This window comes from Callorhinchus milii, unplaced genomic scaffold, assembly GCF_018977255.1.
Source record: "Callorhinchus milii isolate IMCB2004 unplaced genomic scaffold, IMCB_Cmil_1.0 Scaffold15, whole genome shotgun sequence".
In the NCBI taxonomy this organism is placed as follows: Eukaryota; Metazoa; Chordata; class Chondrichthyes; order Chimaeriformes; family Callorhinchidae; genus Callorhinchus; species Callorhinchus milii.
This window is the reverse complement of record NW_024704756.1, coordinates 9,202,798-9,274,886: the sequence shown is the minus strand read 5'-3', so window position 1 is coordinate 9,274,886 and position 72,089 is coordinate 9,202,798. Positions and strand designations below refer to the sequence as shown.

The 72,089-nt window shown below is 39.6% G+C and overlaps 2 protein-coding genes across 3 annotated transcripts; both read left to right on the top strand.

Moving 5' to 3' along the window:
- Window positions 1-20,119: 20,119 nt before the first annotated feature.
- On the top strand, window positions 20,120-23,751 carry LOC103177844. The gene is made up of 2 exons (XM_007892209.2): window positions 20,120-20,230; window positions 22,908-23,751. Exons 1-2 carry the CDS (start codon window positions 20,160-20,162, stop codon window positions 23,611-23,613), a joined length of 777 nt encoding a protein of 258 aa, XP_007890400.2. The 5' UTR covers window positions 20,120-20,159; the 3' UTR covers window positions 23,614-23,751.
- A 26,714-nt stretch (window positions 23,752-50,465) lies between these two features.
- LOC103177830 (lysophosphatidic acid receptor 4) lies at window positions 50,466-69,122 on the top strand. Of its 2 annotated transcripts, none has more exons than XM_007892191.2 (2): window positions 50,466-50,732; window positions 67,232-69,122. In XM_007892191.2, the coding sequence occupies exon 2, from the start codon at window positions 67,379-67,381 to the stop codon at window positions 68,426-68,428; it is 1,050 nt and encodes a 349-aa protein (XP_007890382.1). In that variant the 5' UTR covers window positions 50,466-50,732; window positions 67,232-67,378; the 3' UTR covers window positions 68,429-69,122. The 2 variants fall into 2 exon arrangements, with proteins under 2 accessions (XP_007890382.1, XP_007890389.1); XM_007892198.2 differs by lacking the exon at window positions 50,466-50,732 and adding an exon at window positions 59,696-59,715.
- Window positions 69,123-72,089: the final 2,967 nt, after the last annotated feature.

Below are 72,089 nucleotides of genomic sequence, written 5' to 3'. Positions count from 1 at the left end.
GCATACGCTTGAGAAATCATCGCAAGTGAATCAAAATGTTCCCTCTTCTGCCGTCGATGTCAAGCGACCAGAATCAACAGCAACAGCAGAGTAACAGCGGTAAAAGCAAAGCCTATTCAATCATTGGCTTTAAACTTTACTATTCAACTTTGGAAGATCTTGTTGCTTTTAATTGAAGTCAGAGCAGTAAATTGCAGTTTAAAGTTCAAACTCAAGAATGGATCTTTGTGGATGTGATGGTACTAGTGATGGTAGGACTGCTGTCAGCTTCAATCCAGTCTCTTTCTTTACATAGTTATAGGTGGAACAGGATGTGCTGGAATGTTCATTCAACATTAAAAACAGAAAATGCTGAGAAATGCACAGCAGGTTAATAGGTATAAGAGGAGAAAGAAAAGTTAAGGTTCTAAGTGTGATTTTTTGCAAGTTTTCTCTCTCCAATTCTAACCAAACTGCTGAATATTTCCAGGATTTTGCAGTTTTCATTCTGGTTTCCACATTGTCTGACTATTTATTACAAGTGTCAGCAGACAGACTGGGTGCTGATAGATTCGAGCCACTTGATTCAACAGTGATGCAAATTGTTTTGGTGCTCACTGAAAACACATTCGAAGCACAGGCTGCCTCTTGTTCCTCCAATGACCGTATGACCCTACCTCCTCCTGCTTCCACATTCCTTACCTCCATTCACCTGACATGGTTCTGCTCCACTGGATCCCAGCTCCTCCTGTCTCCTGCCCTGACTTTTATACAACAATGTAATTATAAGTTGGTACAAACTGAAGTCGTTTGACCAACCAGACAGGCCAGCAACCAATCATGGACTTCGGACTCATTCTTGAGTTTGAACTTTAAACTGCAAATTTACTGCTCTGACTTCAATTAGAAGCAACAAGATCTTCCAAAGTAAAGCTCTTTAAGAAGTTTAAAGCCAATGATTAAATAGACGTTACACTGGAATAGGGGTTAAACAACGAAGTAAAGAGAAGTACGAAACATGTTTTCACTAGTTCTGTGCCTATCACATGGCATATAGATCAGGGCAAAACATTGGACAAGTTTCTTCACTCTACATGCCTCTGTTTACCTAGCAGTAAGTAGGAACTTAGGCAATTTGATAGACGATTGGTGGATTACTTTTCCGGGGGTAATAATTCCTTCAAAAAGAATAATAATAATAAAAGCAGCTGAGAGGTTTCTGTGAGAACTGCAGAAGCCAGAAAATTCAGCAGAGATGAAAACTGCAAAATACAAAGTAGTAGGGAGAGAGAGAGCAGTTATACTGGAGCAAACAAGCTAAATGCAAAGTACAGTATATAGAAAGAATAGGAAACATAATATACTTCATGGATGGGATCGAACTTGCCAATGGGAAGCTGAAAAAAAATCTAGGGGTGTTGATTCATCACTCACTCGACCAAAAAGTGCGAGACAATGATGAACAGGGCAAACATGTTGGGTTATATTGCCAAATCAGTTGAGTGCATATCCCATAAGTCATTTTAAAGCTATATAGTGTTCTGGTTGGGCTGTATCTAGAGTTCAGCATAGGGTCTGGTTGCCAAAACATAATAGGCTGCCCATGTCCTATCGGCAATGCAGAAGTGAGCAACAAGGATGATCCTCAATGTTAGAGGAATGAGCGATGCACAATCAAGTTAGAGCTCTTCAGTCTTGAAAGGAGACACCTTAGAGGAAACTTTATAATGCTATTTAAAATCAGCATTGAAAATGTAAACTGAGAACAACACTTTAAGATGACCTGAGATATTAGAGCAAGATAATATTGTGAAAACGTTTGCAGACACATATTCACCAATTGTACCAGCAAACTCCCAGCTTTGTCTCAAGTCTCAAAGGTCACTTACAAAAACACTTATTTGACTTGATAAACTGGGAGTTTACTGGTATGATTGTTAATTGGGTTAGTATCGATACTGATCTAAATCACAACTCTCGGACTCAAGTTTATAACTATCGGTGTTAAATGTAAATGTGTCAGCAAACAGGATTTTTGGCCTTGATCGTTATCTGCCAATGTTTGTTGCAAAATGTGTTGATGAAATACAATACGAACATTGTCTAAGCAGTGATGCCCCCTTCATAGTTGGATATCCTCACTGCCCAGGTTCACATATAAAGAAGGTAGAATTCCTTTAAAGACAAGGTACATACATTGTGTATGAGAGCTGGAGAAGTGAAGTTTGAGCAGATCCAAGACCCAGGAGTTGGGGTCTGAGGTTTGTATCTTTGTATGGTACATTTCACACATTAAAAAAGGATGTGGCTATTCAAATGAATAAATAGATATTATAGACTCATCTGTTTCAACAGCAATACAAATGCTCCAATGGTTGCCCTTGGCCTTCGTATCCAAAGATGGCCATTCACACAATGTGAACACCTGGGTGCATAAATTCATTTATAGTGTAGAAGCACTCTCATAAACTGGTGCCAAGGAATCTCCAAGAAGACCACAACAACAACAAGATTCCATTTATAAATGGAACCACTTACTAACCGCACTGGTAGAAACCATTAACGGAAGCTGTATTTTAAACTATCAATGACAAAGACATTTCATTTTTCAGAACACCATTATTTGCAAGTTACTTGTTCAGTTTACAAAAAACAATTTCTTTAAAATCATAGAACACTAACAACTTCACTTCTGGAGGTCACTTTTTGGATTGTTTGCACAGGTGGATTGCACAGTGCATATGAATAAGATAGTGCAGAGCAATAAATGGTATAAACTATGTGAGGAGAGGGTAAAGGTAGATGATAGTACAGGAAGAGAAACTCAGAATAATCTGCTAAGTGCAGCTAAAAAAATTCATTGCAATGTGAAACTGTAGCCCATTTGCTGTGATCAAGTAATCACATAATGTCCTGTGATTCTGCCCACAAAGCACACTGGAAACTGAACCATATCTGTTACTACTGTAATATAGGTCAATAAAATCCCGCAAAGAATCAGATCCATAGTAATTAGACCACTGTGCTACGTATAAGACTGAGATGGATAGATTTTTGTTAGGTCAGGGCATTAAGGGATATGGGGCAAAGGTACAGATCAGTCATGATCTAATAGAATGCGTGTTTATGTTTTTCTGCTTTGTGTTTATTTCCCATGATAACAGAATAACCACAAATGTTGTAAGGCCACAAGACTTGTAATATTTAAACATGGAACAATTTTGTTTGTTTTTTGAATAATAAATCGATCATTTTCTCAAAGCTTTAATTGTTCTTTCTCTAAACAAAGAGGATGTTACAAATGTTTCTCAATTCAGATAAATGTTGGCATTCATGTGACACAATATTTTACTATTTTCTTTTATGGACTTTCTGAGAGTATACACACATCCATTAACTTTCTGAATTTACAACAACAACAAAAATATTACATTTGTATAGTGTCTTTCACGTCGGGAGGACGTCCCAAGGTGCTGGACAGACAAAGTTTAGGACCCGAGCTGGGGGTTGGGATCGGGTAGGGTGGAGGGCACGGGGGGGAAGCAGGGTGATTGAAGGCATGGTCGAAGAGGAGGATTTTGAGATGGGATTTGAAGGATGCAAGAGAGGGAGTGAGGCAGAGGGACTGCAGGATGGGACTATGGGACCAGGGCGAAACCTTGGGCAAGTTTCCTTACTCCACACCTGCCTAATAATAATCCCTCCAAAAAAAATAATAATAAATTGGTCATTTTCAACCCACGACGGTTTGTGGGACACTGCTGTGCGCAATTGGCTGCTGCGTTTCGCCCACAAATATACGGTCAATTCACTTTACAGGATATGTTGTGAAGCGCTTTGAGACGTCAAGAAGACAGAAAAAGCACTATATCAAATGCAAGGATTATTATTATTATTCCAGAGGGTGGGGGAAGGGTGGCGGAAGGCCCTCCTGCCATTAGTGGGGCGAGCAAGGCGGGGGACGTGAAGCAGGCCCGAGCCCGCTGAGTGGAGGAAGCCAGCAGGATGGTAAGGGGTTAGGAGATTGCAGAGGTAGGGGGGAGCAAGACAATGGAGGGCTTTGAAGGTGAGGTCCAGGATCTTGAACTGTATCCTCTGTGTGAGGGGAAGCCAGTGGAGTCGAGCGAGGATGGGGGTGATAGGGTCACGGAGCCTGGTGCAGGAGATGACACGGGCTGCAGAGTTCTGGATGATCTGCAGCCTATGGAGGGAGGAGTTGGGGAGGCCGACAAGCAATGAGTTTGCATAGTCAAGCCTGGATGTAATAAATATGTGTATGAGGGTTTCGCCGCCTGAGTGGTGTGAGACAGTGGTGGAGTTGGGCAATGTTGCGGAGGTGGCGGAAGGCAGAGCGGATCATTGCACAGATGTGGGGTAGAAAGGTTAGTTGAGGGTCAAACAAGATCACAAGGTTCCGGACTGGCTTAGTAAGGCGGAGTGTGCAACCATGGATGGTATTGCTGTCAGCGCCTTAAATGTGGAGGCGCTGACGGGAGCCAATCAGGAAAGCCTTGGTCTTGCTGATGTTCAATTGAAGAAAAACTTGAACTGGTTATGTTCGGGATACTTCAACAAATTATTCCTTCCGTTAAAGATAATAGATGTTGCCCTCAATCATGTTCTTTGGTTCTTCCACTGTAATTTGACCTCTCTACGTATGTCTACGTTCCCCAATGCCTTTATTATTTTAACACAGGACAAACTATCTCAACTTCAGCCTCCAGACCTCAAACACTTTAAGTGGTTTAATGCTACTCGACCAAGGCAAAGCAAATGCTATTTACTTACTCATAGAACAGAATACCTGCAGATTTGTGAACTGTGACCTGCTGTTTCTAAATTCACCCTGACTATTCTATTTGGACTTTGTACTCCTAATCCCAGCATTCCATAAAATGTCTTAAAATATCAAAAAATGTTAAAATGACCTTTGAAGTGAACTTTGAAGGAATGAGAAAACAAATCATCATTTATTTTGCAGCTGTTAAAACAATATTATACAGGCCCAGGGAATGACTGAAACTTTCACTCAGCTGGAAAAATGTGACAACAGTAGATGGGACCTCAGATTAATAATAAATAATAATAATAATCCTTGCATTTGATATAGCGCTTTTCACGTCGGGAGGACGTCCCAAAGCGCTTCACAGAACACACTGTAAAGTGAATTGACTGTATATTTGTGGGCGAACGTGGCAGCCAATTGCACACAGCAATGTCCCACAAACAGTCGTAGATTGAAAATGACCAATTTATTATTTTTTTTTGGTTTTGGAGGGATTATTATTAGGCTCTGTGTGGAGTAAGGAAACTTGCCCAAGGTTTCGCTCTGCCTGGAATTGAACTCAGGTCTCTCGCTTGCAAAGCGAGTGCTCTAACCACTGAGCTACAGGACTCCAGCATTCCATAAAATGTCTTAAAGTATCAAAAAATTTAAAATGACCTTCTCATAAAATGTCTCATTTGAAGTCCTGGATGTCTGACAATGTATTTCGCACCATAGTGTCAACGTAGACTGTGATCTCAAAGTCATTATGATCTGAATGATTCTTGTTGAATGATTCTTGTTGAATCAAAAACAAAAAGGTACTTTAACTGGATCCTTTTCCCCCGCATCAAAAACTTCACACCTTTTCGCTCAACTCTTTCAAGACTTTTACAATTGTTTAACAGATTATTAGCAAGAAACACCTGTTCTTCGCTCAGTGAACAGTAAGATCTTTCCATCAAACAATACATGGCATATTTTACAAAGACAAGTTGGGTGTATGTGTTACAAAGGAGTGATGGTGTTTTGATATCAGGGTGTTAACTTTTTCGAAACTGACTGATGTGTAAAATTGCCTAACAAGATCACAAGGAAGATTCGAATGAAAACACTTTTGGTCCATTTGACTTTCACTCTTCCAGATTACCCTCGCGACCCATTTCAGTATCAAACTGTTTCTTAGATAGGTCCAGCGTTTTCACCTAAATATCTCTATCCTGTTTCAGCTACTATTTGCCCTTCACAATCCTGAATAAGGTGACCATATGTTCCTGATTTGTGGGGACAGTCCCCGCATGAGGTAGTGTGTTCCTGGCCAAATTTGCCCTGTCTTGAGTTCAGCAACAAACTGAACAAAAACAATAAAATGCTAAAACTGATATACTCATCAGTGAAATACAGTCATTAATACAACAAGCTTCACCACTACAGCCAGCCTCAGGAAATGTGATGAGTTCAATTTTTTTTTATATATGTGTGCCCGAATTTGCATTACAAAACTATGGTCACTCTTGATTAGGAACGGAACTCTGGCCTTGAATTTTCCCTCCCTCCCTCCCTCCCTCCCTCCCTCCCTCCCTCACTCCCTCACTCACTCACTCACTCAGAGCTTCTTAAAGTCCGCCTTAAATTAACCTGTTGTCCTTTTCATTATTTCTCTCAGTTCTTCCTGTTGCAATCTAAATTGTGTTACTTCCTTCCTCAGCTGTAAGAAGGATGGTCTAAGCCATATACTTCCCCATTTAACAGTGTCTGAACAGCGTCTAATAGCATGAATATCAATTGTACAGACATGAAAGACATAATGTCATCCTTTCGTGCTGACAATCTCCACGTTTCTACATTTATGAATTCTATGTTTCCATGTTTAAGTGAGATTGGGATACAGAAAGCTCTTCAGTCCATTTGATATCTAGTTGTCTTCTCATTATAACATCAAGCTGTTTCTCAAGTGAATCTGTCATCCTAGGGCCCAACAATCACCCAGTCTTCTTTTTTGATCCCATTTAACACATTAAATACACCGTCAAACATATCACACAAAAACTGAAGTAGGTCTCAGCCCCTAACTCCTCAAAGCCTTTTCACTATATATAACATCAAGTCAGGAGTATGACAGAATACTCACCATTCGCTTGGATAGGTGTAGTTAAATCAAAAGCTTGAAAAGCTTGACAATGATTTTCTTGATTGGCACCCTGTTCACTGAAGTCAAAATTAATTCTCACTCACTAATTCTCACGCACTGTGGCTGCAGAGTGTACTATCTGCATAATTCCCTTCGCTCTTCAAATAGTACCATGAGAACTTTAACGTCTATGTAATCACAGATGGGAACTCGGAATGGAAATTTGGGGTGCCATCAATTTATGGTGGATGGACAATCACCAAATTTCCATTCCTAGCTATCCATTGTATCATTCCTCCCACTCTGGCTTTGACCCCTTTGCTCTCCATGTTGTTTCATACCTCCTCACACTGCCTTTCTTCATGTCACTCTGCCATCTCTGTTTGGGGATGTCAGTCCTGACTGTGAGTGCTACTGATTAAGCCAAGTTTTCTAACTAAATATGGCTCACAATAGTTTTTTTCTCCTGTCTGCTTTTCACTGTCTGCTTTCTACGAAATGCTTTGGGTTGGGATGGGATAAACTTAAAACACAGAACATAATTACCATTTAGTAGGCAAAAGGAAAACTCGGAGATGATGCCTTGTTTCCATATGCACCTAGGGTCCCTACAGTTCCATTTCTTTCCCCGTTGTATTGTTTCTTATACTGCACATCACTTTAAAGATTTTCTTTCCTTTGAAAAGATCATGAATACAGTATCGAATGTATTTCTTGGGCCTAGATTCCACAAGCAGCTGTTTATCTACAGGATAGCTCAATCTGATTACCTCAATGCTGAACTTTGACTCAGTTTTGATTTCATTTGCTGCAATGCTTTTAAAGAGAACTTTTATTGTGACTAATTTATACATGTCGCAAAGTTTGAAGTTGACTTCCATCTTTAACTATGTACTAAGTAGACTCCCAATTTAAGATAAATCTAACTTTTCACTTTTGCTGGGAAAAGCTGTTAAAATGTTACTGTATTCTCAATGACTTTTTATGCATGTTCTTATTTGTATCTACATTTTAGTATATATTAAATGTATAAATGTATATATTTACACTTATCTTTAATCAGATTTGCTTTCACTTTTTTATATCAGATGTAGCCTTTTCATTAGATCAGACGATAACCTATCTTTCTCTTTTGGAGGCTGATTAATGTGCTGTGTATTTTTCTGTATTTCTAATTTTATTTCATGTACTTTTTCAGTCATAAATATGAGTTAGCTCCACCTGCAGTGGCAATGAATCCAATAGTTTTCAGGATATGTTTCTGATGAATCACTGAGGAGAATTTGCATGTATCAGCCTGGAGCTAGCCATGTGGGGTGAAAATCCCCTGAACTAATCAATAATAACGCCGTTTTACAAATCTCCAGATTTCTTTTACATAGATGATACGACACGGAAAAAGGCCGGTCAGACTAACTGGTCTTTATTGGGATTAGTAACAATTAAATAATAATTGTTTTGCTGTTTGATTTCACAAGGCAATATGGAAAGGTAACCAGACAATTGATCAGGAAATACAAAATACAATACACCATACAAAATTACATTTGTAAAGCGCCTTTCTCATCAGGAGGACATCCCGAGGCACTGAACAGTCAAGGATTAGAATCCCACTGGGTGGCGATGGTGGGGGGGAGTGGGGGATCAGGGAAGGTGGAGGGCAGAGTCCACATGGCTTTACAAAAGGGAAGTCAAGCTTAACAAATCTTTTAGAGTTTTTGGAGCATATAACTAGCAGGTTAGATGGGGGGAACCAGTAGATGTAGAATATTTAGATTTTCTAGATTTTTGTGAGGCATTCGATAAGGTGCCACATAAAAGGCTGCTACACAAGATTAGGGCACATAGAATTAAAAGTAATATATTAGCATGGATCGAATTGTGGCTAACGGGAAGAAAACAGAGAGTAGGGATAAACGGGTCCTTCTCAGATTGGCAGGATGTGAGTGGTGGAGTGCCACAAGGATCAATGCTTGGGTCTCAACTATTTCCAATCTATATCAACGATCTAGATGAGGACATAGAACTTAAAATATCTAAATTCACGGATGATACTAAGCTAGGTGGGAGAGTAAGCTCTGAGGATAACACAAAAAGATAGCAAAGGGACATAGATCGGTTAGGTGAGTGGGCAAGAAGATGGCAGTTGAAATATAATGTGGGGAAGTGTGAAGTTATTGATCTAGGCAGTAAAAACAGAAAAGCAGATTATTTTCTAGCGGGGGAGAGACTAGATAGTGTTAGTGTTCAGAGGGATTTGGGTGTCCTTGTACACCAGTCACAAAGAGTTAGTATGCAGGTACAGCAAGCGACCAGGAAGGCTAATGGCACGTTGGCGTTTATTGCAAAAGGGTTAGATTACAAGAGTAGGGAAGTCTTGCTGCAACTGTACAGGGCCTTGATGAGACCTCACCTAGAATATTGTGGGCAATTTTGGTCTCCTTATTTAAAAAGGACATACTCGCCTTAGAGGGGGTGCAGCGTAGACTCACTAGGTTAGTTCCTGGGATGAGGGGGTTGACCTATGAGGAGAGGTTGAGTAAACTAGGCCTATATTCACTAGAATATAGAAGAATTAGGGGTGATCTTATAGAAACATATAAGACTTTTATGGGGCTTAACAGGGTAGACAGTGCGAGACTATTTCCCCTGGTAGGAGAATCTAGAACTAGGGGTCACAGTCTTAAGATTAAGGGACAGCCCTTTTCAACAGAGTTGAGGAAACACTTCTTCATTCAGAAGGTAGTGAATTTATGGAATTCTCTACCCCAGAAGGCTGTGGATGCTCAATCCTTGAACATATTCAAAACTGAGATTGATAGATTTCTAAAGGATAGATGGATTCAAGGATATGGGGATAAGGCTGGAGGATGGAGTTAGGATAGAAGATCAGCCATGATCTGATTGAATGGCGGGGCAGGCTTGAGGGGCCGAATGGCCTACTCCTGCTCCTAATTCCTATGGCAGAGAGGGTAGGAGCGAGGCAGGGCATGGTCTTGAGGCATACCTTTAAGGAAGCAAGGTAGGGAAGAAGAGGGATGGGTAGAAGAATTGTCTCTTCTACCAGCTCAATCCGTGGAGTTTGGGTGACTTCAGGGTAGAAAATAAACAGTTCACAACTCTGTAGTCAAGGTATCTGATAATGAGATCTGAGCATATGCTTACAAGCTTTCTCAATACGTCTGGTGTGGTCCTGTTTTATATATTCCAAACCACAGTAAAGATCCACAAAAAATAGGATTAGGGCCACCAGCATGGAAGAGACAAATACCCTTTGAAAGGTGTCACGGACGTGATAGAGACAGTATAAATTTGATCTAAAAGATGACACAAACACAATATTAGCTTCTCACACCAGGTTTCTTGTCAGTTCTTCCACAGGAAGATGCTATATTTAGGTTTGATGATAAATATCTGCAATGACTGCAAACAGAAATTGTGTTAAAACTGCAAATAAATTGGCAGATTTGAACAGCTCACTCAGAGCTTTCAAGTTAATAAAAGCAGAATTAATCACATTTGCTATCCCCTCCTCAGAGCACGATATATCCACAAAATAAAAATGGAGATCTTTATATTGTCAATCTGAAAGAAGATTTAAGCACAACAACAACAGCAACAATATAGCACCCTCCACGTAGGATAGAGTCTGAGTGCTTGACAGTGGCGGAGAGATCAAAGTAATCCAATTTATTGCTAAAGATTCTGTTTGAAATACCATCTGTATCCCTTGATACAGTTATTTCATCGCTAATCATTCTATCAATTTGGGATTGGTGTATGGTAAAGATTATCAGATCAAACTTTTATAACTTGCACATCAAGCAAGATGGATTTGTTGAGCTTGAAGCAAACATAATTTGAATACCATTTGCTAAAATAAATCATTTACTGGTACATGAAAGTATCAGCCAGTGGCAGATCAATGACTTAAATGTTCTATGAAACATTTTTTTTAAAAAAAGCACAAGTTCTATGATTCTGTGATTCAGAGTGAACTTTAATGGGTTTTATAAGAAACTTGGAGAAGGTATGATCAAATCTGAAGTTTAGTGGCTGCAACCCACTGCCACTTTGAACGATTGGCTGGAGAAATGGTCCGGAAAAGAAGGTTTCTGTTTCCTGGACAATTGGGACCACTACTGGGGGAGGTGGGATCTATACCTTGAGGATGGGCGGCACTTAAGCAAGGCCGGGGTGAGCTTCCTTGCCAAGAGATTATCAAATGCTGTAGGGGCGGATTTAAACTAGTGTCGAGGGGGGATGGGTATCCAAGGATAAACAATGGATTAGAGATTAGAGGAAAAAGACAAGTGGGAAGTGTAGAGCAGGTACAAGCGGACAATTTCCTCAAATGCATGTACCAAAATGCACGTAGGTTAGGGAATAAGGTTGATGAGCTGCAGGTTCAACTGGCCATAGGGGGTTACGATGTGGTGGTAGTAACCGAGACATGGCTCAAGCCAGGACAGGAATGGGAGTTAAATATTCCAGGATATAATGTGTTCAGGAAGGATAGAGAAGGAAGAAAAGGAGGAGGGGTGGCAATATTAGTTAAGGATACAATTATAGCTGTAGAAAGGAACGAGGCTCTGGAGGGCCTAACAACAGAATCCATCTGGTTAGAGATAAGAAATAAGAAAGGAGTGGTTACACTGACAGAGATTTACTATAGACTACCAGACAGCAGGAAGGAGATAGAGGAGCAGATCTGCAACCAGATCGCAGATAGATGTAAGGCGAACAGAGTTGTGATAATGGGGGATTTCAATTATCCCAATATAGACTGGCAAAATAGCAGCACTAAGGGCAAGGCAGGAGAAAGATTCATAAACTGTGTACAGGAAAATTTTCTTGAGCAGTATGTCTCCAGTCCTACAAGGAAGGAAGCATTGTTGGATCTAGTCCTGGGGAATGAAATAGGTCAGGTTGAACAGGTTTCGGTAGGGGAGCATCTAGGTGACCATAATATTATTAGATTTAGATTACTCATGAACAGGGACAAAGTACAGTCAAGGGTAAAAATGCTTGACTGGAAAAGGACTAATTTTGATGGGCTAAAAAGGGACCTAGAGTTGGTGGACTGGCAAGTAAGACTAGCAGGTAAAACGACTCATGAGCAATGGGAGATCTTCAAAGATATGATAGCTCAAGGTCTAAATAGATATATTCCCACAAAAGGGAAATGTGTGACAACCAAGCCAGCCTGGATGACCAGGGATATTCTGTCTAGGATGCAAAAGAAGAAAATGGTGTACGACAATTGGAAGACGCAAGATACTGAGGATAGCAAAGTGCATTATAGAGAACGCGGGAGTGATCTTAAATGAGTGATAAGACAGGCAAAAAGATCGCATGAGAAGAGGTTAGCAGGTAACATAAAGGGGAATCCTAAAATATTTTACAAGCACATAAAGGAAAAAAGGTTAGTTAAAGGTAGGGTGGGGCCAATCAAAGACAATGACGGCAATCTTGTTGTGGAGGCAGAGGGCATGGCTGATGTACTGAACGAGTACTTTGCATCTGTCTTCACAACGGAAATGGATGCCCCAAATGCCGCAGTATTGGATGAGAGGGTAGAGGAAATAGATCAGATTACTATAGACAGAGAGGAAGTTCTGAAAAGATTGACTGGGCTCAAAATTGATAAGTCACCAGGACCAGATGGGTTTCACCCAAGGTTGCTGTGGGAGATACGGGTTCAAATAGCGGAGGCTTTGGCCATTATATTTCAATCTTCATTGGACACAGGAGTGGTGCCAAGAGACTGGAGAGTGGCTAATGTTACCCCCTCTACAAAAAGGGGCAGAAAGACAAACCCGGAAATTACAGGCCAGTCAGCCTAACTTCGGTAATAGGAAAACTACTGGAGACCATAATCCGGGACAGAATAAATCTCTACTTAGAGGAACATGAGGTAATTAGAGACAGCCAACATGGATTTGTTAAAGGCAAATCTTGCCTAACAAATCTAATAGAATTTTTTGAAGAGGTGACTGCGAGGGTTGATGAGGGAAATGCGGTGGACGTTATTTACATGGATTTCAAAAAGGCTTTTGACACAGTACCCCATAAGAGGTTAATAAAAAAATTAGAGGTCCACGGTATTAAGAGGACAGTGGCAGTTTGGATTAAGAACTGGCTGAGTGACAGAAAGCAGAGGGTGGTGGTTAATGGGTGTTTCTCGAAATGGAAGGAGGTGTGCAGCGGTGTCCCCCAGGGATCGGTATTGGGACCACTGCTCTTTCTAATATATATTAATGATCTGGACTTGGGCATAGAAAGCACTATTTCCAAGTTTGCAGATGATACAAAGTTAGGTAGGGTAGTAAATAGTGAGGAGGACTGTAACCAACTGCAAGCAGACATACACAGAATGGTGGAATGGGCTGACATGTGGCAGATGGATTTCAATGTGGATAAGTGTAAGGTGATACACTTAGGTAGGAAAAATGATAGGAGGCAATATAGACTTGTAACTCAATCTTAAGGGGGGTGAATGTACAGAGGGATGTGGGTGTTCAAGTAAGCGAATCATTAAAGGTAGCGGGGGCAGGTAGATAAGGCAGTAAGAAAAGGCATTTGGTGTACTGAGCTTTATTAGTAGGGGCATAGAGTATAAAAGTAGGGAAGTTATGGTTAATCTATACAAAACACTGGCTATGCCTCAGGGAAGCTTGATTGGGCTGGGATGTGTGATGAAAAGTGCAGCCAGGAAGGGAGGCTTCAACGAGGAGGGCGAGGTCACCAGGGGAGGGCCAAGTTTCGGTAAGCCCAAGAATATCAATGTGCTCATCCAGGATGAGGTCATGGATAGTAAGGGCTTTGTTGGAGAGGGAGCGGACAATGTTTGGAGGGAAATGCAGAGAGGTTTGCTGGTGGGGGAGAGTGGTAAAGAGAGGATGTGGGGTTGTGGGGGAGAAGTGACCATGGAGTTTGAGGAGTAGGGAGAGTTGGAGAGGGTATGGATGAGGGAGGAGGAAGGGGTAGTTGCCTTTCAGAGGCGGTTGGTATGGAGGGAGTGAAAGATGGGACAATTGGGGTGGCTGCTCTAGGACAACCAACGCCGGGAGCCACGATGGGCCTGGCGGAGGCTGCCCAGGCTGAAGCAGATTGAGGTAATGATGAGGTCCAGAAGAGAGAAGGCGAGGATGGTGGTGGGAGAGAAGGACATAGTGGGAATAGCGGAGTGTGGGGGGGGCTGGAGCAGGAACATTTACAGGGGGAGCGGCTCAGGGCAGGCCAGCAGCCAAAATGCGCACACAGAGACTGAGAACGAGCAAGCAATCAACGGGTCAGCATCAGCCCGCGGGCTATGGGAAACAGCTGTGAGGTGGAGAGGGAGTATGGCGGTCATGGCTTAGGTGCCAGAGACTGGGAGGGAAGGGAGGACAAGGAAGTAGATGGATAGTAGAATATACACTATACTTACCCTATCCTGGCAGATTTGGAAAGCGCAATGTTTTATACACGACGAAAATGATTAGTTGGGCTGAAGGACTTGTTTCTGTGTTGTAATGTTCTGTATAATTCTATGTAATTGCCATTCACTAAATGTTGGCACACATGATGAATGGTGAAAGGCAACAAAAGAGGCATGAGAAAGTTCTCGCCCATATTCCTGAGTAACTTTCCCTCCTACATTCCACAAAAACAAACGGGAGACTGCAAATTCCAATAACTACAATATTAGCTTCTGTGGAAAGCATTACAAGTAACCGTTATTTTATGCCACAAAATCACTGACTCACAAACTAAGCTCCAAATCTTATCTAACAATTTGTTTAATTGTTTTTATCAGTTTTCAATCTCCAGAATGACCAGTGCACCAATGACAGGGAATGCAAGGTTTTGTGTAAACCTATCTCATTCATCTGAACTCTATCATTCACATTTTTAAAACCACTGATTATGTAAGAATGATGGGTGCTTTTCATGTTGTCGAGATGTCTTAAAGCGCTTTGCCAGATACTACTTTGAAGCGCAGTGAGTGTGTAATTTTAGGCATACATGGCAGCCAATTTACACACATCAAGGTTTACAAACAGCCATGAAGTGAATGACTAATTTTATTTTGGGGGATTAGGAGCCTTGGGAAAAAAACTTCCCTTCTTAAACACTGCAGGCGGGATCTGGGTTTAACATTTAATCCGAATGACAGTAGCTCCGTTTTGCAGCTTTCCCCCAGCCCTGCATTGGAGCCTCAGCCTAGACTGTGAGTTCAAAGTCCCGACGTGGGGCTTGAACCCACAACCTTCTGACTCAGGAAGCGAGAGTGCTACCAACTGAGCCAGGCCAACACCAGCGCCTTGACACGTCCTCCATCGTGAAAGGCGTTTTACAAATGTAATTTTGTTGTTGTTGTTGCCTTATTACTTAGTCGAATCACTTCTTATAAAGTTAGGACAATATCTCATTGTCTAGTCATGAAAACAGACGAGTTCTGAACAATGCAGAGTATTAAATTGACTACAGCTGTAAAGCTTGGCTTATTTCACTTTAGTAGCACAGACGTTTTGGTGAACGCTCTCTGCACCCTTGAAGATGAAAGTCACCACCTAGTGGGTGAGCTGAGAAGCGATGAATGTGTTTGGTTGGGAAAGGCAACAAGGGCAAACATGTCCAATACTGATCCCAGTGGCTGGGAGCACACAGGAGCTTGGAGATATAATATTGAGACACTAATACATCAACAACTAACTGCTCCTGAAGTTACAATCCAGCATGCAATTTTTTAAAATTCAAGTGTCCTGGGGGGGGTGGGGGGGGAGGTGGAAGGTGGTGGGAATGAGATAAGGGAGGGAACCAAGTGAAATGTTCCTGTGAACAATGTGAAGCCCTGTGTGAAAAGTCTAATCCTGTAAAGGTATGCAGAGAGGCAATTTGCAGATTTCCCATAGTCCAGTGCATCTACCAGCAACCTTGGCAAGTTCCGACTTGCTTTGTGTTTAATCTTTTGGACATAAGAGGTGGAATTCCAGCTGACAGCATTGTCTGGGAGAGAATTCCACAGACAGGAGGAGGAGCAGCTTGAAATAGTTTGCTGCTGATACCTTGTCATTGCCCTCGAGCAGAGTTGTGCCATCTCTTGTGATCCCAACATAAACACACTGTAGTTTGGCTACGATCGCGGGTAACCTCATGTGGTGCTGTTGCTCTGCTCGTAACCCTGTGAACACCTGGCAGCTCTAAGCTCACACACATATTTCTCACAGACACATTAAACTGAGGCATAACACAGTTACTGGGTTTCCATCTCCAAATCCACTTGAAACTTTGCCACTCCACTCCAAATATTTCAGTCAAATCCACTTAGGGAATGTTTTTGTATATTTCAGTTTACAGTGAAACATTCCACTGTCCTCTCTTTGTCTCATTGCAATGACATACATCAGAATGCATCAGAAAAATCTAAAAGTATTTAATATTAGAATGACTTTTCCATTTTCCAAATAAACAATCTGATTAAAGAACTTGATTTCATCTTGTTTATGTATTTATCTTCTATTCAAGTTTAAGCCCATACACATTGGGCAGAGAGTATATATTTATTTTGGAAATACTTATTTAGATTTGTAAATAGCCATGCTTGATATGCTTCTAAATCAAGTCCTGTTTATATTCCACTTACAAGTTATGTCAGCCTGATGCAGTGATAGCACTCTTGCGTCTGAGTGGGTTCAAGACCACATCAGAACTTGGAATCACATAGCTGAGGGTGTGCTGTATTGCTGCATGTGCGGTTCTTCGGATGAGACATTAAACTGAGGTTCTGTCTGCCTGTTTATGTGGACGTTAAAGATCCCTTGGCACTATTTCAAAAAAGAAGGGAGTTTCCCCAGGGACATTCACTCCATGGCAGTTTATGGGACATTGCTGAGCGCAAAACTGGCTGCCGCATTTCATCCCAAAAATACAATCAAACCGTTTTACAGTATATCCTGTGAATTGCTTTGAGCCATCTCGATGACATGATAAGGTGCTATAGCAAATACAAATGCAAGGATTATACATTTCTCTTTGTTGTATTTTTGTGATTAATTTGCATTCAGTGGGTCACAATGGTACAGGTGCGTCTACACTGCAGTTGAAGCGCTTACCTTAACTTAATTTCTGCAAGGAACATTTATCCAAACATTTTTGTTCAACTTTGCACTGTCTGACATATTAGATACATCAATGCAGCCCTAGTAATGAAGATTCTTGATCTGCAATGAGTGAAGTTTAGTGGGACTAATATATGAATGTAATTAGATACAAAATTCAGTGGTAAATTATATGTGAAAATAGATTAATATGTTTTTAATTGGTTCAGCCTGGTTGAATGAATAACACAATATCTGCCTTTCCAGCCTATTAGCTCTTGGACTATTCATTATTCTGTGTTTAATGTATTGTAAATCTATTGGAGTTATTTTAGATTCAAATGCAAGGATTATTATTAATATGTGTACTTATATAATCTTTATCTTGCATAGATTCAACAAATCTCAGGCATTTATATATACTAGGAACACAGGTGTGGGATTGCAGCATAAACCCGTGAGAGTTCCTTCTGAATACTTCCCTTAATTTAATCTAGCTAAATGCTACATGTTTATCAGAGGAGGAAGCCAACGGTTATTAGAAAACAATTTGCAACATTGAAGGATGTGATTATTTCAACATGAGGTAATGGGAACTTGTGAGTTAGAAAAACTGTTTACAAAAACATTGGATTTCCAGTAAGAAACTGTCACCAGCCAATCGGTGACAGCTATTTAATTTGAATCAGCTATTAAGAACCAATAATTAATAACCATCCTTCTCACATGCAATTGGTAGCATTGCATGTCAAATGATCAGCTTGTGAGTATCCTCCTGGGAGTGGGGAGGGGAAATAAGTAGGGTCTCCTTGGAGCTTAGCTGATTACAAAGTAATATGATTGGAAATGCAAGATCCAAATTGAGTCAATGATGGTCGCAGTAATCCTCTTCCTGAACCAGGCGAGTCTACACTTCTCTAAGATACTGCTGATGACAGACCAGCTAGCCATTTTTTACAATGCACATATTTTACAAAGGTTAACCCAAACCAACTGTTTCTTCATATCCTTCAGCCAGTATTAGATAAGGCATTGGTTTAATGCTCATATTAACATGCAAACAAGATTAATTTCAGCACACTCCATAAATACACCTGCCACTAGATTTGTTTGCAATGCATTATTTACATTGATACCAATTCAATTTCCAATTAAAGAATTCAGAAATATTTACCATCACATTATTTGTTAATAGATTTTTTTTAACTGGGGGTAGCCTGGTTGCAGAAGGACATCTGTCTTTTCAGCCTCATAGCTCTTGTCTAAGGGAATACTATTCATTATTCTAAATTTAACATGTTATAAATCTACTGGAATTATCTTAGAAGGTAACTGAACTACTGGATCAGGGCTATCTATTGGATAAAAGTTACACAAGGCATTACATTATAGGATTTGACAGATTCAGGCCTCCAGTTCACAAGGAAGTCATATTTGTTTAATATCTCAACCAAGCACTATTTCCCAGATCAGTAATCACACATATTTATAGAATACATAATTTTTTATGTGTACTTCTATCTTAGATTAGGAATTATATCAGAAGGGTAAAGATGTTTCAATTCTATTACTGACGACTCTAGTGTAGTGAAGAAATCACAATGCTTGAGAATTTAAGGCAATTCCAATACTAGGAGGCATAGGCTTAAGATCAGAACTAAGACAAATATGACTGAGGTCAGGAAGTATTTCTTCACACAGATAGTTGCGAAGATGAGAATACTCTGCCCCAGAAGGCTGTACAATTGGAATCAATAGAGGTGTTTAAAAGAGAGATAATCAGATACTTGGGAAGTAGAAGTATAGTTTTATGTGGTTTGGTGGAAGGGCAGGGCACTGGAATTTGTAAATCTGCCAAGATTTAATAAGCTGGTGGAACAGGCTTGATAGCCTCCTGTGGTTTCTGTGTTTCAATATAAATGAATATAAGCATCATTTGTGTTTAATAAATACAAAATGTTCTTCTGCACCACCCAGAGACAGTTGTGTACTGTTACAATGTTAGCACTTGATTTTAAGAATTGGTTAGGTTATTTATTAGATTTTCCAAACCATTGCAAAAATAAGGAACCCCAGATGAATTCTTCTCCCTAGCTCATGCATGTGATTGTTGTTCAGGGGTAGTTTCCTGTGACTTTCTTATAATAACAATAATCCTTGCATTTGATACTGTGCCTTACCAAGTCAAAACATCTCAACATTGGCGAACACGGTAGCTGATTTGGGGACAGCAATGTCCCATTAACAGCTATAAAGTGAATGACTCAATTTCCCCCCAATGTTCTGGCCAACAATCAACATAGATTTTGATCAGAACACTGGGAAAAACTTCTTTCTCTTTTCAAATAATTCCATGAGATCTTGAATGGTTCACCTGAAGAGGCAAATGGGTCACCTTAACATTAACACCTTAACATCTGAAGAGCAGCACCTCCGATAATGCAGTGCTCCCCCCGAATTGCACTGGAGTGTATGACTATGTATTGGAGTGTGGACCATGAGTTCAAATTTCCAATATAGGGCATCTGAAAGCAACCCATTCAAAAGAGGGCCTGCCGAGCAATAAACTGAGGCAGAGACTGTACACAAATCATGGTTAACAGGCATTTCTTACCCAAGATAGTCTATCTGAGCCTTGATTTCACTGTTGAAAATCTAAGATAACATGAAACATCCTGAAGTGTCCACGCTTCAAGACAAGAGACTGACGTTTAGTCAAATGATGCGTTTGTGGAGAGGTGGTTGAACAATATTTGTGAAGGGCTGTCCCCAAATTATAAGGTCTCGGAAACATCTAACTCTGAAGTGCCTGAAATGCGTGTGTTTGCGTGGGGTGGGGAAAATAATTTTTGCGGGGTATATACACAATAATTATCATATCATACACTGCAAATTTACCCTATTTACTGTATTAATAAAAAAATTAATAAAACTAAGATATTATTGGAATTCAAAAAAAACTAGCTTTGTAATTAGTTCTTTCCATTGGCACTGTAAAAAAGATTGTTTTTTTCCACTCGTGTAGGATACAGAGTAGAGGTAATAAAAGCAATTTCCAGGGATTGCCAGAGAATGTGGGATGTCAGCCAAGACTGTTTTGCAAGCGAGGAAGTGGTGGTTACCATAACATCAGAAGATGATGACGCTATAGTTACTGCATATATTAAAAAAAATGAACTCGTTGTAAAATCTTTCACAGATGTTGAATGCTCACTGTCATGTAGCAATGGATCACCTAAAGAAACTGGGCGAAACCTACTTCCAAAAGATGTAAGTACCTTTTACTTTTCATTAGAAGTTGAACATTTTGAATTTCTAAATTTTTCTAAGTGTTCAAAAATGTATCTTGTTTCTTTTCTTGAAATAACAGTTTTAAAGAGAGAAGGAAGTTTCTCCCACTTTCCTGGCTAATAATCACTCAAATAAAACTGGTCATTGTCCAATGCCCTGGGATGTTTTTACGATGTGAAGGGTGTTATACAAGTATAATTTGTTGTTGTTTGTGTAATGTTGCAGTGCGCAAATTGGCTGCTACATTTGTCAACAAAATACACAGCCACTGTAGATAAATCCTGTACAGTGATTTGAGACGTCCTCCCAACATGAAAGCCACTATATCAAATGGAAGGATTTGTATTTTGTTATTTTCCTTTTTTACATACTCAAGATAGCACTTATTATGATACACATGTTTCTGTTCACTGTCATGTGTGCCACATCTCCAAATACAAACCAAATTGCTTTCCTGCCTTAAAGTTTCCATTCATTTTATTACAAAGAATGAGGTTGGGCAAAAATATTTTGGTTAAGTGAGCACTTTTCCGTTAAATTACTGAACAGATTGTAAACACAATCATCTGAACTCTCATTCTGTTAATTGCACATGATGCATCTTATACTGTTATATAAATCACTACGGCATTGATATCCTTTTCTCTTCTGAGAGATAGTCGTTATCTACAACAACAACAACTTACATTTATTTACTGCCTTTCATCAGGATGCTAGAGCTTTTGGAGTAAAGCTTGTGTGGTTTCATAACACATTCCTCACACTAGAAACGCACTATGAAATACTGTAAACATTACCCCAACAATGATGTTTACTTTGACTCACAGCAGAAAGTGGAAAAAGTTAAACCTTGCTCATTTTGTTCCAAAGAGCGAGTTTTACATCCTCAGAATGAACTACACAATATGCAACAACTACAACAACAACTTGCACTGATATAGTGCCCCACATGCTGTGTAGCGTCCCAGAGCGCTTAACAGTGGCTGAGCCTGACTCTGAGCTGGGGGGAAGGGGGAGGTGGCCGTAAGCACGGTTGAAGAGGATATAGCCCTGTTGCTGGCTATAAAAGTACTTTCAAATACTAAAAGGTAAATGAAGGTATATTCTCGTGTCGTCTTCTCAAGTCTGAATACATCTTAAACACAGTATATATTTTGGGGCCTAATTTGGTACATTTCTTAATAGCATTTCTTAATGAGGTACCTAATGTATACAGTTACTCCACAGGATCTGCTCTGAGGCAATCTACTTCTGGAACGGAGCTTGTGCAGATAGTCTGCAATCCTCTTATGAAATACTACCTTATTCAGTACATGTAGAAAAGCAGCTAAACCTTGGAGAGGTTACATATCTCTGAACAAATGGAATTTCTACCCACTTCTACACCACCAGATCATCAATATAAAAACAGTCACATTTCCAGTTTGTATTTCCAGTTTGTATTACAGTCACATTTGCAGTTTGAGATTGAAATTTTATAACCTTTTCCAAATGACTTTGAAGTTAAATAACTACATATTTAACTTGAATCAATCACAACAGTAGTTGGGACCCATAGTTCCACCTAATCCATAAATACATCATGCACTAAACTTTTCAATAATAACCCCACAGGCGAGAGGGATGTCGCTCAGGTATTTGGCAAAGACCTCAGCCATTGTTTTGAGAATAATGCACCACAGTTTTGAGGCAATGATCCAAAAGAAAAGTTCACGTAAGGCTCAAAAGGTGGATGCAAAGCAATACAATTGACACTCCTGTAGTATCTTACACATTGGGACCCAAAGCACTCGGCAATTCTGGCTGGGCACCGGAGCTGAGGGCGGGATCTGAGAAGGGGAAAGATAACTGAAAGCCCAGTCAAAGGGATATGGTTTGAGACCTATCTTGAAAGAGGGTTGGGAGGGAGGAAAGTTGTCCTAATGATGCTACGGGGGATAGAATGGGATTGTCGAGAAGGCCAGTGTCGGGCAAGCCATGAGAATGACCAGGTTTGAATGCGTGAAGGAGGTTGTAGGAGAAGGGTGGGTGAGACCACAGAGGGATTTACCTGTGAGAAATATTGGGAAATACTTCTCCTTCTCTCACCCTGAGAAATAATGAGTTAATATTGTACATCTGAGCTCAGTGCAGGTTTCCTTTAATAATAATCCTTGTATTTGATATAGCGCCTTATCACGCCTTCAAGACATCTCAAAGCGCTTCACACAGTATACTGTAAAGCAAATTGATTGTTTATTCTATGGGCGAAATGCGGCAGCCAATTGAGCACAGCAGTGCCTCACAAACAGTTGTGGTTTGAGTGACCAAATTTTTTTTAAGGGATTATTATCCCTGGAAAAGATCCGTGTTCCTACTTACTGCTAGGTAAACAGAGGTGTGTGGAGTAAGGAAACTTGCCTAATGTTTCACCCTGCCCAGGAATCAAACCTAGGTCCTCTCACTTGCAAGGCGAATGCTCTAACCATTAAGCTACAGGACTCTGATCATTTTGATTTAAGATCGCAAACGCATTCAAATGTGTCAACCAATCTATGGAATTGATATGACTTCTTGGATCAACAAAGATTATTTTTATAATTAGAGGTGATAAGTTTTGTTACTTTAAAATGAAAATTACTCTATATTGGAAATTAATTCTTTTTTCTCTCCACAGAACCCCTGTGCAGAAAATAGGTCAGCAGGATGTAGACTATATGCCTATGCTGAAGAGATACCTTGTGCTAAAATACATCCAGTACATGATTCTGCCGAGTACAAACATTATGGTTTTGGGTGCTGGGGCCTTTGGAACTCTGTACATTTCATTCTTGATGTTATCAAAAGTTGTAACCCGAAAATGTACCACAGTCTTCATTTCCCATCTGGTGACCTCAGATGCAGTGCTTTTGCCTGCTATCTTGGTTGAGGTTCTACACGAGGTTACTGACGTCAAACTTGCATCGAACTACTTCATCAAAGGACTTATTCACAACTTCGTGACAGTGAATGCACACACCAGTTCACTTATGCTAAGCTGCATTAGTCTGGAAGCTTTCCTCATAACTCAATTTCCAGTTCAATCACGCTTCATAAGGACTGTAAAACGTGCGAGAATGACAAGCACCCTCATCTGGATAGCAGTTCTCACAGAGTGCATTATTTTACAGACTGAATACTTCACCAGTTCTGATACGGTTTCTCTTGGTTTTGGAATTCCCCCTCTTTCTGGGTTATTCCATCTTTTCCTTGTGATCGCTCCTATTGTTAGGATGTTGTCTAATGCTCTGGTCATCTGCCTCAGGATCGTTAATGTATTTTTCTACTATAAAGTTTATATGACCAAATCGTACTCTAGGCATTTCTTAAAACGAAAAGCATAATTTTCTTCATATTGTATGTAAAGAAATATGAGCAGCATTAAACAAAGATTGTATTTATTGGGCGTTTTTTACAAATAATGTGATAAGTCCATGTTTAACATTTGTATTTAATACCGAGAAAAGTGTCTTTGGAAATTAAAATGAAGTCTGTGACTAATGTGGTTCCGTCAGTGTCTGTTGCTTTTGTGCTGAATGACTTTACGACTGAATCATTCTGGAAGATAGTCAAGCATGGATTCGTCAGCATGACTCAGAGAACAGCTGACCTTTACTTAGTTGGTAATGTACTGCTGGAACGAATTAGTGCTTTCAAGCAAAACAGTGGAAGTCTCTTCGTATGTCCGTCTATACTCAATAGGTCAGAAGTAAAAGTATATGACTCACTTCAGTATAGGCAGTGCCAAAAGTAACAAAATCACAAGCTCTTCAGTAAAGAGACTGTGGAGTCCTGTAGCATAGTGGTTAGCACGGTCACCCTCAAGCGAGTTGACCTGGGATCGATTCCTGGCAGGGCAAAACCTTGGGAAAGTTTAGTTACTCCACACACCTCTGTTTATCTAGCAGTAAATAGGAACCTGCTTGTTAGCCGATTGGCGTATTACTTTCCAGGAGTAATAATCTCTTTAAAAAAATCATAATAATTTTGTTATTCAATCTAAGATTGTTTGTGGGACACTGATATGAGCAACTGCTGCTGTGTTTCGCCCACAAAATACATAGTCAATCCACTTTACGGTATACCGACAATGTGATAAGGCGCTATATCAAATGTAAGGATTAAAGATAAAGACAGGATGGTTTCCAACTCTGGATTTCAAAGATCTATTGAAACACATGAAGTTTGAACAAAAAAATTACAATTAAAACTTTTATCTTAATCCATTTACTTTACGTGGCAAGAGACAGATTACCCACTACCCCTCATTTCTTTGCTGGAAAGTAAGGTGGGGGATGAATAGGATCTGTTCACAAATCTTGTGATAATAATAATAATCCTTGTATTTGATATAGTGCCTTTCATGTTTCAAAGCATTTCACAGAGTGTACTGTAAAGTGGAGTGACTGTGTGTTGTATAGGCAAACGTAGCAGCCAAATTGTGCATAGCAATGTCCCACAGACAGCTATTTGGGGGATTGTTAGCCAGACCACTAGGAAAAACTCCCTTCTCTTTGTGAACAGTGCCATGGGATCTTTAACACCCACCTGAAAAGGCACTGTTGATTATTTTGATTGATTCATTCATTTCCATTGCCTGGATCTGTCAAAAGGTTGGTAATAGAGGCAAAAATATCCAACTCCAAGTTGCAGAAAATGGCAGCCATCTGTTAACATCGCCAACACAGCTCAATGAAATAGATACTTTCTGCTGAAGCTGATGTTAATCATATATATATATATATTTACTGTTTGAAACCATCATTTTCTGTTCTATTAATTACTCACTTATTCCACAGTTGATTCATCAAAGTCCTATTCAATATACTTTTTCCAAATTTCACAGGAACCTTATTAAATTCCTGAGTCAGAAAAAAATATTATTATTGTGAGTAGGTGTCTGCTCAAATGTCATTTGCATTCAATTTACAGACATGTAGGTGTGTAATTGGTGGTGAATCGAATAGGTGTTGGCAGGTAGACATTCTGAAATGCTTCGTCAGTGAACTGCATTTTCTTCCATTCAGCCTGGAATGCAACTGTAGGCCAGTGTCTGATGGGTGTGGTAATCACACACAATGACTCACTTCATCACCAGGTAAATGCAATTCGATAATAAACAACAATAGCACTATATATAAAAGAGGAACTCAAGTCCCTTAATAAATGGACTCCAATGGCAGTTTGCATGTATGAATGTCAGGTAAGAACAAAATAGGATCAGAATATGGTGTTGAACTTATTCCACCATCAACTCTGATTCCTAAAAGTTCTACCTTCTCCTCATAACTATCATTCTCTTAACTATATAATAGCTAAATAATCCCTCCAAAAACCAAAAACAATAATAAAATTGGTCATTTTCAATCTACGGCTGTTTGTGGGACATTGCTGTGCGCAATTGGCTGCCGTGTTCGCCCACAAATATACAGTCGATTTACTTTACAGTGTATTCTGTGAAGCGCTTTGGGACGTCCTCCCGACGTGAAAAGCACTATATCAAATCCAAGGATTATTATTATTATTATTATTATATATCCTCTTTCTTCTGTATCGTCCAGTGAATCTGCTTTGCACCCATTCTCTGTCTTTGATATCCTTTCTATGGTGAGATAATTTCACAGAATATTCCAGCCAATGTCTTATTCATAACAACTTCTTACCCAGCGAACAATCTCTCAGAAAAAAATTGGTTATGCACTTCATTGCTGTGTGCGGCGGGGCATTGTTGTGTGCAAAAACAGTCTTTACTCATCACAGTAAATCCTCTGAAGCACTTTGAGATGTTCCCTCTACTTGAAAGCCATCAAATTCCCATCAAATGCAGGAATTATTTATTATTACTTTTGACTTAAACAACAACAACAAACTATATTTGTACAGCGTCTTTCACTCGGAAGGATGTCCCAAGGCGCTGGACAGTCAGTGTTTCGGACCTGAGCTGGGAGTTGGGATTGGGGAAAGTGGAGGGCGGGGGGGGGGGGGGGGGAAGGAGGGTGATCGAAAGCACGGTTGAAGAGAAGGGGTCAAGGTTGAGGGACTGTGGGATGGAGTTCCAGAGGGTGGGGGCAGAGTGGCTGAAGGCCCGCACACCAATAGTGGGGCGGGCGAGGCAGGCCCGTGAAGCAGGTCGGAGCCAGCGGAGTGGAGGGAGGCTGGAAGGGGTTAGGAGGTTGCAGAGATAGTGGGGAGTGAGGACATGCGGGCCTTTAAAGGTGAGGACCACGATCTCGAACTGTATCCTCTGTGTGATGAGAAGCCAGTGGAGTTGGGCAAGGATGGGGGTGATAGGGTCACGGAGCCTGGCGCAGTTGCTTTGGAACTTCCATAAAAACTCCNAAAAAAATTGGGCTTTCCAAAGAGCTGGTCTTAATTGAATTTTATTGGCAGCATTTATAGTGACCAACATTTTGCAGCTATAAATAGAATGTAAGTTGAACCTGAGTTGCTAGTTTGTCATTCTGGAACCAGATTATAATCAGACGTTACAGTGTCACCTACTGGTGTGCTAAATACATTCAGTGTTGGAAACAACTCACTCAAAAAGCTGGGCTGTGAACAAATGACCAAAATCGACATGCTCAGAAATAGACTACCTTTGTATTACAGATAATTTGTTTAAAATTAATTTGTTTCAGTAAACAGCCCAATTCAACAGAACCCCAATAACAACCTTGCTTAAACAAACCCCAAATCTCCGTCAACAAATGTTTGGTTAAAACATGACAATTGCATGGCAACCCAGACTTGTTTTCGTCAAAGTGGGAGCTGCCATTGGTGGTAAAGAAATTAGGCAATTGGTACAAGCTACATTGCACAACACTGGATTTTGTGTGGTTGCTAATGTCCTTGCAAAATGCATCGAGAACAGAACAACAACACTTCACATTTTTTTTAATTCAGCCGTGTGTCTGACACACGTAGAAACCTATCACCATGCTTACGATTATCCAAACCAAGCTGAGATTTCCATTCATCCCACCTACACATGGAAATCCTAGAGATAGATTGTTATATGGAATGCGCACTCTTTCCCTGGTGGGATGCATTCAACTGGATTTTGACAAAGGGAATATGTAGCAATATATAAGTATCATGAGTTACAGCATTTGTGTTCATATGGCGCACTAAACATAGGATACCATCTTGGAATGCTTTACAGTGATGTGGTCAAAAGACTAACAGAGGTTTGGCTATTGGCTCACATTTAATTTCATATAGACTATTATACTCTTAACGGACACTCTAAAATGGACTATTTATATGTACTTCAGCAGGAAAAACTATTGAGCAAAACTGCTTGAAAGGCATGATTCTTAAGCACGTTACAAATGATCCATTATTAGAATAGAAGAAATGAGAACTTTTGTTCAAAGCACTTATGCATCTCTAAGATCCGCTCCTTTCTCTCTCGCCATTCCCTCTTTGAACCCCTCCAATCTGGCTTCCGCGCTGCCCACAGCACGGAAACAGCCCTCGTCGAAGTCACCAATGACATTCTGAACATCTGTGATCAGGGCTCCCTCTGCCTCCTTGTGCTCCTCGACATCTCTGCCGCCTTCGACACTGTCGACCACTCCATCCTCATACACTACCTCTCTGCTTTACTCACAGATCTTCACAGATCTGCCCTTGCCTGGTTAGATTCTCACCATCTCCACTGTTGCCTCTAATGGTTTCTCCTCCAGCCCCCGCACTGTCCCATCTGGCGTCCCCCAGGGCTCTGTCCTATCCCTCTCCTCTTTAATATCTACATGCTCCCTCTTGGTGACATCATCTGCAGACATGAGGTCAACTTCCTCATGTATGCAGATGACACCCAACTCTATCTTTCTGTCTCCACCCTCAACTCCAGGACCACTGCTGTCCTGACAGTCTGCCTGTCAAACATCAAGTCCTGGATGAGGGCAAATTTCTTACAGTTGAATGTGAACAAGACTGAGGCCCTCCTGATTGGCTCTCGCCAGCATCTCAGCACCTCAAGCTCCGGCAACATCAACCTTCATGGTTGCACACTACAACTCACCAAGCCAGTCAGGAACCTAGGTTCTTGTTCGACCCTCCACTGTCTTCTCCCCACATTCAAGCCATGACCCGCTCTGCCTTCCCTCACATCTGTAACATCACCTGACTCCACCACTACCTCACCCCTCAGGCTGCTGAAACTCTTGTTCATGCCTTCATCACCTCCAGGCTCAACTATGCAAACTCCCTGCTTGTCGGCCTTCCAACTCCTCCCTCCACAGGCTGCAGATAATCCAGAACTCTGCAGCCCGTGTCCTCTCCCGCACCAAACTCCGTGATCCCATCTCCCCCATTCTCGCCCGACTCCACTGGCTCCCTATCCTTCAGAGGATCCAGTTCAAGATCCTGGTCCTCACAAACAAAGCCTTCCATGGCCTCGCCCCACCCTACCTCTACGACCTCCTAACCCCCTACCAACCCACCCGTTCCCTCCGCTCAGCCGGCTCTGACCTGCTCCACGTCCTCGACCCACCCGCCCCACCATTGGCGGGACAGCCTTCAGTCACTCTGCCCCCAACCTCTGGAATTCCATCCCCCAATCACTCCGCCTCGCCCACTCCTTAGCCTCCTTCAAGTCCCGCCTCAAGACCCTCCTCTTCGACCATGCCATCGGCCACCCCCATTCCCCTCCCTTCCCCCCCACCCCGACCCCAGCTCCAGTCTAAAATGCTGTACTCTATCCAGCGCCTTGGGACATCCTCCTGACGTGAAAGACGCTTTACAAATGTAATCTAGTTGTTGTTGTTGCGTGGTTACTCAAGTCCAGTGCTGTGAACTTTTGTGAGGACTGCAGATTAGTTTTCTCATAAATGGATGAAATTTAGCTGACGGTGAATGTACAAATGGATTTTTGCATAACCTTCTGTTTTTGCTGTACAATGGACCAGTTCAGAATCTGCTGACCTCTTCTGAGATATGTCCCACCGAGAGAGAAAACACAACATTGTAGTTATTTTAAACATATTTTCATTTATAAAAAAAACGTAGATAATGATCACAAAGAAAATAAGAGCTGCTAAGGTCATAGCAGTTTTCTGCAGTCCATCGGATCCCCTGGAATAGCACAAAGTAGTTTAACTGCAGTCACATTCCAATCATCAGTTTGGTATATTTTAAACTGCCCCTATTCCTTCAACTTGTATAAAGCAGCAAGTGAACAATCTTGTGGGTTCCTGCATTGACCTGTAATATTTGTGACTGTAGCACGTGGAGTATTGCACCTTGTAGGAAAGTTGCCAGTCATATTGCAAAGTTAAGAGCCAAGGTCATCAGGTCAGGTTCTAAAAGTCTTCCACTGGACACCTGAAGACGAAAGGATATCTATGTGCAGTTAAGGATCCCAGCATTTGAACTGAAGTCGCGACAGAATGGGATTTTTTTTTGTTGAGTTAGATTTCAGTCTTAACACAATCGTAAAACATACACTGCAAAATAAAAATAATAAAGGAAATGCACTTTTAAGCAACTAAACCCTCCCTGAAAGCAAGCGTGTTGTGGACAGTGGTGTGCAAACTTTGTCTCTCTGGAGGAGAAAGTATAATATGTAGGTGACAAACAAAAACAAAGTGATGGTATGGCTTTATAAATTGTGTTATGCATTAGAGGTTATGATTGCCTTCATGTCTTCATTCCAAATGACTGCAACTCCTCTCCCAGCACATTAACAAGAAACAGTACCACATGGTGGTTATTAAAAAAATAGCAATCTTTTCATTGACTCTTGATAACTGGAAATTCAATTGTAAAAGATACAGCAAAAACATTGATATTTTTAGTGATCTTTGTGTGAGACACTCCATTGTTTATTTTTCCTTTAGATGCACCAACTAGGCATCATTCCCTGATTGAAAGGAAAGAAAGTCTGCTCTCATTCCTGTGCCAATGCTGTTATAAAACCAGCCTGTTGGAAGTAAATGCGAGCAGCTTAGTGTGGAGACACACCAGGTCTCTGCTTAACCATCTCGGCTTGACAACTTGACAAAGACTGAGCTCAGAACTGTGAAATCCATGCAAAACTGCTGAGCTTTCCTCACATCTTCCTGCCCTCCAACCAATTAATGTGGCCATTAATCACATGATTCAGGGCACCAGTATATTCTACTGTACATGTGTTTCTACATAGTGCATAAGCCAGTAAGTGTTTTGCAATGAGGGAATGTTCTCGTTTGTATAATAATAATAATAATCCTTGCATTTGATATAGCGCTTTTCACGTCGGGAGGACGTCCCAAAGCGCTTCACAGAATACACTGTAAAGTGAATTGACTGTATATTTGTGGGCGAACGCGGCAGCCAATTGGGCACAGCAATGTCCCACTAACAGTCGTAGATTGAAAATGACCAATTTAATTATTGTTTTTTTTTGGTTTTTTGGAGGGATTATTATTAGGTGTGTGGAGTAAGGAAACTTGCCCAAGGTTTCGCCCTCTGCCTGGAATTGAACTCAGGTCTCTCACTTGCAAAGCGAGTGCTCTAACCACTGAGCTACAGGACTCCACGTATATAGAATATACGGCATTCACAATGGTGCAGTGTGGAGTCGGGTAGTGTAGCGGTTAGTATGCTCATCTTCAAGTCATCTCAAAGGGCTTCACAGAATACACTGTAAAGTGAACTGACTGTATATTTTGTGGACAAAACATGGCAGTCAATTGCACACAGCTGTGTCCCACAAACAGTTGTGGATTGAGTGACCACATTTTGTTTTGAGGGATAATTATCCCTGCCAAGCAATCCGCCGATCAACTAACAAGCGGGTTCCTACTTATTGCTCGGTAATCAGAGGCTTGCGTGGGGAGTAAGGAAACTTGCCTAAAGTTTCACCCCATCTGGGAACCGAAAGTGAGGCCTCTCGTTTGCGCGGTGGGCCCGCTAACCACTATGCTACGGGACTCCAGACTATGCTACAGGACTCTAGGAAAGTGTAGCGACTGTACCTTTTGTGGATATCCTGGACAAGGAGTAGATCAATATATAATACATCTCACAGTTATTTCACAGCAGGCATGGTGTTGGTAATAACATAACTTCAAGGATTGTGACTCCTTGTATAATCTAATTATTCTGCAAATGTGTTGCATTAAAACTAACAATTTGCAGAGTAGTAATTATTGATTTGTGAATGATATTCTGATTGGAAGATGTACTAGGAATATTTAAGGATGGGGAAAGCATCACTACAGAAGAGAACTCAACCACTGTTGTAATCACACTATCTGTCCAGAGGGAGGAGCCAAATGCTCAGTGTTGCACATCAGCTATGGCTTTAATTGCAACACACCAACTACATAACATTGGCAATTAGCAATACTGTAGGACTTTTTTCTCTCCCAAAGCGAACTTTAATAGTTATCAAATAAGGGGGAAGAAAAGTCAACATTCTCAAAAAAATCACATAAGTAATCTACTATCTATCATATATATTTGTGTGTATATATTACCATGTGAATCATATTTCATTTGATGAAATATTCATATGTGTAATTCCTCAAAATTGGTTTGGGAAAGGGCATGAAGTTTGAGCGCATAATAACATTGTGGTTTGTATTCATAAACTCACACCCTGTGTTTAACAGGGCATGGTTTAAAAATGGCTTCCCATCAGCACTCCATGTCACTTCCTGCATGTTGTACATATCCATAGGGCACAGGGATCACGGCTGTTTCCAACAGTTTGTTGGGAAACCACTAAACACAGGGAAGCTTTCTGCAGCTGCATGCTACGTACAGTGTCTGTCAGTGCCACAATCCAAAAGTGTATCACACTTCCATAATAATAATAATCCTTGAATTTAATACAGTGCCTTATCACGTCGTTGAGACATCTCAAATCGCTTTGCAGGTGTGGGCTGGTATGGAGTTTCATGTTGCAACCACGTGGCGCTGCACTACATGTGTATGTTATATTGAGGACATACTGTATTAGCATTCCAACTATCATAGCTCAGGGTAGAGGAAGTCGAGGAAATCAACAATACTCCCCTCCCCTTATATCTGTATTATAATCAAGTGTTCGTAAATTGAATCTGGAGAACTGAAGAGAAAAATACTGTTTGTTTTCCAGAATGCTACTGCTAGCTGAGTAAGATGTGACTGAACAGGTTGCAACTGTCACTCTGACAGTTAAAACTGAAATCCCTTTTGAACAAGCTTAAAGGATAGCAAGGGGTCAGAACTAATACTGCAGTTTTTATGAAAACAATCTTCAGATGCAAATATGATCAAATTTTCCTTCCTTCCTTCCTTCCTTCCTTCCTGTTTGCCCATGCCTACGGTGACCTCCCCGGTCTCCCGGGCTTGGCGTCTAACACTGGTAAGTGCTCCGAGACTCTACCCATGTAAAGAGCACGATATAAATGTGAGTTGTCGTTGTCATTGAGTGGAAATGCTGCTTGATTTTTTCCCTTCTATACCGGATATTTCATTCCGCAATTCTGAAAAAGAGGCCAACTTCCAAACCCAGACTGAATTGAAACATTTTCTACAATTCCGCGTGATCTTAAATCTAAAGACAAGATAGTCTGACAGGCTAAGACTAGATGGAGTTCGAGGCCCACCGAAGCCAAATGTAGCATCCTTCTCCCTGGATAACTCAGCACAGCCCAGAAATCAAACCAGAGACTTTCCTGCTGTGCGTGACTCCATACCCCATTAGTTAGCATGTTTCCAAACTGGGAATTGGAGAAACTCTAGTTCTTCTTTTTGTGTGGCTTTGCTGAAGAATGGAACAATTTCACACTGAGCAAGCTGGGTTATCTCTGTTCCTGTGCCAATAATCCGTTGTTGATTTTCTGGTGCCTCTTCAGTGTTTTCTTGACCTAAATTTCTGCATCAGTCTTTCTTGTTCGAGATTTATTACATTGTCATCAGGTTGTAAATGTCTGTTATTTTTATACATGAAACAAATGAGTCACATATACTTGTTGTCTACGCTAGAATTAGAGCAACTGAAACTTCCACCCACCAGCAATGATTGTATAAGCAATGCCACAAGTCCTTGCAGTACTGCACGTGCACAATGCCAAACACACTCACAAAACAGACCTAGCAAACTGAAAAATACCTGCAACGCTGCAGCCTGCAAAACAGTTGCAATGCACCAGGAGGGGCAGAGTACCAGTAAATTCACCTTTTGTAAAACTTGTAGCAAATATTGAATTGCTGTGAAATAGAATAATCCCAGACCACTATTTTCACAACCATCACACTCTGACTTCTGGGCCTCGGGAGGAAAGAATGGTGTGTATCTTGTTGCCATTTTATTCTCGAGCACAATGCAAGCTGCTGAACCTGGACAGGATAACTCCCTAGGTTTTGAAAGCACCGTTTATAATGTGAATTAGACGACCACAGAAGAGGTAGAGACTAATAGCTCTGCTACAAGTAGTCACCTTCGCCCTTCTCCTCCTCAAGTGAAAGTACCTCATCTCCACTTTCTATCATGATACTAATCTCTGCACTTACCAACACCCTGTTTATGCATCAGAGATTTGGTCCTGTTCACTAGTAATTGTCATTCGCAGAATGTTTGTACTCACAAGGCACAACCAGACTTTGTTCCTAATTGAGACCACAAAATAGGTACAACTGGGCAGCTTGCAGTGTTAAGACTATTGCTACACAGTAAAATGAATCTTAGGGCTCTTCAGTCTAGAGAGAAGGTGACGCAAATCGGACCTTATAGAGGGGTGTAAAATTTTACATGGGTTTGAAAAAGAAAACCCAAATCAGTGCATGAGGATGCATTAAGACAGTAGAACAAGAGCACATAGGTTTTGAGTTGCAAAGGGCAATTACATGACCATGAGGTTTGTCTTTACCCAGAAGGTAACAGAAGGGAACAGGTTACAAGAAAGGGTGAGGCCTTGATACTTTGATGGGAAGGCAGTAAGGTGGGTGTTCTGGAAGAATGAGAACAGATAATAATAATAATAATAATCCTTGCATTTGATATAGCGCTTTTCACATCTTCTAGACGTCTGAAAGCGCTTCACAACATATACTGTAAAGTGAATTGGCTGTATATTTTGTGGGCAAAACGCGGCAGCCAATTGCGCACAGCAGTGTCCCACAAACAGTCGTGGATTGAAGTGACCAATTTATTATTGTTTTTATTTTCTTGAGGGATTATTTTTGGGGGTGTGGAGTAAGGAAACTTGTCCAACGTTTCACCCTGCCGGGAATTGAACCCAGGTCTCTCGCTTGCCATAACCACTGAGCTATAGGATTCCTTCATCTAAATAGGCCCTCTTCATCTAAATCAACCATTTGATCTTGTGAATATTGCACTAGCAAGCTATCACATCCTATAGAAACATCAGATATACTCTGACCACTGCTGATGAGTCAGTAAGCTGCTGGTCAACCATAAGGTCCATTTTTCTTATTCTGGTAATTCTATTATTAGGACAGGAAACTTTAGACTGACAACAATTTAAAGGAAAGTACAGTCACCCAAAATCATCTATTAACAAACAAAGATGACTAAAGTAAGCAAGCATAGCATGATGGATGTGTGTGCTAAAAAAAGGACACTTTGGTGCTCAAGTATGCAGGTTTGAAATGAAATAAAGCGGAGGGAATATTATGGGGATTAAGGCAGCTTCAAAAGGTTTAAGCGAGTCACTCATCCTGATGGGGACCCATCAAAAGAACATCAATTATCAGCTACTGACACTATGAATTCCACCGGGAAGTGCAAGAGGAAACAGCAGGGAGCTGGCACTGCACATCTGTGGGAGGAAGCCAAAACATCCAATTAGATTTTTACTAGTTAGCTTATAGGAGGCAAATAGATAAGCACATTGGAATTTCAAAAAGTAACAGGAAAACCTAACCTTATGATGAGCTTTAGTTTCATTCACAAATGCCTCTGACTGAATTAATATTAGAAAAAAATCCCTGTAATTCAAGCCACACTTTGGTTTAATGACAAACACGTTTTGTTAGTTGTAAAAGAGAACTGCAATATTAATGGAGATGCTATCAATGTTTGGTAAAAGTGGGAGTTAGAGACCCGTGAAACCAAAGCTTCAACAATCCTGCCAAGTACAAATACACTTTGGTATTAGCAAAAGAAAGGAAAAACTGCAAAAAAAAGTAACACAGGAAACAAGAGGAACAAGACAAAAATAGAAACCAGAAGAGGGAAAGAGTTAAAACTAACCGGAGGAAGAACGGAGTGAAAGGATGATTTGCCAACATTCCTGTAGACTGTCAAAAATTAAATGGGAGTCTGAAAAACACACAGAAACATCACAACTGTAATGCTTTTTTTCAATAATAAATTAGTGCTGTCAGTGTCCTATTCCAGTATTTACATTGAATTTAGACTGCAAAATCAGCATCCTGCTGGATCCTCGCAGCCTAGTGTTCCTGAACAGAAGTTCTTCAAAATACATTAAACCACAGAATGCAAGACAACTAAATGAGAGAAGGCCATTAGGCCAATCATGCTTATTCCTTCCACAGCCAACCAATAATTTGTCCATTCTCTATCTCCTGGGGGAGAATCTCTACATACATACTCCCTGATCCCCAAAGTCATTCAAGGATTACCTCTGCAATGTTCCTATAAATAAGGTGGTTTAAAGAAGCTTGGAGAAAAGGCAGAAAATTGGATTAAAAGATCTCATAAATAGGCTAGATGGGTTGATTGACTGACTCTCATTTCTGACACTCCTCCTCACACTCCAACACTCCTACTCACACTTTCTCTCACTTTCTCTGGCTCACCTTTTCCCCAATACTGCACAGAAATCATAGTGTCCACAGAATATTTGTTAAACCCAATGCTCACCTGGTGCTGCACTCTCTCATTCTCTTCTCTGTTGGAGATGTATGTAGTTATTTGGGATTTTTCCTGCCAATTGACATCCTGCTGTCCTGATGCCATTGGACTTCTTTAAATGGGTTCTGCTTCCAAGAAGATATATATTATTATATTGAGGATTTATCAATATTATGCTTAATTTTATCTCCACTTCAGGGCAAATTAGAGAATAAAATGATTTCTATTCATACTGCTTTAGGGTTCAAATCGAGTGTTGGCTTCAGTCATAAAAGGGTTGAGCAAGAATCTGGTTTGTTCGGTGAACTGGGCCAATTTAAAGTCAAGTCAGCTGGAGTTACACAAGGCAGAACAAACAGGTCAAATGTTACCGTAAGCACAATGCAGTGTGGAAGTGGTGGAAGTTCCTGTGAAGAATGTTGGATCAGATGCCAATATAAGCGTTAGTGAAAAACCAAGGCATGCACTATGAAGTATGATGCAGAGACCTACAAACGTGAAAGACAGCAGACATCCAGGTTTAGTACAATTCTTATTTTTTATAGGAAAATCAATTGTTAGTTCAAGTGAACTTCAACCAGGTTACAGCTGCAATTGTGCCATAGACCATCCAATTCTAAAAAAAACATTGCACAGCTTATACATCTCTCTCACTTATGACCCAACTGGAATAGAACTCTTCCTTGTGGCAAACAGTTAATATTTAAATAAACTACTTTTAGTTTAATAAATAGTTTGTTTTGTCCCAATATGAAAGGCGCTCTATAAATGCAACTTGTTTTTGTGAACAGGACGTACAAGTGACTTCCTACTGTCACACTGAGGCCACAGAGCAAGTGTTCAGATGTGGGTTTGAACCTGGCATTCCCAACAACACAGTCCTGTGTTTCCCCAATGCCTTTTAATAATAGTAATCCTTGCATTTGATATAATCCCTTATCACATCTTTGAGACATCTCAAAGCGCTTCACAGCGTATAGTGCAAAGTGCAGTGACTGTATATTTTGTAGGCAAAACATGGCAGCCAATTGCACACAGCAGTGTGCCACAAACAGTCATGGATTGAAGTGACCAATTGAGAACTTGCTTCTTGTCTGAAAGAAGTGCTCTGGGACGCTACACCGAGTGAAAGGCGCTATATAAATGTAGGTTGTTGTTGAACTTGGGGCAGTCATACCCACGAAATAGCCATTTGATGCATTTCATAGGCTTTTTTTGTATAAAAGAAAAAAATATTTGATGATTTTCTGGAAAACTTTCTAGTGTTGACCGGATCGTAAAGAAAATATTTCCCAGCCTTTCGAGGGAGCAACACTGTTTCTGTATCACAGCTGCAAATAAAGTAAAAAAACCAGAACTTTCCATCTCATACTTCAACAATGGGCATCTGTTCCACACTGAGTTTGCCTGAGACGCTGCAACGTTCAGCTGTTTTCAGAATATAAATTTTTCACAGGATGTTTTGGTTGTTGGGAAGAAAACATGTTACTTTGACCGAAATCTGCACATTTTCAGATCTCAGATTGTTAATAATCCTGGCATTTCAATAAAACGTGGAGAGAATAATTCTTTGTCTACAGTTACTAAGAGTGGACAAAAATTCTCCCGCGTTTCACCTTTCCGAAGACTGGACATTAAAGCTTCTGTTTCAGTTTAAATAATTGTGATGTGGCGATTAACGGAGAAAATTAAAGCTTTGAAGAGTTTTAAGACTTAAAAAGCTAGCACTTTATCCTTTATTGTAATGGTATAAAATTAGAAAAACAGTATATCTTGGTATTCAACAAATGAAACCTTATGAAAAAGTAATAAACTGTACCAAGCATTTCATTGTTTGGTTCTATTTAAAATGGATATTTATTCTCACCATCCTTAATAGAAATATTTAAAGGGATAATGTTGAGGTTTTTTGCACTTGAAATATTTCCTTTCAATTTTCTGAGTTCTGGTTGATTGTTTCCATTGGCAAATCAGATATATCTATACTTTAATTTGCTAGATTCCTACATCAGAAAGAATTCTGAATATGAGGAGTTTAAAACATTGTTAAAGAATTTATGTGTGCTCAAAATCTGACTGTAAAGTTATGGTAGGCATTACTAGACTGACAGTCAAAGGATACAAATAGGAGTTAATGCTTTGAGAAATGCAGACACTTTATGCTTTGTGTGGTCACACCAGCATTATAAGTAGACAGTAATAAGGAGCAGGAAAGCAGAATGTACCAGCATCAGAAGCTGAATTTATATTCATTTACCAGAAGTGTTTCTGTCATTTAAAGGTCTTGGGCTGTTGCTGAGCGTAGTTCTGAATGTTATTGTACATACTCGAAACTCTCACTTGCTATTTAATTTCTCCAGAAAGCTGTCACTTTCTGACTCATATATTATTGATGTTCAGGTCTGGCCATCTCCCACTCACACAGTTCAGTTTCTCTGCCTTTGCACAACTTTTTTCTTGCTGCCCTCCATTGTGCTTTATTTTAGTTACACACACCTCCGACACAAGCACCAGAATTCAGAGCGCCACCTCGACCAGGCTTCAACTCCTACACAACCAAAGGCCCTCCAACTGCTCAGCACACTGTGACCAAAACTAAAATCTCATTTGGTTATAAAAGAAACATAAATCAATATGGACACTGAGACGTGGTACACTCAGGTATCAGTGATTTAAGTAAAATCAACCACTCGTGTCACGAATACAATAACTAACCCTGTGTATCCATGACGTTCAGGACATTGCCCTCTTTAGGGTTCATCTGTTCTCCTCAGTTTTTCCTTCACTACTAACAATAAGCCACCACGCATCTCTAGATCATTCAACAATACGTTAAAACAACCGTTGGATTTTGTAGATGCTAACATGACTGCAAATGCATGTGTACTTGAAAGCTTCACAGAGAAGCAAATACAGGGGGAATCTATCAACCTTGGAATGGTTTTGTGTCTTATCAGATTTCATACCTCCTGGTGGTCAGTACTGGACATTTTGTGAGCACAACTGTGGTCACCATTTGGAAATTGCTGAAAAATCATGTTGTTTCCTCTATTTTTCTGGTTGCAAGGACTCAACTATTTTGACAATGATTCATTTTTTTCTAAAAAAAAACTTTTTTTTAAAGAGAAAATCCAGCTCATTCTGAATAGTTTAATGGGTTATTCTAACCCTTATCAACTCATCTAGTGAAAGTACAGCCAGTATCAACTTTCCAAAGAGATAGTGCTGGGAGACAGTGTGTGCCAAAATGAAATGAAACCAGGCCCACTTCATCATCGTTGTTATTTTGCAAAATAAGAACACTAAATATCTGCATCACGACACTTTTAAAGTTAGCATTCTATCCACAATACTGAAACCAAATGCTGACATTTTACAATCAATTGAAATTGTCTGAATCAATTGAAATTCTGGGTGCACGTTGGCAAGGCAGAACTACTGGCACAGAACTTAAAGAGCTTGAGTTAAATTGACTTCTAATAGGATAATGCTACTTGATTATCAAATAGCAACAGATAGGAATCTGCTTAGTAAGCAAAGACTCACCTTATCGGGTAAATACTAAAATACAGCTGCTTGCGAGAAAAATCCATGTGAGTAGCCGCTTTTTAACATTAATTGTCAGATCCGTCATGCTGGAAACTACCAACATCATCCTGCAATACAGACGGCAGGCCTGCTTTTTAAACCTTTGCCCTTATGAGGTTATTGCTCTCCAAATCTAAACTCTGAGGTTTTGTACAACATGAATTTAGGGTTTGACTGCCAGTGCTAGGGTTTAATTAAACACACATCAAGAGCATTTTCAGAACTGACGTAGATAATATTCATGCAAATACTGGATGTGGAACATAAATGTCTGTCAAGGCGCACTGAAGAAAACAGCCCTTTGTATTAGTGCTGCAGAAAGGTCTGCAACTCCAGTTACTATTCCCATTTACAGGTGACCAGCTTGTTTATTCTGTACACTTGCCATGATTTCGGAGTTACGAGCAGTCTGCAGATAAATGCATGTTGTTGAAAGTAGGTCCATAAAAGAAAAGTGGAGCTTGTGTGCGAGGAGTGGGAGTGAAGCAAGGATCAGTCATTTCAGCAGCAATACCTTTTCAACTTCAAATCTTTATCCTACATTGTAAGAAACTCCACTGTTGCAAAGGCCTCTGTATTTTTACTTTAATTGAAATGCATTACAGGGTGAGTGTTGAAGACTGACCCAAATAAATCCTTGTTGCACTCCCTAAAATCTATTTGACTACTTGTGAAATTACAAAATGAACTTCTGGTCAGAATTTATGATGTAGCTAAAGTGGCACTAATGGCAGAGAGAAAGGGTAAAGTTGTGAATAATTAAGTAAATCAACATATAGAAGGATGATACAGGTCCTGGACATTTCAAATGGTATGTGTGAATTTATATAACCCTCCAGCAGAAAAGATGTGTTGGAATCAATAAATTGAGCTGGGTTTGTCTGTTCAGTTCAATCAACTCCGACCCAATGCCATTAAACTAAGAGCCAGAACTAAATTGCTAAATTGTCTTTTTCCTTCATAAAGGACAAAGTGAAAACAAAGGCCAGACACACATCGTCGATTCAAAATACGGCCAGTAGTAAAGCAGAAAATGTCTGTGATATTGTATTGTGATCCAGGCTTTGAACTAGAACATTAGTTCAATTATAATGTTTTGTGTCTGTAACTAGGCTGGTGAGAGGCAGACTGACCAGAACACTGTACAGCCCGAGTAAGACATCTAGGGATCTGGACCCAACTGATTTAGCAAGATAGCCCAGAGTCCTTTTTGCACCTTCATATTAACATTTAGCTTAAAGATTAAAATCATCAAAAATTGATCAAAAATCATGATTGCCTCAAGTTCTTGGTAGGCTGACAGCCTCAGTTTTGTGAAAGCTTAAGCAGAACGTGTATAGGATACACAGGACAGCCATGTCATTTGGTGATGAAACTCATGATGTTATCATCTGCAGATCGAAGTTCCAGTGTAAGGCTTTACTGAGGATGCTCTGCATCGCCCACAAAATATACAGTCAATTCACTTTACAGTATATTCTGTGAAGCACTTTGAGACGTCTCGACGTTGTGATAAGGCGCTGTATCAACTGCAAGGATTATTATTATTATCATCATGTCTTGTGAGATGCCAACAAGTGCTGGCAAAAACATAAGAGACAATTCATAGATTCCACACTGCTGAGCATGATTTCAGCATTCAGGCATGGTTAACAATTAACTGGTTAAAAATTTCTTTTTAAAAGAGGAGCTGGGCATGTTTGTGTACCGCTGATCCTGCATTACTCTGAAGGCCACTGAATCTCAGAACATGGCCTGTGCAAAACGATAACTACCAGATGGCCAGAAACATTATTGGGTAATCATTTGAGAGGCAATCGGGAGATAAGCCTTGCAGTTTACTTATTGGTGCTTTAACCGGTTATTGCCTTTGTACTAAATCTCTCTACTCAGTAATTGAATACTATTTTTAGTTAAAAATTTGAAAAATATAACTTCATGTTTAGGATGAGTTGCAGCAACTTTTAGGTCTGAAACACAGTGCTCAGGGGTTTCAAGTTCTTAGAATATCATATACAGCACACACAAACAATAATAGTTTGATTCCCATGATTTTCACTCAAATATAAACAACCCCTCCTCATCCTCCTCCTCCTTCAAACGCAAGTCTTAAGCGAGTGAAATAAATTCCTCAACACATTTTGAAAGTAGCTTCACACTGGGTATCTTCCCCCAAATGACTTTAAGGTTTGGCATAATCCAATAAACTAGCAAACCGCCCGAGTCTGAAAGGTAGTCTTGCAGTGGTAAAGGGATCTGGTAGCTACAATTTCAATATGACAGTCTCCTCCCTTTAATTCACAATGTTCATCCAGATTCTCACAACTGATCCTCACAACTGTTGTACAATTGCAGTTTGTGCAAATCTCTATTTCAGTATTTGATGTACTATGTAGCACACATAGTAGATAGGAGTACTAGATCTAGTACTCTCTAGTATTAGGTGAAAATTATAGTGTCCTGATCCAAACTAACTTGCATTTATATAGCACCCTTCACACCGGACAACATCTTGAGTGCTTAATAACCACTTGAATAACATTTGATGATTCATTGAGGTTAGTTGTGTACTGCCTGGCTGTATAACAGGGGCAAACATGGTGACTCACAAATCTTTATGTGGAAAGAAAACTACAAATAAAAAATAAGATTCTATTCCAGTTAGAATTCATATCTTATTAGAAACAAAAACAGCATTGTTTCCATAGTTACTAAATATGCACGTAAATATTGCTTGGAGAAATGATCTTTTTTCAAATTTAATTTTTCTCCCTCATGGCACACACAATCTCTTATTAAGGGCTTAGTAAAGTGACCTGTTGGCAGGTCTGTAAGTATTGTGGCCTGGGCCAGGAGAAAAATCCAGGCAGACTTCTGCTCAGTACTAACCTTTGAAGAGTAACATTAAGGACTCATTATATGAGAACTCAAGGTATATACCATGGCTTAGCATTGCACAGCTGACAATTATATTTAACATTTAGGAAAATAATCAGGGCTTTAAATAACTATTGTTGCAGCTGCTTAAGTTAAGAATGTCATCACAATTTACAGTTCATGCCATGGGTATTAAAATTACTTATTTCACAGTGAATGCTCATAAGTAATTAATGTGAGTGACTTCCGCACTTTCTATAGGAACTTGGATTGGTGCCCGCCTACACATCAAAGGTCATCAGTTAGAAACTTGATGCACATTGCTAGGAATTGACTTGATAAACTATGCAAAAATTATCTTTTTAAATATTTATGGTTCCCCGACAAACCCAGGGAAAAAGAATGGAAATGAGGATATTCTAGAGAGATTTAGTACTAAAGCAATTTTATAAACTAAAACATATGCTGGGAGATGGCAGCACAGTGAAGTGGAACTAATGTAGTGTTAACGTATACCATCTGACGGCAGATCCAGCTCAAAGTAAAAGGAAGGAAGTGGTCACTGGATGATGTACTTTTCCAGATTAGTCTCGAAGTGACAATTTGTTGCAGCTTCAGTCAATAGAAGCTTTGAGTTAAGTAACAGAATAAGCAGTCGCATTATGGAGTGAAATTAGTGGTGTTTCCAAATACTTTCAATGTGAATACATCTCACACCAAACACGTTATGAAACATTACTAATATACCCCTTTTTTCTTCTTACAATAAAGTCTATCACTAAGTTACCTCCTGTATATATTTAATCAAAATAACATTCCTCTGAATTGTACTTAAATATTAAGAATGTAAATTTATACTTTTCAATTCAACATTCGGGGAACGTATTGCAGTTTACTGAATTCTGTACAGGATTTGAACAGCCCGACTATCCCATATTTTATTTAACNTTTTTCTTGCCCAAATAACAAGCACTCGGTCGAATAATGCTCTAAGTCAGAGACGAATTTTTTTAGACTAAATGCTTAGGTTTTTGTTTGAGAATCCTGAACTGTAAATAACATCAAATGGTAGAACATTAATCATTCAAAGGCTGCAAATCCACTTCATTCGTAATTAATGAATAGTTGGGGATACAGTAGGAAGGCATGTATAATGCACATTGGCTTACAGCCAGTGCATTATCTTCTGTATTCCATACACATGTATTTCATTACTGACCTCTTTTAAAAAATTGTTCGCTGTCGCACTCCTGATAAACAATACACAGATGAATTACATTTCGGTAGAGTAGACATACATACTGTATTTGAGATTCAAACATAAGTGAGCGTTCCATTGCAAATTGTCCCGTGGCACAACACATAAATTTACTTATAGAGTGAGGGGTTCATGCCTACAATGGTTGATTGTGACAAAATGCAAGGTTTCAGTTGGGCTGTTAGGAATGAGCAGTTTTTAAGTCCTTTTTTGATAAAAGACGATGAGCAGAAAATGTTTTCAATCAATCTCAAAAAACAGATTGTACTCATAATCTCCTCTATTTAAGCACTTTTCAGAGATGTCCCAGCTGAGATCAAACCTCAATCTGTGGTCATAAATCCTGGGATCAGAATGCCTTCCGGGACCTCAATCATACATTCCGGTGGATTTGTTCTTACACAATCTGTGGTTATTATAGTTCACATATTAGAATTATTCTAATTAAAACAATCAATGGGTGTGAATATCGATGGTATGCCTCAGCTAACTGGTTTGCCTCAGCTTTTAAGTTTCCTGGGCCAAACTCCTCCTTTTCCTATACTTTTTAGATTTCATTGCTGTGACTATTCCTCAGCTGTTTCCCATTTTGCTGTTTCAAAGCACTTTGGATTCACTTGCTCAGATCATCTGGCATTAGATTGGTCTCACAGCTGAACATGTTAGGTAAATGGTTCCAACACAGCCCCGCCCCAGAACATACTTCTGTCAAACAATACGCAATATGGATGGTGAACTTCATACAGCAGCCACAAGCCCTCGGATTACAAAATTATACGCAGTTCTCAACAGGAATACATTATCATGGCCAACCAGATGACATGAACAAAGTGAACAGAGAATATGCTTACCCAAGGAATATAAAACCGTTGAATTTACACATAAGAGTAGTCTGAGACAGAGAAAGCTATGATTTCAATAATGAAATTCAGTTCTCCTTTAATTAAGTAAAGAACACCATTTAGCTCCTTCAGTAACAAGGTCTTTAACCAATTAACAGCTCTAAAGGATCATGGTCAGTAGCTAGCCTTCAGTTTATTCCAGTCTTATTTTTTGTGTGATTAAAAGAGATAGTATCATTGGCTTCCATTTGTGGCAGACTGCACAAGGAAACAAAATTAATATCAGCAAACAATCATTGATGCAGGGCATTTCAGAGATCCTGGGTCAAACTGAACTGTTTGTGCTGTGTTCTTTTTCCAACAGAACTTAGTGTTTTTTGGAGGATGGGGTTCAATAAAGGTTTGACATCATTGCTGCCAAGTTTCATTTTGGAAGTCAATTAATTGGCTGCAAGTGTTGGGTGTTAGATAATCCCAAACTATCAGTATGGTTAAATTAAGTCCAGGAAAATTATTTCTCGCAACGTTTCTTCTGATTTAAAACGTAATAAACTTTTGAGAATTTTCAAAAAATTAATACTGGTGAACAGTTAATTTAAAGACTTATGGAATGCAGCTATAACCCCAAATATATATTGCAATTCACAGAATTTGATCTTACCACCCGGATCAAAAGGAATCTTTGCCCCAGTACATTACTCGTCTCTCTTACTCACTCAAGAAATACAAAGACGTGTCTTTATTCATTCTTTCTACCATCATTATTTGGGGAGACACCACACACTTGTTGTGGAGCTGTCCAGCAATCTTTGAGGTCATTGAGATCTTTCCTACAGGAATTTTAAAAAAATCAATTAACCAATTCATACCGCCCTCTTTATTTTAACTAACTTTTCCTGGTAACCAATTTTTTCACTAAAATGCTTCCATTCACAGCTTGCATTATGACTTGGGAACATTAGATGTCACTTTACTTGTGGTACTGCAGGCAAAAATTAAGACAGATGTACTATTTACCACAAATCACTAACGTCTACTGTTAAAGGATTTAATTTCTATGACATCAGTGGATGGTCAAAAGTAAAGTTTAGTGCATTACTAATAGCAGATTAAAATAGAATACAAATGACCTGTGGCTGGGGTAGTACATGTCAGTGCTAATTAATGACCAGATCATCTCTTTCCCCGCCTCTCACACAAATGTAATGGATGCACGGAGGGTAATCTTGCCCCACGCCATTACATCTGTATGTATGTCTGACTCCAATTATCTCGTACAATAATGCCTCAGTCAGCTTGCCCAAGACAATTATCAGCAAAGTCTGTGGAAGTCTGCAGAGAATGTTCAGTAAAATCTGCAGATATTTAGCAAATAGGGTTGTTTTGAAAAGTTGTATTTATTACTTCAGGAATAGCCAGATTTGCACCCATTTAGTGAGGCAATGAAAACTGCTGGTCTGATTTTGATGCATATTTTTACAGCTCAGAACTTGCAGGTTTCAACTTTTGCAGAAAACCTACAAATCTGCAGAATTCTGCGGAATCTCAGAATTTAAATGGCATTCTCTATTTAGAGAAACGTTGGACAAGTTTCCTTCTTCCACACACCTCTGTTTACCTAGCAGTAAGTAGAAACCCAGTTGTTAGTCAATTAACGGAATGCTTTTTCAGGAGTAATAATTCCTTCCAAAAAATAATAAATTGGTCACTCAATCCATGACGGTTTGTGGGACACTACAGTGCACAATTAGCTGCCGCGTTTCACCCACAAAAAATATATAATAATAATAATAATAATCCTTGCATTTGATATAGCGCTTTTCACGTCGGAAGGACGTCCCAAAGCGCTTCACAGAACACACTGTAAAGTGAATTGACTGTATATTAGTGGGCAAACGCGGCAGCCAATTGCGCACAGCAATGTCCCACAAACAGTCGTAGATTGAAAATGACCAATTTATTATTATTTTTGGTTTTGGAGGGATTATTATTAGGCTCTGTGTGGAGTAAGGAAACTTGCCCAAGGTTTCGCCCTCTGCCTGGAATTGAACTCAGGTCTCTCACTTGCAAAGCGAGTGCTCTAACCACTGAGCTACAGGACTCCACAATATAGTCAATTCACTTTACAATTAATTCTGTGAAGCGCTTTGAGACATCTCGAAGACGTGATAATGGGGTATGTCAAATGCAAGGATTATTATTATTTCTGTGTTTCTGTTTGCTCACAATGTTTTAAAAGTTTAAAGCTTTGAAATAACACATGGGAATGTAGGACTGAGACATTGCAGCCCAACATGTGACACCAATGATTATTGAAACACAGGTTCGATTCCACTACAGCAGTGGTGGCCAAGAAGCCACCTAAAGTGGGAGGGGAAAACAATAGGTGACAATGGAAGTTTGGGTAAAGATCTCATTTGAGCTCGCTTTCATCTCATCCTTTCCATTAAAGGATCAATTTACCACCATAACAATCACATTGTCATATAATACAAATATACATTGTGCTTATATTATTCTATAATACCACCACAAATAATATTTGCTTCTAAAGTTTGTAATTCTATATACTATAGTACTGTATGGGAAGTATTGAAGGACATATTAATAGGAAAAGATAGCCCAACTTGTCTACTTGGATATAGTAAATGCATACACTGGAAAGCAAAGAGGGCACCACAAGGAGAGAAGAATGAAGGATGGCTCTAGCCATAGGAATACACATACTTTCCAAAAGAAACCCTCTCTTTTAACAATCAGCTCATTGTTTAGGTGCAGATTCCAATCAGACAGAAACTGGGACAGGGCGCACCAGAATTATAAACCCTTTCCACTTTGTCACTTTACCGATATGGTTTCCAAGGTGCCCAGAAATCACAAGGAGCTCAACACAGCACAGCCTCATGTCACAACCAATAACAAATAGATAAGATTCTTTCAAAATAACAAGCGCTAATAAAACTGTACAGTCACAATGGTTATATTTATCAGAGTGAAATAAAAATAATTGCTGAATGGCATTCAGCTGTCACAAGCAAGAAGGTTAATGTGAAGGTCAGAACTTGGCAAGTTGAGGATTGAAAAACCTCATTAACATACAGCCATGGATGTGTTATGTCTTTCCAGTGTTTTTTTTACTCCTGTCCAGTTCGGTATTTGTCCTTAGAATTGCATAAATTGTGGTTTATGGTTACATACATGAATTAGATTGGCAAAATATTTTTGCCTCCCTTGCCCCATTATAATACAGGTCACAGGTCAATCAGATGAGCCTACAGGCTGGGCTGGGGCTATATCAATAGGAATTAAAGGAACCTTCTTCAATCTCAGTGATTTCAGTTCTGGGTTTCTTCCCTCCTCTGGCAGTATTTTACTGTGGACAAGGAAAACCTAAATTCGCATTTTATTGCAAATGAAATCTATCCTCCTCCAGGATAAAGGCTGCAGCTCTCTCCCTATCTGAGTTAAAGATCAAACTATGCAATGCACAATGTCTGTGATTCTGTGAAAAACAATTAGGTTAGTTTTGAACCACGGTACATCTTTAACAGGAAATTACACAGCACTGTTCACTATTGTGAGTTAAAAGATCTGCACACACTTATTTAAGCACTAAACAGAGAGTCCACTCCAATCCTTTAATCATAGTGATCTGAGCTACCTTATTTCTCCCCTCCCCCAATGTTAATTCCAAATGGGAAGCACAGTGATGCATCGCTTCTCTCTTGCCAAGAATAGCAGCATGTTTAACTACAGCAGAGATAGCAGTAGACAGACTGTGTCCACTCTGATTTTACACTAAATGGGATTTGGACGCACCCAGTCCTGGAATCTATTCAAAAAGATATATTATTTGAAAAATGATGGCAAACTTGATCCACCACCAAATCAGCTTCCTCAAATAAAATTGTAATACTTGCATTTGATCTAGCAGCTTATTACATTGAAATACAGTAGCTGTTTGTTACTGTAGGCAACTACTTTATTGTGCATCAACTTCCCTGCAAACAACAATTAAGGTGACCTGTGAAGCACTTTGAGACATAGTGACAGAGGCGATACCAAATGTAAGGATTTTTTTCCCCTAATTCCCTTGAGGGTTTTTTTTTGCCGAATTTTGGATCAATAGAAATATTAGCCAGAACATTGGGAGAATAGCCGGCCCTCCTTCAAAAACCTTTAACGCTTATTCCAACAGGCAAAGAGGACCTCGGCTTGAAGTCTTATTAGATAGAATGATATGGGATGGAACTGGCCAATTGGCCCCACTCATCTATGTCGACGTTTATACGTTATCTGAAATTCAGCAACTTCAGCAATGCAGGACTCCCTCAATTGGAGTGGAGTCCTGTAGCTCAGTGGTTAGAGCACTCGCTTTGCAAGCAAGAGACCTGAGTTCAATTCCAGGCAGAGGGCGAAACCTTGGGCAAGTTTCCTTACTCCACACAGAGCCTAATAATAATCCCTCCAAAACCNAAAAACAATAATAAATTGGTCATTTTCAATCTACGACTGTGTGTGGGACATTGCTGTGCGCAATTGGCTGCCGTGTTCACCCACAAATATACAGTCAATTCACTTTACAGTGTGTTCTGTGAAGCGCTTTGGGACGACCTCCAGACGTGAAAAGCGCTATATCAAATGCAAGGATTGTTATTATTATAATTGTCAGCATAGATCATAAGAAGACCAGGAATGAAGTCCCTGGTGTGTCACTCATAAAGTTACCATCACCCAACCCAGTGGGAAAAGATTGCAAACCGAATTAAACTACCTGAAGCTAAACCTCCCATTTTAGCTCATGGAGAAGTCTTAAGAGATCGAAGCTGAGGCTTGGATGACACCAATGCAAATGATTCAGGAACATAAAGGCAATCACAAGATAAAAATCAGAAAAGCAATATCTTTATACCTTCACGAGGTTGTGGCCAAAGTAAACATCTCACACTGGTCCCTCACCTCATGTAGTGCGGGATCCCCCGGGTCTGTCTGTCTATGTACCTGGAGCATCGTACATACAATCTCTGCAATTGCCAAACAAAGTGGAATACATTGTGCGGTTACAAATTGGAGGCAGATGCAGTTTCCCAACGGCATTGACGGGGGAAAAGCTTTTGTTCAAAAATGTAAAACAGCTGCAAAAATGCTAAAGTGCAAAAAGTACGAAAGCCTTTTATTCAGCACCGAGACAATCAAATGTGTGTGTGTGTGAGTGAGTGAGTGAGTGGGTGTGAGTGTGAGTTTTTGTTGTTTGCCCGAAATTGTAAGCAATCGCTTGTGCAAACACAGGTCGATGTCCCCTCTGGTGCAGAGGCTGAGAGAACGATGGTTCCCACATGCAGCAAAGTTGAATAGAAGCATCTGCTGTGCTGTGGTGTAAACATGTTCCTGGACTACTTGTTCTTTTTTCTTTTTTTTTTGAAAAAAAAAGAACACCCCAGGAAATCTGTGCCAGGGTCCACAGGCAACAGACCAAATGCATCGTAAATGAAACCATCTGATGGTGGGGGGTTGGAGGGGGGGCTTTGCAAGTGGCCAATCGTAGTTAGCAAACGTAGTGCCAGAGTGGACGAGCATTGAATTACAAAGAGGAATGACCTCACGTTACACAGTGCAGCTTCAGTGCTTCTCTGGGATTTGGCAGTGAAATCGTTCCGAGAGTTGCTGTTGTGTGTTTTTTTTTAAAATTTTGTCCATAGTCTTGTTTTTGCATCTTTCTTTGAGCTGCAACTTTTTTTTTTTCCGACCCCCCCCCCCCATCCCCCACCACCCACCCCCCCCCCCCCCAAAAAAAAAAAAAAATGTCAAGAAACGTGGAAGGGTTCTGCAAGATGTTCCAGAGGATCAGGAACCCCGGGTGTCCTCTCAATGGGGCTCTCTGATCGGCGAGGAGTGGGGGAAACACAGCAGAAGGGGAAAGAAGGGAACAAAAGAGACCTCGACTGTCTGAAACCCATCTGCACTCCTCTGCAATCACCAGACCTGCACTGAGCAGCAAAACTCCAGCAAACCATGTCAGGGTAGTTTTATCGGAAGGGGAAGGGGAGGGGGTGGAAAAAAAAAATCAGTGCTGGGATCTTTTTGGTAAGTGATTCTGTTATTCATTTTAAGAAAAAAAAAGGATTGTGAAAGCTCGAAAGGGAAAGACCATCAGTGTCTCACCAACATTTCCCCAGTAATGACTGATCTCAGCTGATCTGTGTTTGTAGTGGGTGATGGTTCCTTTCATCTACCTGCAGCTTCTCTCTTGGTTACTGGTTTTACTCTGAAACTTTCAGGTGATGTGGCCACAGCGTCTCGGGTTGTTACTGCAACCTTTGGAGATGGGGATGAAATTGGCGTAAAAATTAATAATAATGATAATAATAATCCTTGCATTTGATGTCGCGCTTTTCACGTCGGGAGGACGTCCCAAAGAGCGCTTCACAGAACACACTGTAAAGCGAATTGACCGTATATTTGTGGGCGAACGCGGCAGCCAATCGCGCACGGCAATGTCCCACAAACAGTCGTCGATTGAAAATGACCAATTTATTATTGTTTTGGGTTTTGGAGGGATTATTATTAGGTGTGTGGAGTAAGGAAATTTGCCCAAGGTTTCGCCCTGCCTGGAATTGAACTCAGGTCTCTCGCTTGCAAAGCGAGTGCTCTAACCACTGAGCTACAGGACTCCAATTGCACCTCAAACTCCAGCTTCCCGTTTGTAGAGTAACTCATGGGGATGAACCCTTAGATAACAGGAGGCTCATTCTGCTTAAGATGGGTAGCTTTCAGTTTAAGGGATTTATTTGACCGAGAATCACGGTTTCGGTAGATTGCTGCGTTGCAATCACATTTATCCAGAATTTGCCCTCGTAGGCTGTCAAGCAACAACAACAAAATTACTTTTGTATCAGCGTATATGGCTAATATGTATCTTTGTGGTACTTGATGCAGAAATCACGCCAAGGTACCAAATCACTGTAGATTACAATAGCAAGGGGCGAGGAATGTTATTAGAGGTAAATACATATTTCAACTGATACATCTGGTGTTTTTTTGTTTTAATAATTAAGGGCTGCAAAAAAAAAACTCCCACTTTTCCCATGACTCAAAATCGGTTCAAGTTTCGTTGGCTTCAACTTTTAAGATGAACTGTAATTGCCGACTGCTCATAGGGAAACCAGTCTTGAAAGAACCACACAGGCCTCAGGGGAATGGCAAAGCACTGTAGATTTAAGAGGTCCTCCCTGAGCTAAACAGATCAGTGGTTACTGAGCCCCACATGAGCTGCATAATACTTTAATACAATTAATATTGTGATGTTCAGTTTCTAAGCCTGCCTCCGTTGAGATGTGTTGTGTTGCCTGCTTCATGTCCCCTTTCCCCATCAGCCCCCCAGCACTGGTGGCTGAGCTTTCAGCCATTCTACCCTGCCATTGTGGAGTCCTGTAGCTCAGTGGTTAGAGCACTCGCCTCGCAAGCCAGAGGCCTGGGATCGATTCCCAGCAGGGCAAAACCTTGGGCAAGTTTCCTTGCTCCACACACTTGATCATAATCCCTTAAGAAAAAAAACCAATAATAAATCCATAGATGTTTGTGGGACACTGCTGTGTGCAATTGGCTGCCACGTTTCGCCCACAAATATACAGTCAATTCATTTTACAATATATTCTGTGAAGCGCTTTGAGACGTCTAGAAGGTGCGAAAAGCGTTATGTCGAATGCAAGGATTACGATACCGATTTTAGCTGATCTCAGATTATTATTATTATTCTGTTTTAGCTCTCTGGAATGCCATCTGGGAGCCCCCTCCCACCAGCCTCCTCCCTCCCCACTTCTAAAGTTTTCCTTGACCTTTTTGAGTACTTTTTGTCAGCCCCCACCCACCCCATCCCAATCTTCCTCAGCTCATTCCCTCCCCCAGCTTGGGCTCACAGTGAATTGCTTTGAAACATCCTCAGGCTGTTAAAGGCACCATTTAATGTAAAATTGTTGTTGGTTAAGATTGAATATGAGAAGCTGATAAATGTTGGAAAGATATGCACTGTATCCAAAAAAGTGATACTGTACCATTGTGCAGGGGTGAAAAATGCAGCATTTTAAAACAGAATTATGTGATAAAATGCCACATTTTCAATGCACTATTTCACACAATGCCATATATTAAAAGTAACACATTAATTACTGGGATTGATCAGTGATTTCACTATGTGAAATTAATACATTTCACTTGTAAATTACCCTTAAATGGTCTACAGTAGGAAGAATAGAAAACCATCTGATGTTATTAGAAGCTGAACTATTGCAGAATATACCAACCGTTCCATCAGTAAGCTGAGCGAGTTCCAGGCATTCCTTCTCTTGTATGAAATGTACTTACTTCTCTCTCACCATCAGTCATTGATCAGGATACCTGCCACAATATTTATCTATTTTGACACAAATGCATATTTGTGTGCAATTTTGAAACTTGAGGCTGAGTTTTAGAAAGATCCTAATCATGCTCTTGGGTATGGCACAGAGTGCTTCTAAAGTCAATCAGATAAGCACAGACAGCTATCTTTGTAGAGTACATCAAGGAGGATTAAGTGCAAGGAGAACTTTGCAGAACCATTTATGCATATTTTCTAGACAGAGTGTAGTCCCTATGGATTGCTTTGTGTATTGCTGCAGATAAAATAATAATTATAGTCCTTGCATTTGATGTTGTGCCTTTCACATCAGGAGGAGTAAAATACAGTAATTTTGTTTCACAGTGAATCTTGCAATGTGCTTTGAGACGCCTCCTGATGTTTTCTACTGTAAGGCGTAATGACTATTTTACTGTAATGACTGTAGGTGAATGCAGCAGCCAATTTACACATTGCAATATCTCACAAGCAGCCATAAAGTGAATAATCAACTTTATTTGGGGGATTGTGGGCAAGGACACAGGAAGAAACTGTTTTCATATAGTGCCATAAAATCTTTAAAGTCCATTGAATAGGCAGACTCAGTTTAACTTCTCATCAGAAACACAGCACTTCCAACAATGCAGTGCTCCCCCAGCATTTTATTTTATTAGCCTGTGCTGTGAGTTATACAGTACAGATTTACTTCAAATATTAAATACACCAACAACATCCAGAAGCAGATGGGTATGTCCATTCTGAGTACCATGTACTGTAGTAATGGATCTGGTTCTAGGGTGGTTTCTAAATGTTGGATGCCATCAATGGTGGTTGAATTAAGTGTGCCGGACTATCCCAACGTCACATTATGAAAATGAATGCCATCCCCTTCAAGCTGAATCACCGAATCATCCATTGAATCTTGCTACTATTCACTTCTAACCCTTTTTTTTCTCTCTGAACACAATTCCATTTAGCTGAGTGTTGGTGAGGAGGAGATGGGGGTTTGGGGATTGTATTGTGTGCTTCACCAGACAGTCTGTCAGAGAACAGAATAAATGTTTTAAAGAGTGTCTGGGAGTCATAAATGTCCAGCAAAGTTGAGACTTGCCATAACAACACTAAGGCACAACTAAAATTATAGCTGTGGTTGTTGGAGTATCCTAGAATTTCAAATGATCCTTGATTCTGTATCTTGATATATTATCTAAATACATTAGGGCTTGGAAACTGCATTACTTTTCAAACTGCCTTTGATATTTGGATCAATTTCATTCACAAGGGACTCTCAAAAGTCCTAAGAGACAAAGAGGTAATGAAATTAATATGGGAGAAGCCAAAAAGAATATATAAAATCAATTGGACCTTTTCTTTATCTTTCAGTGTTGATTACACAGTGGATAGGACTCAAAAGACCAATAGAGTACTGTACCAGAATCAATATGTAATGCTCCCTAATGCTTTCAGACAAAGAGAAGGATCAGTACTCATCATGGTGGCTGAAGGTTACAATGTAATTCAGTGACTTACTTCAAAGAAATCAAAGTATGAATCTAGGGATTCAAGCAGGAGCACAATTAGCTTCCACTTCCTTGATGTTCACTCAGGAGCCGTCGGAATGAGCACCATCCTCATTAACCATGAAAGTTCTACGCAAGGTATTCTGCAGCTTGTATTTCCATTTATGAACACACAAATAAAATTGTGCTCTGCTTTTTCTTCTAAAAGATATGAATGAGCATATAATAATACAATAATAATCCTTGCATTTGATATCGCGCTTTTCATATCTTCGAGACGCCTCAAAGTGCTTCACAAAATATATACTGTAAAGTGAATTGACTGTATATTTGTGGGCGAAACGTGGCAGCCAATTGCGCACAGCAGTGTCCCACAAACAGTCGTGGATTGAGTAACCAAATTATTATTGGCTTTTTTTTGAGGGATTATTATCCCCGGAAAAGCGATCTGCCAATTGACTAACAACTGGGTTCCTACTTACTGCTAGGCAAACAGAGGCACGTAGAGTAAGGAAACTTGCCCAACATTTCGCACTGCTGGTAATCAAACCCTGGTTTCTTGCTAATATATAAATAGTTTAAAATTAGGAACAAGGATTTATTAAATATTTCATACCAGCAGTGTTTCACATATCTCTGTAGGGTCAAATAGATAGGGTCAACCCCCGCCCCCCTGCTATTCCCCCAACCCCATACACGCATAATATTGAGACCCAGAAGGATTATATTTTTAAAAATCCCTGAATGAATTTCTTCTAATTTCAGGGTACTTTATCCCTTTGATAATAAATGGCCACACACATTGAAGTGACAGATGCAATGCATTTCTACACATGTGGACCACTATGTTTCACACTCTGCCTGGGTTAATGATGGGTGATGAATGAGTGTTTGCTCTCTGTAAGTAGTCGTGGGACAGAAATCAATTTATTTTACTTTGCTTAAAAAGATTATATAATTTAGCTTGTGGCTGGCAATCTAATGAGGAATATTGAATTCCCTTTAGACTAGTAAGGACTCAAGTACAGGCATCTCACAATCCTCAGTTAGGCTGTACTATCCTTGGGACACAAATCTTAATGGTAGCATTAACTCAGTCCCATAATGTGTCAGATGGAATACTCAAAGTGTGATACATTGAAATCAGATTTAAACAAGAATAGAATAATAGTCAGGGTATCAATGGTATTAAAGGAAATGCTAATTGTTTCCATTATTTGAATACATGGAATGCGCCTAATCCCATGATGGAGACCAGAGAATGGTCTATAAATCACTCAACAGATTAAAACAATACCTTTGCCATATATATTACATGGAAAAACTGTAGTTTGCCTTTGTGCTTTGCAGAAAGCAAAATCACAGGCAGTGAGCTCTTGATTACATAGCGGGTGGTCCGTCCGGAGAGAAACATGCCAATTAGTTTAATTGAGCTTGTAAACCTCAAATCTGTTTGGAAATTTTTCACTGTTAACCTCATTTACCACTTTCAAAATTAATGTAAAATGAGGCGATCTGCATGAATGCAGATAGATAGAGGACTACTGAATTTCTTGTACACGCTCAAATCAGAGCAAATTATGGAATAAAGCATCCCTTTCGTTGGCATGGGAACTGGGCAGCAATTTAAAATTGACTATAAGTGCAATGAAGTCAACATGGCTATGAAGTTTTTAAAACAATGTAACTAGATTGTGCAGCAAGTACCCTTAAATTGACAGATATCAATGATATCTTTTATTTTACATATATTACTTTGTAAGATACAATTTACCAAAACAACAACAACGGATTTATATAGCGCCCTCCACACTGGATGGCGTCTCAGAGCGCTTTACAGTAACAGATCCCGAGGCCGAGCCAGGGGGAGGGGGAGGAAGGTGACCAAAGGCGCTGTCGAAGAGAAAGATCTTCAGCAGAGACCTGAAAATATCAGCTTCAGCCTTTGTTTTACACTGTGAGCATTCATGGCACTTTAGAGTGTTTCAGAACTGTTTTCTCGCAGTGATATTATAATACATATATAAAATATTATTGCATTTTTGGCATTAAAGGATGATAAGAACATTGCTTATGTCTTGTAACATTTCATGTAATGGCTATTTTATGATTTATTCGGACAGCGATACTAAGATGTATTCGCTATAAATGCATTAATACGCACATGGGAAAACATCTGAAATCTGATTGATGGATTCACATTTCTTACAAGAACAGTCATTGATCATCTAAATTACAATATTGGATTACAGACCTTCAATCCTCTATTATTTAATGCCATATAAGCAAAATATTGATGTACTAACCAGTACCCATAGAAATAGATTCCATGAAAGCTTCAAAGTACAGTATTATGTATTAGAGGTCTAATCGTATTGATTTTTCAATCAAGATTTACTATAAGTGACAATGTTTTCTTATTATCTATATAAAAGGAAAATCCTATTGCAAAAATGAAATCAAATATTGGACTTTTTAAGCCATTAACTTCACAATATCACCAGCCTACACCACTACCTCACCCTAAACACAGCCCAAACCCTTATTCATGGGTTACCTCTAGACTTGATTTCTCCAATGTCCTGTTTGCTGGAGCTCTACCCTCCAGATGATCCAGAACTCTGCAGCCCACATTCTCTCCTGTACTGGCTCTCTACCCCCCAATGCCTCCATAACTTTACTACTACCTCTGTGACCTCCTGCAACTATATTCCCCTGACTGCTCCCTCCATTACACCAACTGTGGCTTGTTTCGTGTGTACTCCCCCCACCCACCCCACATGCATTCTGTCCCACTACCATTAGACGAGCTTTCAGTCACTTTGCTTCTGCCCTCTGGAACTCTTTCAAAATTTGAAATTTTGGATTTCAAAACCCATCTAAAGACCCATCTCTTTGACCAACTTCAACACCTCCTACTGCCTCCCAATCCCCCACACAGACCCATCTCTTTGACCGACTTCAACACCTCCTACTGCCTCCCAATCCCCCACACAGACCCATCTCTTTGACCGACTTCAACACCTCCTAATGCCTCCCAATCCTGGTCCATAAAGCACATTGAGATGGTTTCCCCATGTGAAACACACTATAGGTGTACTTATTGTTGTTGTTGATAGTTCCCATTACATATATCCATAAAATAATGCACTAGTAATAACAATACAACTTTAGTTTTATATTTAATCTCATTATCAGGATTCTTAACACATGGAGTAAGCCTGGTTGTAAACATGTACCAGATTGATAAGCAAAAATATGTTGGTAATAATAACAATCTTTCAATTTGATATAGTACTTTATCACATTGTTCAGATGTCTCAAAATGCTATGCAGAATATACTGTAACTTGAATTGACTAATATATTTTGGATGAAACGCAGCAGCCAATTGTGCGCAGCAGTACCCAATAAACGCTAAAACGTTGAGGTCACCAATCTCATTAAGGTGCAACAAAAAGGAAAATAAATCCATTTAAGGTAGACCATTAGTGTGCGAAGTACTTTGAGACATTTTAATGTGATAAAGTGAACTATGAAATGAAAAGTATTATTTATACGGTGGCATTCTTAAAGTGCAGACAGAACAGACTGGCATCCAACAAGAATGTATCTGGTAGCTCTGGTAACTAGGAAGTGGGCTGATATGTTATGCATTGTGTGTGAATTCAAAGATCATCAAGCAGACTCTCCCACTAAGTACAATTGCCTTTCATTAATCAAACCTTATCAGAAGGGGCTGGCACTAAAAATAATATGTTAAGAACAATGCTTTGGAGATGGAGCCTCCTTGTTCTGGGGTGGGTGGGGGAGGAGGAGAAAACAAAACAGAACAAAGTTTTGCCAAAATTATTTTGCCTTTTTTTTTATAAAGTGTTTGCCTTAAGAACCCCCTTTTCAGCCTTCACTCTGTATTTCTGTTAATGCCACCAGCTTTTCAGTGACTTGCCCAAATGAGATCTGCTTAAACAGGGGGGGGGGGGGGGGGGAAAGATAGCAAGACAGATGGATTTATTTGCATGTTAGATATATGCCACTGGAAATTTGATCAGCAAACTGAGTATTGTGTGTGTAAAAAAAAATCCAACAACAGGCTGACCAAATAAATATGCTACACACATATATACACACACACACACACAGACACAAAACATATGGGAGGGATCTCTCTCAGGATTCTGGCTGAATTTCAGCACTGTGCACAAAAGTAAAACAAGGAATGCTATCAGATTTATTGCCTTCATTCTCCGCGATTAATCTGCATTAGGATTCAGTACCAGAGCACATGTTCGCCCCATCGCACACAAAGAAAGTTGGGGAACGGATTGTTATTGCAGAAACCAACTTTTGTTGTGAATCACTATAACTCTCTCTCACTCTCTCTCTCTCTCATCCCAACCACAGCAAACTCGCAGTCAAAAGTTATAGACTTGGCTGGCGGTGGCGCTTATTAAACTCAATCCATCAAGCAATAGATTTTCCTGTTGATCTCAGCCTTCGCCCACAAATATACAGTCAATTCACTTTACAGTGTGTTCTGTGAAGCGCTTTGGGACGTCCTCCTGACGTGAAAAGCGCTATATCAAATGCAAGGATTATTATTATTATTATTATTATTCAGTCCCCGCAATCTTGAGTTTCTGAACGTTTCCTGACTGAAGGTTTGAAGAGGGTGGAAAAAAAAAATCAGCAGCAAAACACACACACACACACACACTGCTGCCGACTAACAGGAAAGATCCAGCACAGAGGGGACTGGGAAGGCCATTTACAGCTAATAATAACCCCCTCTTCCACATCAGTCCCAATGAAAAGCACTCCTTCTGGAGGATGCCATAGGCTCACTGAGGGGCTTTGAACTCGCCGATCCGGACTCCAGTGTTCTGTAAGGCTTCCTGCAACACCAGGACTTGCACTAACACTCACTCAACTCACTCTCCCCCCCTCCTCTCCCTCCCCCTCTCCCCCTCCCTCCCTCTGCAAACCAGTCATGTAAGCATTGCTGCAGCTCTGGATGCTGATTCAAATGGCTGCCAGAGGCTTATAAAAGGACCACATTCAGCCCCCACTTCGGTTGTGAGGAGCCTCAGCAGAAGCTGGACATTGCCTTCCCAGGACTGCACAGGGAGGGGGAGAGAGAGAGAGAGAGGGAGAGAGAGAGAGGGAGAGACGTGCTGGTCTGTAGCCACTGCTACTTTGTCATCTGCTGTTGATAAACACGCTCTGTGCGTTTATGCATTGCATCTTAAACTTTTATCTCATGCGGGGGGAGGGGGGTGGGGTGGGGAGGGGGAAAAAAATAGCTTTTTTGTTTTTTTTTGGGGGGTAAATTGCAAACAGTGCTAAAATCCGTTTCCGTTGTATCCTTCCAATTTCATCGCACTTCATTGCACCGAGTGAGGTTTCAGCTGAGACTTTAAATCGTCGGTTAAAATGTAGAGACTATGCTTAAGTTTTTTTTTCCAGTATTAGTACATATTTACAACGAATGGAGACAGAGTTGCTGCTGCGATTGACACTGTGTTCTCTTGGGTGTTCTGTAACTTTTAAAGTTAGTTTAGTTACAGGAGAATGAAAGTAAGTTCGATGCTGCAATAGAGTGTTACAATATTAAACTGTGCTGATGTGTTGATGGTCAAACTGAGAAATATACACTGAAATCCGCCTTTTGCTGCATAGCTACGTTTATAACATTTCTGGAAATGGTTCCTAAGGAGATGTGTATTGTTTGAGGGTCCATAACTGCTTTATCAATTTGCAAAACAATTGTTGCCTTTGCTGTAATGCTCGTGATGTGTTTTTACTAAACAAAAACTGCATATACTGTACAGTTACCATTTACATTGATTATGAATGGGAAAAAAATTATATAAACACTGACCTAACTATACAGAGGAACATATTCCACCCGCGTCTCGATTTACTTTAATTTGCACAGTATTTTTGAATGTGCAGAATTTGGCTCATTGTTAAACACAGTCTTAATTTTGAATCTTGTAGATTTAAGCCTCTGAGCTTCTTTGAAGAACTGCACAAAACTCACTACAAATTTGAGGCTGAATCCAACAATTTGCCACAATCTGGATCTTCTGAAGTGCTAGTAAATCTAGACCCCGGTGGAGTTTCTCCCATACTATTTGAATTGGAAAGCAATTAATTCACATTGATATCAAAATGTAAGAATCATTTTCTATCTACACCAATTATCTCTTGCAGTTACCTATTTAAATTATTTGGCTGGGTAGAAATGTCACCATAGGGCTATCTAGATTTACACATGTAACTTAGCATTTCAGAGTGTGCAGAATTGGGCAAATTCTAGAATTCAGTTTTAATTTTGAAACCTGTTTTCTCTCGTTCACGAGCTCCACTTTATTAGCCTGTTACCCCCCCCATCCGTCCGTGGCTCCTCATCCCTAAAGGATTGAGTTCAAGATCCTCGTCCTCACTTTTAAATCCCTCCATGGTCTTGCTCCACCCTATCTCTGTGACCTTCTCGAACTTTACTAACCCGCCTGCTCTGTCTGCTTGACGCTGGCCTGCGCTGGACCTTTGTCTCCCTCCCGTCCCACAATCAGTGGTCAGGCTTTCAGCCTCTCTGCCCTCACTCTCTGGAATTACATCCTGGAGTTCATTCCCTTTGTTTTCTTCAAAGTCTGTTTTGAGACCTTCCTCTTTGACCATGCCTTCAGTCATCTTCGCACCCCTACTATCCTTGGCCCCACCCATCCTGAATCTTAATTCCCGGCTCAGGTGCAAACCCTCACCCGCCCTGCACCTTGGGACGATGTGAAAGGTGCTATGTAAATGCAATTTGTTGCTTGTTGTTATAGTTCTCAAAAGAACTTACAGAAAACCGGCTTCAAAATTAAGACTATATTTAGGAATTTGCCAAATTCTGAACACTATGTTAATAGAATAAACCTGGAGGAATTTTGCCCCGCTCATTGTTTGTTGGCAGGCTGTGTTTGGCTCCATAAGAATGAGCACATCATTTGTAATTAATCTCTTTCTATAATGTACTTTGAGATATTTCTTCAATGTGCAAGACAGTATAGTAAAGTTAAATTGTCGCTTTTAGCTGAATTTTTAAATTTCTTCTCAAGATACAATACTATAATTGTAATTCAGATAATTTAATCATGCCCAACACTGTTTTTAACAGTAGGTTGACATGAACAGAAAGCTGGTTAAAGGAGCAGAGAACAAATGGTCATTGGATGAATTATTACTGACTGCAAATCAGGCACAGATTAAATGTTCTAAAAATGTGCTTTTATCAGGTCTCTGTTAAGGATTTTGTCTCCACCAGATATGAACACATGTAACATGCGGATATAACTCGATTTGTGTTGAGCAAACAGGAATATTTCATAGTGACCTGACTTAAATCAAAATTTAGCAAATGAAATAATCAACAAAATTAATTTGTGTAATGAGATTCAAATGTACATCCTGCATTAAACCGACATCTAAATAAGATTCTTCATATATATCTAATTTCAGAGTGTTCAATTTCTAATTGGAATACATTCCTTTTCCACACGTCTGTAAAGATTCCAGTTTAGTTAACAGAATTAACAGAAACAGCTTAACATTTACTGTAACAATCCATATTATGGTGTCTTCCATGCTTACAAATGTCTGTGCTTATACAGTTTAAACTGTACAGAATTTATAGATACAAAAATAGTTGTGATGTGTTGAGTTACTATGTCAAAGTAATTGAAATCAAAATATGTGGTCGTAAAAGAGCTGAATATGTTCAAACAAGGGTTTGTTGGCAAATCCACAATGAAAGAAGTGCCAGAAATTCCAAGAGACTTGAAAATACCTTTGTCCTCGATAATTCTTAAACATTGTGTAAAGGACTCCTGATACCAGTCTTCAGTACAGTACAGTACAAACACTAAAACCCAATTACAGGTCAATCAAAATGGAAGTACTACTCACCATTCATTGCTACTCAGGGGAAAATCTGGTTATATAAAATGTTAACAAGTCTTTTGGCCTATAAACTGAGATTACAGTGAGACACAATCTATTTAAAGCACAATACATGTCAACAGTGTTCTCTGAAATACCATCTACTGATTGTGTTGAGCTAAACCATGTGGAAAAATAACTTGTAGCCCTGTATTTGGCTGATTGGGGGGTCCACACCAATCTCATCTTGCCTTCTGATTTACTGTCCACATTAAAAATAACTTCATCCAGTAAGCAAAATATCATCAACACAATTTATTCTATCAAAACTGCAACCCTTTGAATTACCTCTCAGATATTCAGCTTCTTTTGCACACTCTGGATTCTCCTTTCACTTATTCTTGTCACATTTACCCAATTCTGATGCACTTCTCTTTTATTTGGAGACCGATTCCAGAATAGAAAAGTCATCTTTTCTCTTTTATGGTTCCACTGCCCTGTAATAAGCAGTTTGATGGCTCAGTGGATAAATGAATAGTAAGGTGTGGTATGTTTCTGGTCTTGGCTAAATTATTTGATTTCAGCTGGGATGACAATCAGCATATTACAATTAGCCCCGGTGTTCCCAGGCAAGAGACAAAATTGCTAACTAAAAAAAAACAAGGCTGGGTTCCAGTTCTGATTGATATCTGATGACCCCCTGAAAAAGCACATGAGAATAGGACTGTGTTCTGTACATACAGACGGCCTGCCAATATAGCCTGTCTACAGTCACACATCAAGAATGCCCATTTTGACCATGGTCCTGAAGAGTAGGCAGCACTCCCCCCACCCCTCACACACACACACATAACCCCCCCCCCCCCCCCCCCCCCCCCACACCCCACGCACACATACACGCCCACACACTGTCCACTTGAGCAATTGCATTCCTTGAGGAAGAGATTGGAAGCAGCTTCTGTAATTGATACCTGGTTAGTAACAAGATTCCTCCTCATTATCTTATAAAAGGTGGCAAATTATTTTCCCTTTTCTCCCCTGAAGGTACGAAGCCTTATTCGAGTGTTGTCTCCCAGACAGAAGTAACCCTTCACTGTCAGCCGAGATTATAACAGTAGGCTATTTGACAGGAAAGCTAAATCTAACACTGGTCTTGCCCAACTTTCACCAGGTTGATTTTTTCAATAAAGATCACTGGATATTGAGCAGGATTGAATGCCCTGTCTAATTTCTGCCCTTGCTAACCCAGAAACATAAGGCTAATTATAATACCCAAACTGCTGTATCAGTTAACAGAATAAACTGGGGATTGAGCCTGTCAACACTCCACCGTCAGAAGAGTGAAACCTTGTTCCAGATTACAAGCACAACAATCAAGGAACAAAATATTCCCAGTAACAAAGTAACATGAACCAGGCTGTTAGATAAAGCAAATCCTTAAGGCACAGACCAAATAAGACAAAAAGTATCAATCAGATCAATTAGAATATTTAGAATCAAAGGATACAAATAAAGTTGGTGGCTTCAATCTTGATAAGTAAATACTTGTATTTACAATAATAAAAAATGTAATTTATTGTATTTGTACAATTGTTTTGCTTTTAGCAAACTGCTGGTAATGGTCACCTTTTAATTAGATGGATTTCTGTCAAAAACAGAGCAAGAAATGAATGGTACTGCAGTGTATACTGTATATTGAATGTCTGCTGAAAGCATTATCACTCATAGTGATCGTGGTAATGATACTCAAGCTGATAACCCCAGTATGATTCCAACATGATACAAGTAAACCTTTCTCCTGCTCCATCCTAATATCTGACTTGTTATCTTTATCTACCTGAATTATTTTCCAAACTGAACACTTTGTTGGAAGCAGAGAGCTCTGTATTTTGCAAAGTCCATTTTTGTTCATAAACTAGTGAATATAGAGTTTCTTAATATTAATGTCACAAAGAAGATTAAAACACTACATTGCATACACAAGCAGTTATATTGAGTTGAAACCACTTGGACTTTTTAACAAAACTTTCAATGGTGACAAGATATCAAATATCCATCATACATTGGAGAACCTCTTTGGGCTGCAGTGAATTCTGCCCTGAAAGATGGATATGTAGAAGCAACAGTATTACATCTAAAGTCAGAGGGAGGAAAATTAACATCAATTTACACATCAGGTCTGGTTAGGATATTTATGGATGAATTTTCAATGAAACAAAATTAGACATCTGCTCCAGAACAATGAGAATCTGTCACATATTTTGTACTAAAGTATCACATATAATAATCATCCTTGCATTTCATATAGAGCCTTACTTAGGTGAGTTAATTCACAGTATTCTGTGATGAGGTGAAATATTATGTCTAATTATAGTGTAAAAATGGCTGCTGTTAAAGGGTTAATGGGAGAATTTGTATTCGAACCATCTCATCAACTTTCCGTGCTATGTTTATGATGCAACCTTAATGGATTTTAAATGGCACAGGCTCCCTGGCCCTGGGGACTTTGCTCCAGATGGTCCCAAAATTCACATAAATGTAACAGGAAATACTGGAAGGCAGTTTAGATTTAATGAAAGGCACGTTCGCATGACTGCATAGTGATAATCTGACACTGCAATTTACAGACAGTCTCTAGTCTCGTTCTGGGGTCCATCTTCCAAACATTATATAACTGGTCGATAAGGAGCTGAATTACTTGGACCAGGTCCAGGCTTGGACTCACTTATTTTTAATGTTCTGAACTTTATCCTCATCAAGAAATCTCTTCTGTGCTATGGAAAAAGACGGTTTTCATTTTCCTCATTTGCAAAGAAATTTTTTTGAGAAAGCAGCATTTTTTTTAACTGTTCAGTAACAAAATGCAACCCCCAAATTGTAAAAATGCCTTTAAAATTATAGTCAAATAGCATAAGAATATTGTTAATGTGCAACCTTGAAATAAAAAGAAAAATTCCAACCTGTCAATCTGTCATCTATCAGTACTTATGAAACTTGTACAGTATGTGTCAGTATGCGGGTAACAGGTTTGCTGTCAGCTAACCATGGAATAATGTTGCCCCTAGTCATGACAAAGCCCCTCGCTTAGATTCTTCTCTGAATCACCTATGGGAAGAAAAAATGAACCACATGATCTTATAACTGGTGACTCCCAATGAACGAAGATGGTTTTGTGGAGGTGAAATGCTTGGAGAGCAGTTAAAAAATCAAAAGTAATTGTTAGGCGAAATGAGCTGATCAGAATTCAAAGTCTAGCTTTTTTTAAAAAAAATGATTTAGGTCAAATGTGAGTAACTGACAGATAGATGCAGCCCCGTATTCTTTGTTTCAGATCAGATTTGATTTCAGGATGAGTGAAACATGAGACACAGTTAAATGGAGGTTAAATGCAATGTAAATTGATCTGAAAGCCATTAGCATGCTTCATATTTGACCAGACTCGGATCATTCTTTTCCTCAGAGAAATCTCTGAAATGATGATTTCACCCTCCTTTTTAGTTGGTGTTATTTGCTGCTGGTTATATAAAACAGCATATTGAAAGAGTGCATTATTTTTGGGTTGAGTAAATGGAAAATATTAATGGTTACTCTTCATTCTGTTTAATGAATGAAGTGTGCAGGTTTTTCCTTACAAATGCAGTAGGGCCTATCCAGATATTTTATAGATTTACTACATATTTCTGTAATGTTGTGAAAACACTTATTTATTTGGTAACAACATTCTTACAGAATTATTCAACTAAAAATAAATGTGCAATGGTATGAATATAGTAAATGATCACCAGGGAGTGCAGAAACTATCTGCAAACTCTAAAGTGCTATTTGGAATTATCTTAAAAAACAAAGTTACAATAAAATACGAGTCCCTTTTCTGGTCACTTAAACCTCAAAAAATACACAAACACATGTTTTTTTAAAAAAAGTAAGACAATGGCACCAATTTTATATGAAATACTTCCAGAACAGAAAACGTATTCAGTGGATAGCCTATGTAATCTAAAGCCTTTTGAAAGCTGGTGCTTTAATTTTTCTGATACTCATTTAAGCATCTGAACCACACAAACTTAATTCCTGCAAGGTAGAGTTTAAAGTTTTACTGCATTTTAATGGTTCACACGGAAGCTTTCTTTACTAAGCCAGCTCTTGACCCACATAAAGTTTGCTGATATTACAGTTTGTATTTGTTTATCCACTGCTTCTTAATTAATTGTATCACATGCCATGACTGTAAGGAGCAACAGGTGCATTGAAATAATGTTTGAAGCACTTTAGCGTTCTGCAAAAGAAAACAATTTGGGGTATTCGATCCAAACGCTTATTCATGAATTACATCATGTCTTCTTTTGAACATTATCTGCAAGTCGTGGAGACACTAGCTCCAAATAACTCAATAATTCAATAACTCCAAACCCTCAGATAATATTCTTCAGCAGTGATAAGCTTTCCAATTTGATATTTTATGTTGACTTTAGGGCACAGATAAGAAAAGCATGGTCAAATTTAATATTTTTTAAAAATGTTACTTTTTATATTGTATTTATCAAGTAAATTATTCAATAGTTTTTTTCCCCGAAGAATGGGTCAAAAGTATCCTGTTTGATATCCTATAATTTTGAATGAATTGTTCATTGAATGAATATCCAGTCACCTGGATATTCCCCCCACCAAAAGAAAAGCAGCCAAGACATCAATTACTACATATTGCTAAACAAATATCGCTAAAGCTACTATCTTCATTTTCTAATGTTATTTTTGTTTCCTTTGCAGGCTGGAGGTCAACTGCACAAAGAATAATTATGGTACAAATACATAAACTTATCAGGAAACCTTGGAAGTGGTTTCTGCCACAGTTCATGGTACACTGACAACTTGGCTTCAGACTGAAAACTACTGTACAAACCCTGAAGATTTGGCATGGGGAACAACAGCCAGAATCAGACCTGTTTGACAGATGATTCCTTTAAATACACGCTGTACGGATCGATCTACAGCATAGTGTTTGTACTTGGGTTGATAACTAACTGCACGTCATTGTATTTCTTTTGTTGCCGAATGAAAATGCGAAATGAAACTACTATTTTCATGACAAATCTGGCCTTCTCTGACCTTCTCTTTGTCTTTACATTACCCTTCAAAATATTTTATAACATCAATAAAAGCTGGCCCTTTGGGGATTGGCTTTGCAAGGTCTCTGGAACAGCTTTTCTCATAAATATCTATGGGAGTATGCTATTCCTCACGTGCATCAGTGTCGATCGCTTTCTTGCTATAGTTTACCCGTTCCGATCTCGCACCATCAGGACAAGGAGAAACACCAGTATTATTTGTGCTGGGGTTTGGCTTTTGGTGCTGAGTGGAGGAATCTCAGCATCTTTATTTTCCACAACCAACAAGAGGGAAAATAACTCCAGCATTACGTGCTTTGAAGGTTTTTCCAAAGACATTTGGAAGACCTATTTGTCAAAGATCACTATCTTCATTGAAATAGTTGGATTTCTCATTCCTTTACTATTGAACTTGACTTGTTCTTCTTTGGTATTGAGGACGCTTCGAAAGCCAGCCACACTCTCTCAGATTGGAACAAACAAGGAAAGGGTCCTCAAGATGATCATTGTACACTTGACTATTTTCATTGTATGCTTTGTGCCCTACAATTCGATCCTGTTCATCTATGCTCTTGTCCGATCACAGGCGATAACAAACTGTTCCTTGGCAAGGTTTGCTAAGACCATGTACCCGATTACTTTGTGCCTCGCCACCACAAACTGCTGTTTAGACCCATTTGTCTATTACTTTACATCAGAGTATTTTCAGAAGTACTTCAACATAAAACCACGAAACAAGATGGATTCTATTTTTAAAAGCGAAACACCTCTAACGGTCAAGGGGGAGACGATTATAGAAGGAGGGCCATATTCCACAAACAGAAATGGGGCAAATATTCAGTTAGAATCTCAGTTCTAAAGTATCTGTCTCTTTGAGGTCAGGACAGCTCTTAAGAATTACTGTATAGTGAGGGTCTGAATTTGATGTATTATGTGGATATGTCAGAGACAGGTGGGAAACAAAGACTTTGTTCAGGATATTAAAATGATGTGTGTTCGAATGCATCTTCCAGAAGACTATGCTCTAAGAACTTCAAACAGAACTGCAGGGGGTGGCACTTGTAACCATACAGTGAATAAGAGTACGAGATTGTTTGTAGAGCCTAGAAAACCATGGAATGATTATAACAGTTTCACATCATTTCGATTCTAGCAGAAAACTAAATCAGTAATTTGATGCTAAACTCTCACCGTCCTAGAATTTCATGTATGTTTTTCATTAATTCTCAATAAAAACTGCAACATGTAATCCTCCTGCAGAGAACCGCAAGATTATTTTGTGGGGTGCCAGCAAACAAAAAGTAACTAGTAGATTGATTACTTCTGGATTTTTGACCTTTACGCTTTTCCAGTTAATTTAGAATCCAGGTAGCAGTCTGTGTCCTCCAGTGAATCTCACTTTCACCTATGAATCAATAGGTTGCGAGTTCCAGACTCATTTAAAATTTGAACTCATTGTCTAGGCTGACACTCCATTATCAGAGGATGAGGCAGTAAACCAAGGTGCCATCTGCCTGTCCAGGTGGATGTTAAAGATCCTGTGGCACTATTCAAAAAGAGAAGTGAGTCACTTCTGGTGTCCTGGCCAACAATCCCCCAAATAAAATTGGTCACTCACGGTTGTTTGTGGGACATTGCAGTGTGTAAATTGTGTGCCATATTCATCTACAGTCTGTACATTTTAAAGTAAATTTTGTGAAGCTCTTTGAGGCTTTTCAATGATGTGATAAAATGCTGTATCAAATGCAAAGACTATTATAACTCTGCATGTAATATTAGCTGTACATATACAAACTTTTATCTGTACTGTAGATCATAACTGTGAACTATGTTAAGAATATCCTAGTATCTTTCTTTCAGCATTATTCAAACTAGCACTGGGCAAGGCCATGCAGACACTGGTGCCTCTACACTCCTGATTTACTGTCTTGCAAAAAAGGATGCAGTAGTGAAGCTTGAGAACCTGAAAAGTTTTTTTTAAAAAAAGGCAAAAGTTCAAAAGAATTTTTCAGATCTTGAAGTTTCAGTTATTTGACACTAAACCAGGGGATTTAGAGAACGGGAGTATACTTGATAAGTGAGGAACCTGCCGTTAACCTGGCCTCAGTGAGCCACTCACTCTTTACTGTCAGCAGAAATTATAACAAATGAAAAGTGGTTCTGTTCTATTAGAGCTGATGTACTGTTAAAGCAAAATGTAGCTTTATGTGTTTGTGTTTGACCGCACTTAACATAATGAAAATAAATTTATGATTGACTGCAACAGCTTGATTGAAATGCTTGCAAATGAAACGCTTAATTGGTGCAGCTCTGGGTAAAATTCAGAAAACTAATGCGCGTCTTTGCTTTGTTCTGCAATAAATTGCTTCCCACAGTACCAATGCATATCTGCATAGACCTGGAATTAAAACAGCCTCAGTATGCTGTCTGAACCATTGCTCTGCGTGCCTCCTGAATGCTTCCATTTTCCACTTCTTAATGGGCTTCTTTCAGTGGTTAGTTTGCATAATGTGTTTTGCTGACAAAAAAAGTCTTGCTTTTAAAAGAAATGATTGACAAATATGCCTGTATGTGATTGGAAGGCATCCAGGTTACAGATACACAGTGCTAACTGTAATGGGAATATAAAGGCAAGTTCAGAGTCTTGAGAGGGGTGGCCAAGACATACACAGTTAACCTTGTAGGCTGACACAGCACAGAAGAGGTAGATGCAGTCGCTGCATCACATTTGCTGTGGTCAAGTAGCATTAAATAGATGACTGAGTGAGTGAATTATTTTGGAATTTAATATGATTTGCTAGATCTTTTTTAATGTATGTTCAGGGAAGATTGCTATCAAATGCCCCACATGCATTTGCACTGCCAACTGTATAAACTCGTAAATTTGACATATTATTCGTAAAAAAAATGAAACTGTGTACACATGGAGAAACTATTGGCCAGCCCCCACTAATCCAACCTTCTGACATAGTAACCATAGGACAAGAATGGACAGATGGAGGATTGTTCAGTGTCTAGCTGAGTAAGAGCAGCTGTTAATTGCCAGAACAGTTTGTGACTATTTACGTTAAGAGAAGCAATTGATAATAATTTGGAATTTAATATGTTGCTGCAATGTGGCTGAGTCACACAGTTATGGCAATTCCCCCATTGACTAGTCAGAGCAAAAAACTTGGATTTGTTTCCATAAAACAAACAGCAACTTCCTCTGGCTAGAATGCTCTGGACACACCTGCATCATGCCTCAAGCCACCAACTACAACCCACCCGTCTCCATTTCCCAGGAGGATCCTCTTTAAATGCAGCTGCTGAGGCCAATAAAAATGTTTGCTGTGTTTTCCAGGACTGAGTCTACACAGCCAAAGGAAAAAGCACGCAGATGTACACTCATAGTTGGGACAAACAAGTGCAAAGTTATGTTCAAAATAAATCAGTGAAATGAATGCCAAAGGGAGCCTGTTTCAGTAAGTGGTGGTAGCAGAATGTCCCAAGTTGAAATCATGTTTCATGAATGAAATGCTGTCCGGACTTCCCATCCATTGTATCCATTTAATTATTTATAAATTATAATTTTATTAATAAAAAAACTCTGCCGGTAAACCGTAAACGATGTCGGTTTGGGATGATCCTAGCAAATCTGCTAGTGTTGCCCTGTGCTCTTCCTTGGGCAACAGTGAATCATAGCTTCAACATACAGTATACACCACGTGGGTAAGATTAACTGTTTAGAAAGGACTTATTAGTTTTAAATGTAGTTGCTCTGAGCACATTTGAAATGAGATAAAACAAAGTGAAAGGGGGTAAATAAAAGATATGTTATTCTGATGGCTCAATGTCACAGAAGCGATCAGTTCAAGTGTAAATGAAGAAACTTTTGGGAGTATTCCCAGGGAAAAGATCACAAGAGAGATATGAATGAAAAATGGATGAAGAAAGCCCTTTGGCCAATTTGTTCTCATCATTCCAGAACACTGGGACTCGTTTAGATCCCAGAATAATTATTCCCTCCCAAATTCCTATTTGATTTCTTTTGATCTTGACATTGAGATATTTCTAGTTAAACAAAACAGTGCGACTGTGAATGGACCTAAACACTTTATCTGTGTGACAAATCTAACTTCTTGTAACTCATGTGTTCATTACTGATCAATCAACACTAAGATATAGCTGAACCAGCAATATCTAAATCAGCAGCCTAGCTTTCTTAAACACGCCCTGTAACTAAGGCAACCATAAATGTATATAAACACACACACGCACAGAGTGTATACACAGACTCAATTAACAATAAGTGGCCAGGAAGTTGCACACAAGCAAACAAAATAATTACTATTGAATGGTGAAGTACAAGCAGGAGTAACAAAGAAACTGCAAGATGTTCCCATCACATGAGAAGGTGTCTCAAAACAAATGCTCTTCCACCTGCAGTTAATTAAAATTGGGGAATTTATCAATTTTCAAACTAGCTTTTGAAACAATGTTAAATTTACTCATGGAGTCATGTACCATTGAGTACATTC

Coding starts and splice junctions, on each gene's coding strand:
- LOC103177844 (XM_007892209.2), top strand. CDS start 20,160: ATGTTGAATGCTCACTGTCATGTAGCAATGGATCACCTAAAGAAACTG. Junction 20,231..22,907: donor GAAACCTACTTCCAAAAGAT/GTAAGTACCTTT, acceptor TTCTCTCCACAG/AACCCCTGTGCAGAAAATAG.
- LOC103177830 (XM_007892191.2), top strand. CDS start 67,379: ATGGGGAACAACAGCCAGAATCAGACCTGTTTGACAGATGATTCCTTT.